This window comes from Hibiscus syriacus, unplaced genomic scaffold, assembly GCF_006381635.1.
Source record: "Hibiscus syriacus cultivar Baekdansim isolate YM2019G1 unplaced genomic scaffold, ASM638163v2 tig00110502_pilon, whole genome shotgun sequence".
Lineage (NCBI taxonomy): Eukaryota > Viridiplantae > Streptophyta > Magnoliopsida > Malvales > Malvaceae > Hibiscus > Hibiscus syriacus.
Genome location: NW_024062763.1, coordinates 335,960 through 408,048, shown reverse-complemented (window position 1 = coordinate 408,048; position 72,089 = coordinate 335,960). Strand labels below are relative to the sequence as shown.

The 72,089-nt window shown below is 32.6% G+C and overlaps 1 protein-coding gene and 3 pseudogenes across 1 annotated transcript; 2 read left to right on the top strand and 2 right to left on the bottom strand.

The window, feature by feature from the left end:
* The first annotated feature begins 21,238 nt into the window (after positions 1-21,238).
* On the top strand, positions 21,239-25,097 carry LOC120129526 (annotated as a pseudogene).
* A 2,198-nt stretch (positions 25,098-27,295) lies between these two features.
* On the bottom strand, positions 27,296-30,286 carry LOC120129525 (annotated as a pseudogene).
* A 4,524-nt stretch (positions 30,287-34,810) lies between these two features.
* Positions 34,811-51,951, top strand: LOC120129524 (organelle RRM domain-containing protein 1, chloroplastic-like). Its single transcript, XM_039146995.1, has 10 exons — positions 34,811-34,876; positions 48,902-48,973; positions 49,468-49,921; positions 50,011-50,203; positions 50,290-50,387; positions 50,473-50,538; positions 50,985-51,074; positions 51,348-51,416; positions 51,499-51,605; positions 51,728-51,951. Exons 1-10 carry the CDS (start codon positions 34,811-34,813, stop codon positions 51,815-51,817), a joined length of 1,305 nt encoding a protein of 434 aa, XP_039002926.1. The 3' UTR covers positions 51,818-51,951.
* A 16,387-nt stretch (positions 51,952-68,338) lies between these two features.
* Positions 68,339-72,089, bottom strand: part of LOC120129523 — a 4,329-nt pseudogene continuing 578 nt past the window's right edge.

Here is a 72,089-nt window from a genome sequence, read left to right as displayed (position 1 = left end):
TAGGTTAGATGTTGCTTGGTATCGATACCTTTACCATGGTATCGATACTACTCTCTATGGTACCGATACCCCCTACCGGTATCAATACCAAAATTAGATTTGAAGTTGTTTTGTATCGATACCCCTTATCATGGTATCGATACTACCTCATCAATATCGATACTGATTGAATCAGTATATGTACTAATCATGTAATTTATCCCATTTTAGACTATAGTATCGGTACTATTCTTAGCAGTACTGATACCCTTGCCCAGAATTTCCAGTTTTCAAGTCGATTTTCATCCCAATGTGGTCAATTCTTGTTATATTTACCCCCTACAATACTATTAAACTCTTCCTTAACTATCCATACTAACATTCCTTCATTTAGCCTCTTAGAACATCTAAAATCATTCAAGAACATTCGATTCTAAGAATCAAACAACTTTTTCTAATATGCTCTTTATCCAATCCAAGGCTTCTAATCTCTTATTTACCTCTTTGGCAAGTCAAATTTACCAGTAAACCTCAATAAACACCAATATACTAACATATCATTTCAAAACCCATTTTCTTTAATCTCTAATATCTCATCAATAACTTAGTTTTAATCCCATTAAATCCTTCCTTAATCTTCTAACATACTCAATACTTCAAACCTCAACCAATAACAAAAAAAATAAACTACTAAATTGAAAATTCACTTTTGAGCTATGGAGGAGAATATGCACGGGAAAGAAGAAAAAAGAAAGGAGTTGAAAAAATTTTTTTCCCCTTTTTCCCTTACTCTACTTTAATACCTTAAAAGAAATGGATATTAAATTCATCTAATTCTAATTGACTAAAATATCCTTTTAAATCTTCGATTACTACAATTTAGTTTTAAACTATTATTCCAATTTTATTCTCATCTTTTACAAATTAATCAAATAAATTCTCCAATCTTAAATCCTTTTAATAAAGTCCTTAATTTTATAAGTGGGGTATTAATTTCTCCCCCTTAATAAAATTCGTCCTCGAATTTAAAGAAGTACTTGAAGCAAAGAGATGTGGAAACTGCTTTATCATATCTTCATCTCTTTCCCAAGTAGCCTCTTCAACCTTATGATTTTGTCAAAGCACTTTAACCAACAAAATCCGTTAGTTACGCAATACCTTGGTTTCCTTAGCCAAGATCCGTATTGGTTCTTCCTCATAAGTCAAATCTGGTCGGATCTCTATTTCTTCTGGAGTGATAACATGTGAGGGATCTGATCTGTATCTCCTAAGTATCGATACGTGAAAAACATTATGGATATTGTCCATGTCTGGGGGCAAAACTAACTGATAAGCTACGGGTCCAACCCTTTTTAATATCTCATATGGCCCAATGTACCTCGTACTCAACTTTCCTTTTCGCCCAAACGTAACACCTTTTTCCAAGGCGAAACTCTCAAAAATACTTTGTCTCCCTCCTGGTATTCTATCTCTTTTCTTTCCAAATCCGCATAGGACTTCTGTCGATCTGATGCTATCTTTAGATTGCTCTGAATAATCTTTACTTTATCTTACATATCTTTCATCAAATCTAGACCAACCAATTCCTGATCTTTCAATTCAAACCAATTTAATGGTGTTCTGTATTTTATCTCATATAGAGCTTCATAAGGGGCCATCTTAATACTGGATTGATAACTATTATTATACGCAAATTCTGCTAAAGGAAAATATCTTTCCCATGATCCCATAAATTCAATCAAACATGCCCTAAGCATATCCTCCATTATCTGAATAGCTCGCTCTGACTGCCTATCTGTCTGGGGATGAAAAGTTGTACTAAAGTTCAATTGAGTACCCAATGCCTCAAGGAAAGACTTCCAAAATCTTGAAGTAAACCTGGGGTCTCGATTAGACACTATCGATATCAGAACTCCGTGCAGTCTAACTATCTCTTTTATATACATCTCAGTATACTTATTCATTGGGTAGTCTACTCGAACTGGAATAAAATGAGCCATCTTGGTCAATCTATCTATAATTACCCAGATCGGGTCCTTTTTACTCGGTGAAAATGATAGCCCTAAAACAAAATCCATCGTGAATCGCTCCCACTTCCACTCAAGAATGGATATTGGTTGTAATAACCCGTATGGCACTTCATGTTCAGCTTTCACTTGCTGGCATATCAAACATTTTGCAACAAACTCTATGACAGCTCTTTTCATATCGGGTCACCAGTAACGACTTTTCAAATCCTGGTACATCTTATTTGCACCTGGGTGCATCGTCAAAGGGTTATAATGTGCTTTTCCAAGAATATCTTTTCTCAATACATCATCATCAGGAATACAAAGTCTTCCTCGATAGTATAAACATCAATTATCCCTAATTTCGAAATCCTTGGCTTCTCATTTTCCACTTGCACCAATCTCATTAAGTATTTCTTATCTCTATCTTGCAGCTCTTTAACCCGGTCCAAAAACATCGGCCTTAACTTTAATTCGGCAATCAAAGCACCATCTTTTTTTAAATGCATACGTGCATCTAAAGCCCTTAAGGCTGCAAAAGTCTTTCGACTGAGCGCATCTGCTACCACATTAGCCTTTCTGGATGATAATCAATGACCAAATCATAATCCTTTAGGAGCTCAATCCATCTCCTATGCCTTAAGTTTAGCTCTTTCTGATTCAACAAATACTTTAAACCTTTATAGTCCGTGTAAACATGACAACGCTCACCGTACAGATAATTACTGCCGCCAATTCCAAATCATGAGTTGGGTAATTTCTCTTATGATTATTCAGTTGTCTTGAAACATAGGCCATGACTTTACCTTCTTGCATCAGTATACATCCCAATCCATTATAGGATGCATCATTGTAAACAACACATTCTTTACCCGACTCAGGTTGCACGAGCACTAGAGCCTTAGTTACTATTCTTTTGAGCATTTCAAAACTTTCATGGCATCTTTCCGTCCAAACAAAAGGCATATCTTTTCACAACAACTGAGTTAGAGGCAGAGCTAACATCGATTTTTTTTCACAAAACGCCTATAATAACCAGCGAGCCCTAAGAAACTCTGAACTTCAAAAACATTCTTTGGGGGTTGCCAATCCACTATAGCTTGAATCTTTTTTGGGATCCACTCTTATGCCTTTTTCAGAGATTATATGACTGAGGAAAGCAATCTCTGCTAACCAAAATTCTCATTTGGACAGTTTCACATATAACTTCTTTTCACGAAGTATCTGAAGCACCACCCGAAGATGAATATCATGTTCCTCCCTCGACTTGGAATATACCAAAATATCATCTATAAACACTACCATGAACTGATCTAAGTACGGTTGAATTACTCTGTTCATCAAATCCATAAATGTCGCAGGAGCATTTTTTAATCCAAACGACATTACCATAAATTCATAGTGTATGTACAGAGTCCGAAAAATCATCTTGGAAATATCCTCATTTTCAATATTTAACTAATGGTACCCCGACCTCAGATCTATCTAAGAGAATACTGCTACGCCTTTTAACTGATTAAACAGGTCATCAATCCTCGGAAGAGGATAATTGTTCTTTATCATTGCCTTGTTTAATTGACGATAGTCAATACATAAACGCATAGACCTATCCTTCTTTTTCACGAATAACACAGGTGCTCCCCAAGGAGAAACACTGGGTTGGATGAATCATTTATCAAACAGCTCCTGTAACTCTGTTTTTAGTTCCCTTAACTCCATTGGATCCATTCTATACGGAGCCATAGAAATAGGTTCGGTACCCGGGTAAACCTCATTTCTAAATTCTACTTCACGATCCAAAAGTAAACCCAGTAACTCTTAAGGAAAAACCTCTAGAAACTCCCTTACTGTGGGGATATCCTACAATATCTTTTCTGACTTTCGAGTGTCTATCACATTAGCTAGAAAAGCTACGCATCTTTTTGACATCATTTTCTTGGCGGTCAAAGCCGATATCACATTCGTCAGGGATTTTGCCTTCTCACCTACCACCACAATTTTAGAGCATTCAGCATCCTTTAGAAATAATATATTTCGAAGACAATCTACCCATCCATGATATGGATACAACCAATTCATGCCCAAAATGATTTCAAACTCATCAAAGGGTAACTCCATCAAGTTTGCCAAGAATACTACCCCTTGAATTTTAATTGGACATTTTCTACACACCCTAGTCACCCGTGCACTTTGACTCATAGGATTTATTGCTATCAATTGGACAATCTACCCATCCATGATATGGATACAACCAATTCATGCCCAAAATGATTTCAAACTCATCAAAGGGTAACTCATCAAGTTTGCCAAGAATACTACCCCTTGAATTTTAATTGGACATTTTCTACACACCCTAGTCACCCGTGCACTTTGACTCATAGGATTTATTGCTATCAATTGGTTCTAAAGGAATTCCTCTATTTCTAATTAGGTTGGTACTAATATATGATATGAAGAACCAGGGTCAACTTATGATATGAAGAACCAGGGGTCAACTAGAAAAAACAAGCTCATCAAAAAGGTGAAATGTACCTGTTAGATTTTGGATCATCCTATATTCATTGGTGTTATATATAACTCGAGCCACTCCTCAAGTCTCTTGTTTGACTAGACCCATATTGACCCCTGATATTCTCTTCCTCTGCTACTTGATGCGGCTATCGATCTCGATTTGGGCGGATCTATCCCTGGACTTCTGCGGACAGTTCCGAGCATAGTGACCCGCTCCACAAACAAACAAGCGCCAGAAAGTACTCACATCCCCGGTGGAATATACCACATATCGAAATTGATTATTTCTTTCTCCAAAAGCTCTACTCGAGCTCGCAGTAAAGGAAGTGACTGCTGTAGACTTTTGTGTACTACAACAACATCCGCTCTATCAGTAAATCGGGAACCTGAGCCTTACCTCTTTTAGCATGATAAGTAGATAAAGACATCCTAATCGTTTTCCTGACTGTACACTCTGCTCTGCTGCCAATGTCTCCTTTTGAGCTCTTTCAATCGCCTTAGCTTTATTTATCACTTCCTGTAAGCTAGGCAAACTCAAGGCCAGTATCATCTCTTCAATTTTGGCCTCAGTCCCTCAAAAACCAATCTTGTTGAGCTTTATCATTGGGACCATCTCAATAGCATAACGACTAAGCTTGTTTATTCAGCTTCATATTCATGCACCTCTCGGTCGCCTTGTTTTAGGTTGAGAACTCAACAACATTGATCTAATGAACTGCTCCTCGATATACTTGTTTTTAAACTCTTCTGAAAGAACTATCAGTTCACTGGCTTGGGTGTCGCATACATTATCGTGTTTATCCACCATACCTGAGCCGAACCTCTAAGTAACGATATAATTCCTCATGATCGGAGCACTGAAGTTTTCCAACATCATCATCAATCGTCAACCTTAAGTATGCGTCAATAGGACCTTCACCTTCTTCTCCTCTGAACTCAGGAGCTCCCAAACATTTTAACTCTTTCGGAATTAGCATTCGCGATACTGGAGGAGCAAGGGGAGGCAAATAAGGTTAGAACCTTGTAAAATAGCGTCGAGCTTGCATAAAAGCTCTAAACTCCGGAACAGACATACTCTGAGGTGCCAGTGCGCTTGTTTTCTCAGACGGAATCAGATTTCGATATTCTTTCATAGCTTTCACTACCTGATTTGTCTCTTACTCTCTCGATGAACCGCGCTTCTCAATTTGTAGAATCCGACATCTACATGACATTCATAAAGATACTTAAGTTAGAAAGGAGAGACATCTTATCATATCATTCTATACCCTATCAGTAACCTTGACATCTTAGTGGCTTGTAAACTCTTACCTTAAATATTTACTCGATTCGGTCAAGAATCGGCTAAACCTATACTCTGATACCATAAATGTAATACCCCTCCCGTATACCCTTACGTATACGAGTTACAGATGTCACATTATTTTTAAACATTTCCATTTGAAAATGTACCATTTTTTTATTTTATAAAACCATTAGAATTTATTATAATTAAAATGCATTACTTACATATACTCATAAAAAGAGATGTTCCACATTTTACCATTTTACAGTAGTTCAATTTAAAGGTTTTACAGAACGGTTTTAAACCTATTACATGTCAACTAAATATATCAAAAGTAGACATGTATGCCATACTGTTACTGAATTAGGTGACTGGCTTGATGTTCGATGATCTCCTTACTTAGCTGGTATTCAATCTACGCATGAAATGAACACACATTAAGTTTTACTTAGTGAGACATATAATCATAAGCAACTAATAAAATAATACAGGGTAATAATTCTAACATCGAGTAATTCTTTACAATTTATTGTAAACCTTATAATTTTGCACCATTGGTGCTATTATGATCCTTTACCCCCATTTCTATCATTTCATTTAATAGAATGCACAATTAGTGCCTATACGAGAATTTATCAACTCATGATGAATTTCGTGGGCTGTACACATAGTACCTGTATGGTGATCATCAACTCATGATGAATTCCGTGAATATGCACAAGAAGTGCCTCTACGGTGATTCATCAACTCATGATGAATTCCGTGAATATGCACACGAAGTGCCTGTACGGTGATTCATCAACTCATGATGAATTCCGTGAATATGCACATGAAGTGCTGTATGGTGATTCATCAACTCATGATGAATTCTGTGAATATGCACACAAAGTGTCTATAGTACATATAATACTGATATCGATGCAATAATATTTTACCAACATTATTATAATCCTTACTGTACAAATAAATGCACTTACCTAACTCCTTGCTATGTATCCAAAAGGTAAGGCTGATTACTCTGGTAGTTTGTCTTGCCCTTAGTTTTGCTGTTTTGGGAGCTTGGTTTCGATCTACTAAGCATCCATAAAAATATATACCATACTAATGTTAGAATTTTCTAACCATTATACTTAGACAATACTCAAAAGAAATATCTTTAACTATCTATACCAATATCATCTTATTTTTAACATTTCTGTCTATATACTATCGATACTTACCTGGTATCGATACTTCTATACTATGGTACTGATACCCCCCTTTGGGTATCGATACAAAAATAGGTTCGATGTTGCCGTTCGATACCCTTACATGGTATCAATACTACCCTACTATGGTACCGATACCCCTTCAGTATCGATACAAAATTAGATTCGAAGTGTTTGGTATGGTATCGATACTACCTCATCATTATCGATACTGATTGAACCAATATCGGTACTACTCTCTAATTATCTCATTTTAGCCTATAGTATCGGTACTGTTCTTAGCAGTACTGATACCCTTACCCAGAATTTGCAGTTTTCAACTCGATTTTTATTCCGATATGGCAATCTTGTATAATTTACCCCCTACAATACTTTTAAACTCTTCCTTAACTATTCATACTAACATTCCTTCATTTAGCCTCTTAGAACATCTAAAATCATTCAAGAAAATTTGATTCTAAGAATCAAACCTTTTTCTATTATGCTCTTAATCCAATCCAAGGCTTCTAATCTCTTATTTACCTCTTTGCAAGTCAAATTTACCAGTAAACCTCAAAAAACACTAATATACTAATATATCATTTCAAAATTGATTTTCTTCAATCTCTAATATCTCATCAATAACTTAGTTTTAATCCCATTAAATCCTTCCTTAATCTTCTAACATACTCAATGCTTCAAAACCCAACCAAAAACAAAGGAATAAACTACTAAATTGAAAACTCACCATTGAGCTATAGAGGAGAATATGCACGGGAAAGAAGAAGAAGGAAAGGAGTTAACAAAAAAATTTTCCCCTTTTTCCCTTGCTCTATTTTAATACCTTAAAAGAAATGAATATTAAATTCATCTAATTTCAATTGACTAAATATCCTTTTAAATCCTCTATTACTACAATTTAGTTTTAAACTTCTTCTTTTTATTCTCATCTTTTACAAATTAATCAATAAATTCTCTAATCTTAATCCTTTCATAAAATCCTTAATTTTATAAGTGGGGTATTACATGCTTTAGCCACTAGGCCAAGACACTACTTGTGTCAGAAGGGTAAATGTATTTTAAGAGATCGGTTGGGATTTTAAGATCCCAAATCCCATTCCCGAATCAAATTTTGAAATTCATAAACCTATTTTCCTCATCGATGTCATCCTCATCCCCTCACCAGTGGAAGTCTCGACCAATTGTCATTCTGTGTACCGTCGGTATCATAGGACTGTCGTCCAACCCCGATAAAACCTCTCAACCAATTCGTCGATAGTTGTCACCATTCACTGTGAATCAACATTTAAAGATTCGTCAGAAATCAAAGGCCTCGACGTGATTTTGCTTATTTCTGACCGATTGAGCTGACCTTTCGCCTCACTACCATCGTCACTGAGTTCCCCACTCGATTCCAACCAAAACCTGACCCCCTTGGTCCTTTGTCGCCAACTGGATAGATTTTTTCTTTTCTGGTTATTTCATAGCTTTTTAGGTCGTTTTTTGGTTGGAAATTGCATTGAATCGTTGTGTTATAGAATGGGGAGTAATCGGCATGAGGCCCCATCTGTTTGATCGTCGCACGCACTGCCATATGCCGCTGTGGCACGTGGGCTTATCGACTAATGTAAAATTTCTAGAAACTGAGTCAACTCGGACTGATCTGAGTCAACCTAAACCGGTTGGACCACTGAATTTTATGAACCATTGACTTTGACTCAGACCGTTGACTTTGACTAAAAAGTCAAAAAATTTCAAAAGTCATATTTTTATGTTTTTCGACGTCCTAACTCCGAATCTGAAGTTCGTTTTGCCAATTCTAATATGGAAGCCTCTGAATCGAATGTCAAACATCAAGCATGCATATGTACTTGAGACTCTCCTGACCGCTCGACCCAGCTCTTCTTGATCTATCAGACCCTGCGAGCCCGTGATTACTCGTATAGTTCGTAAACCTTTGAATGATTTAATTATTATTTCAGTTATAACCTCGAATTCGTTATGGTTTATGTTCGAGCACTGTTGTAGAGCGTGGCGAGGTCGGTGCTCAGTAGACCTTCCTGGCTGGCCCTTCTTAGGTGTGTTCCTTGTGTGTTATATAACTATTTTATTATTTTAAAATATGATGGGTTGCCTAACTTGATTTATAAATGGTTTACTTGATAAATACCATGATTCCTGATTTATTATGAATTATGTTTACCCAATACATGTTTTCTGTTTATCTGTTTTACTGGGAAATATAAAATATATGATATGGATCATGGAACTATTGTTACTACCTGTACTTTTTTATATGGATATTATCTGGGTTGGCTGGAGTATAGAGGTTCAGCTCTGATCAAGCTGATAAATCCTTATGGACCTAAAGTGACCCTTAGGTAGGCTCTTAAGCCCCGAGATATTCCCTTGGGTAGGCTTGTAGCCCCAAGGTCCTTCCATATGTTTTTGGGTAGGCACCCTGGACCAGACACTTGGAGGATCGATACATTTCGTACGTATTTTTGTGTAATTTTTCCATATTTTGCAATGCCTTTATTGGTGATATGTGCCTGTATTTTGATATAATGCTTTATGTTGCATAGATTTTTTTTACATTTTTTATTTGGTATTTCGTATTGCGCATGATAAATTATGTTTAAATTACTCTGTTTAAACTTTACTATATGATTTATGCTTTTAAATGCATTTAATTATTTTATTATTTTAAAAAGGATTTTAAAATGTTTTAAAAAAATTTAATGTAATTCGCTAGACCTAATCTTGACGCATAAGTGGGCTAGGGGTTTATAATTATTCATATATTATATATAAAATCATGGTTAAATTTAGAACTTAAAGAAGTGTAATGGCTAAAAATAATTAAATTAAATAATAAAAATTAAATCTACATATTCACATAATTGAAAACTAAGAGTATAATTTCAATAAAACATATACTTTATAATAAGAATTGTTTTATTAAACTTTATGTATTTATAAGTAAATCATATGTTTAATAAAAAAAGTAAATCATATGTTGTATTTATAAAGTCAAGAATCGGGGAAAATCATAATCACGAAAAGGTTTACCTATCAATTTATATAATAAATCTAGGGTAAATCGTTATATGATATTATTTTATTGAGTGTCTTGATTATAAAGTTACAAATGATTTATTGACTATATGTAGTTGTTTTATTGAGTCCATCGGCTATTAAAGTCACACATGGTCACTCAACTTATACATTATGTTTAACTCGTCATTTTCGTTAAAAAAATAAACTATTATTTGAGTTAGATGTTAACATGCTGATTGAGATATAGTCGTTTGAGATTACGAGATCTTATTTTATCATGTCTCTCGGTCAATAGATTAATGTACGACTCGGACTACCATCAAACTTTTAACGAAAAAAATACGAGTTTATAACATAATGAATAATAGGTGACTATTTTGTATCTTTAATAGTCAAGGGACTCAACAAGGCAACTCAATATAGTCAAAGGATTATTTTATAAACTTTAATAGTTGATGGATTTAATAAAGCAATATCTTATAGTCAAATGACCATTTACATACTTTACCCATAAATCTAATATAATTATCATAAATATTAATTAACATTTAAATTTTCTTTGTAATGATTTTAAGACATTAAATAGTTAAAGTCGTGAATTTAATATTTTGTAGCTATTAAGATTAAATATATATCAGTATTATTGTTGTAAATAGTCTAGTCGGACTCGAGTATTGTTGAGCTTAACTCGATTCGAAAACGCTGAAATAGAACTCAACTCGACTTGAAAACTCACGAGCTTAAAAAATTTAACTCGATTGAAGCCTCAAACTTAGACTTAAACATGAATCTTAATACATAGAAACCTTATACTAATTCTTTTAAAAAAATCGACACACAAATATCAATATTATTAATAATTTATTTTTTTTAAATATAATCTTAATATATTATATTTTTGAGTTGTTCACGAGCTTTTTGAGTCGAGTATTAAGTAGCACGTCTCGACTCATTAAGAACACGAGTAAAGTCTATTTGAATCTTTGACGAGTCGATCTCTGTAACTCATAACATGTTTCGTCTCATTTACAACCCTAATTGATAGTATTATTTGATAATGAATGTATATTTTAAATTTCATTGTTTTGAATATTATCTTATGTTATTTTTAGGATTTTTAAATCTTAAACTTAGTTAAATTCTAAATTTTAATATTTAAAATCTAAATCAAATACATGGCAGCGTTAGGATTCTTGTTGTGATAAACAACCTTCTACATGTAGAACTTACCCCATAGTCACAAAGGGCTAAGTAACGATTGAGAAAATCGAAAAAAATCGATTTGAATCGAATTATGTAATCTGATTCAATTTGGGTTTCATAATTTATGGTTCGATTTTAATTTATTCTTATGTCATTTGATTTTTTATTTTCAATTTTTAAAAACCCAAAACAACCATTCAATTTCATATTTTAATAAATAAAAAACCGAAACCCTAATCACAATGAAACAATATAACCGACCTTACCACTTCTACTCATCTGCTTTTGGAGGGTACCTTGTTCGTTTTCAGTTCTTACCGCAACATATTCCGCTTGTTAATTTCCAAATATACCCTCAAATGATACCCTAATATCAAATTACTGAAGGCTATTATAGGAATTTTCGAGATAGAAAAATATCCCCTACTCGCTTTTAAAACTAGAGGGCCAAACGGCCCGGTCATTGGAATCACCCAATAATCTCACCGTACATTCTGTAAGATCAACGGTTTCAATTTCAATTTCAATTTCAATTTCCCCCCTTCACTTTCTCGATTTCCCTCTTCTGTGGTTTTCTTTATCACATCATCATAAACCCAGCCGCCATCTCTCCCCAAAAAAAAAAAAAGAAAGAAAACGAGATATACGTGAAATCCCATAATCTGTTCCTCTCTCTTGAATTTCTAGAGAGAGACTCTTTATCCTTTTGTAAAGAACTAAGATCTTTGAGTGTTTCTTTTTCTTTTTTTAATTTTATTTTCTGGGAGTGATTTTGGTTTTTGAGTTGAACGACTTTGTGATGGGATTTTTCTCTGTTATTCCTTACTTTTTTTACTCTCTTGTAGTTATCTTTACTAGTTTCCTTATTTCGTGTAATTTTTTTTTCTTTGTAGCCGAGTCAAAGCGCTGAGTTTTCTCGAGTTGTAGATTTGGGTCTTTTGTGTGAACTGGTTCACTTATGACCATGGATCTGCTTCTTAACTGAGGGTCGTCTTTTGGCTGTCTATTTGTTAACGTTCTGTTGAGTTTCACGACGTGGTTGGTTGAGTGTAGCTTTTCTGGTCGTGTTCCCCCCTTTTTTTGTCTCTTCTGAGTCGAGTCGGTTACTGAGTCAACTCGTTAGTTGGAGGTAAGAAAGAGGAACCTAGAGATTTTACCTTGAGGCCGGACGGCGATGCCTTCGGTGGGGATGAAACGGACCACGAGGGTCTGCGGATGAAGAGCTCGGAGATCCGGGTTCTTCGTTCCGGGCGGCAACTCCGGCCTGATTCCGGCGAAGTAAAGCCCAAGAGACGCGGCAACGACGGCGTTGAATTCAACAACTCGGTGAAAAAGATTCCAAGAGTGAAATACAAAAGTCTCCCCCAGAGACAATTAGAAGCCCAAAGGACTGGGCCACGAAGAATCCAAAGAAACGGTCCAGGAAGTGAAAGCTGAAGTTTTAAACATGGCGGAACTGTAGATAAGATGTTTGGGATTGTTTATACTAGAAAAAGAAAGAGAAATGGTGTTCAAAGTGCCAACTTTCGGATAATTCCGAGCTGAAACTCCGGTCGATTCCACGGTCCTTGAAAATGATAAACTCGGGAGCGAAGTATTTTGCACCCGAGTTTTCGAGCTTCGAAACTAACAGTTCGAAGCAGTATTCAGAAGAGGAGGAGTTCTTTGGGAGAAGATATCTAGGAACCCTATTTCAAGTGGAGCTTTAATGTCCGACTTGATAAGTAGTAGGCGAAATGGGATTCCTTTTTCCACTGTAGTTTCAAAAAACAGCTTAGGAGTTCAATCTGCAGTGATTCCTCGTCGAACTTAAGCGATGAGAGCTCTTCTATATCTGTTTTATCGGATCTAATGCCGAAGGTAGAGTTGGAGTCAGAATCATGGCGATGCTCTGCCAATGTATTGGTCGTCGAACCCGATAGATGTTACAGGGAAGAAGGAGCAATCGTCACTTTGGAGTTCTCCGAATCGAAAGGCTTCTTGTTGTGAAAAGGATATAAGACTAAGTATGCACAGAAGGCAGATAAATTTATGAGGTCAACCTCGTTCAACCGCTTCGCTCGGTCTATGATTTGGGCAGCAGATGATACCTGGAAGCTTGAGTTTCCAAATCGGCAAGATTGGATCCATTTTAAAGATCTTTACAAGAATGTTGTGAGCGCAATGTGCCTGCTTCAGCTTGTAGAGTGATCCCTGTGCCCGGGGTCTGTGAGTAGGTACGAGGGTAAACCCAGTGTGCTGTTTCAAAGACCGGATTCGTATATCACTGTGGAAGGTGATGAAGTATCTAGAGCCTTGGCAAAGAGGACTGCTAACTATGACATGGATTCAGAAGATGAGAATGGTTGAAGAATTCAATGACGAACTTTTTAGTGGGAGCGGGCCCTGCGAGCAAACTTTCGGAGGATTGTTTGGAGTTGATGGTTGATACGTTCGAGAAGGCAGTTTTTGCAGTCCAGATGATCGCTCAAATGTGATTGCTGCTGCTTCTGATATAGGTATAAGGAGGTGGTTGAAGCTGTTCATGCTTACTGGTTGAAAAAACGGGAGCAAGGCGAACGCCATGCTCAGAGTTTCCAGGTAAACTTTGTGGAAAATTTCTTCATAGAAACAAAATATCTATATCATTGTAGATTCATTTGGGAAATTAAAGTTTTTCATTGTATTGTCATTGTACTATATATTTGAACTTGTATTCGATGCAAGCGTATTTGTTTGTTGAAATTTGTTGGTTTCGTGAGATCGAAACGAAGTATTGAACAACTGATCATGTCTAGCTCGTCTTCCGGTGTCTTGTGCATGTAGAACAATAAGCATTGTATACCCGACTCCCGTAGATATATGACCAAATGAATGTTATATTTGAACAGGGTCATCAGGTCAAGAAGGCTCCGGCCGTTCCACAGCCTTTTCTACGGAAAAGGAGGTCGTTTAAGCAACAACCCCATGGAAAGGCAAGCAACCAAGTTTTGTTGCAAGGTAAATTACAACAGCCAGATTTGTTGTTGATAGGCTAATAGGACTTCGATTAGGATTTGTTGCAAGGTAATAGGACTGTTATTTTGCAGCATGGCAGCTGAACATGATGTATCGGAAGAAGGGAATGTTATGGTTAGAGTGGAAGAAGCTAGAGCTGCAGCAACCAGATATATCGAATCAGCTATCCTCAAACGCGAACTGGCGCAGTTGCTAATGCAAATGCCGATATGGCTACGTACAAAGCCACCGTGGCACTCAGAATTGCCAAAGCTGCTAGTCTCACCGAATCATCGGAAGATACAGTCGCCCATTTTTTTGTTCGACGAGGTGCCGGTAGTCGGGTAATAGGGGGGAGTTTGCACAGCATCATGGCTGTTTTTGAGTCCCATGGAGGGGGGGAAAGTATGTAATAATGTATAGCTTGATTCAGTTTTTTTCAAATGTAACATTGTGTATTATCATACCAAAATATTTTTGGCCAAATATGTGCTAGAGAAATCTGAGAAAGGTGGAGATTACAGGGAATTTGCAGCCTGTTGTTGAACCTTAAGGCCTGGTATCAGCCCACATGATTATTAATTATTAGGGTAAATTATATGTTTCTTACTTAAACTATCAATTTTAATTTATTTTAGTACTTAAACTTTTCGTTTATTTAAAATCATACTTAAAATTTAGTTTTTGTTAACTTTTGTTTTGTAGTTAAGGTGGTGGCTTGATCATTATAAAAAAGGAGAAAAAAATTAAAATATACATTAGATTTTTGAATTAGACACTTCCACTTAAATTGGTACTTAAAAAATAAATTATAAATTTGATATTTGATATTTGAATCTAATCTGATAATAATTGAGATTTACATTAATCAATAAAATACAAAATTTACCTAAACGCAACACAATAAAGCTAATCAATAAAAATGTTATTTTAGTAAATAATAAAAAATTACTAAATTAATAAAAAAATTGTTCAAGGATTTCAAAAATTCTTGAACTTTTGAAAAAAAATAATCAAACTCTTAAATTTTATAATTTTTATAATAAATGATTAAATAATATATTTTAACGTTATAAAAATAAAAATATTAAAAATAATATATATATATATATAAATAAAACTGAATCGAATCAGGTTAATGATTTTTCACTTTTAACCCGACCCTGTCAGTCCAGAACCTACCTACTATATAATTCACCTCGTCCCGCCTCGAACCTCGAAATTTCAAAAAAAACGAAACCTCCCTTATAGAATCAGATAAGGTCGAAATTCGTGGGTTCATATATTTTGCATCTCCCTAATCTTTTCAATCATTATTGATTGTTAAATTAAACAATTTTTGGAATAGCTAATGTGACATGACAGATCATGGTTACCAAATTTTCAAAGTTTATTAATTTTCAATACATTTTGAATTTTTGAATTACTTCAGAATTTCAATAATTTTCCAAGGCTTAAACTAAAATGGAACTTAATTTTTTTTTCTTTAGATAACTAAATTATTATTTTTGGTCAAACTAGTTACTTAAACTATTATATGTAATTACTTTAAGTACTTCAATATTTTTTGGTCAAACTAGTTACTTAAACTATTATATGTAATCACTTTAAGTACTTCAATTATTTTTTTGTCAAAAAAAAATCTCTAAACTATATTTTTTTTTTCTTTATGCCCCTAAAATATTTTTCTGATCAAAACAAATACCTAATTTTGTATGATGTGTCAACATCTTATTGGTCAAAAATAATTTTCTAACTAAAAAATATTAAGACTTAAAATAATTAAATATAATAGTTTAAGTATCTTGTTTGACCAAAAAATAGTTTAAGTGCCTAAAATAAAAAATAGTATAATTTAGGTATTTATTTTTATTTTAACCCATTTTTTAAAAGAACTATTCTTGAAAGATTTACAAATTTCATGTGATAGAATATCAATGTGTTAACAATAATATTTTAGAAAAAAATATTAAAAGTTAAAAGTTAAAATTGATCAAAGACTTAATGGATTTAATTTTTTAACTTATGATTCAATTGAATATAAAAAATTCACAAACTTAATTGATTGTTTTTTCCCAAAAACGTGGCAGCTTCATGTAGGTTCATTTTCGTTTTAGAATTAACCGATCGAACTGAATAAGTTCGGTTAATTCGGTCGGCCACAGAATTAGTTCGATCGGGGAATGGTTAAGAAATTTTTTAGAATTCGATTAACGGTTAATTCGGTTCGAAATCGGTTAATTAACCGAAATAAAATTTTAAAAATTAAATATATTATATATAACATATGAGCTCAGCCCAAACTATTTAAAACACACTTAATAATTTAATATCCAATAACTTTTAAACCTAAATCAATATTAATTAATTAAAAAATCCATATAAAATTTTTATTTTATAATTATATATTATTTAAATTAATTGTAATTTTTTTGAATTAAAAAATATTCAATTTTTATAAATTAGAAATTTTAAAAAATTTCGGTTAATTCGAAAATTAACCCAATTTATTCGATTCGGTAATATTTTCAAAAAAAGTTTGGTTGATTAACGGTTAAAGAAAAAAGTTTGGTTAATTCGGTTAATGATAATTCGGTTTGATCGGCCACCGTTTTAACCGAATGAACACCCCTAGCTTCATGTATCTTTAGCATAAAAGTTTTCATGATATAACTTGGGTGACCGGCAACCAATTTTGTTAGTAACTGGTCTTTTAGATTAAGTGTGATTAGGGATGACAATTTAACCTGAAATTGACAGGTTTTGATCTGACTGGATTTAATAGGATTAATTTTTTTAAAAAAATGGGTTCGAGTCGATTCAAGTCAAATTTTTTAAGGGATGATGTTGGGTCGGGTTCGAGTGGATGGTGAAAAAATTCCAACCCAACCCGACCCAGGGATAATAATTTCTTTAAAAATTATTTTTATTAAGTCTTTATTTTATATCGGATCGGGTCTGGTCGGATTTATACTCTAAAATTTAGGTTGGTCGGGACGAATGGAAGATATATTTTTTGGATCAGATCGAATCGGATGATGGATATATTATTTTTGGGTCGGACTGACAAAAACCTGAGCTTAACCTGATTTGTTGCCATCCACTTTGATAAATGTAGATGATAATAAAATACTTATTAGAATTTATATCTTTTAGTTAAACGCATATTTTTATTATAATTAACTATTTTAAAAGACAATTTTATGATTCACATTTGATCATTGATTAGAAAAATGAGTTCAAGAGTTGATTACGTGTGAGAAATTATGAGTACCCCTACAATGTAACACCCACAACCCGTACCCGACCTGGATACGAATCCGATGTATCACACTGACTTTTAAAAACATTACTTTTACAAAAGAATTAAAATTTCAGTTCGCATTGAAAATAGAATTTAATAATTTACATTAATTACAACGACAAAATTTTAGAAAACTGATCTGAGCAAAGCTTGTTCAAATATTTATTATATGCCACTACTTTATTATAACAAAATACATACAAAGCAATATTCTTTTCTGATCTTCAGAAAGGAGAAATTGACATGTCTTAACCCTCTTTGCTCCTTAACCTTCTCGAACCTACGTGTAAAACATTCACACGGTAAGTCAATGACTTAATGAGGCATAAAACATAAATGTAAACTCTAAATACTTAACAATGCATGAACAATTCATACTATGATATCACAAAACCATGGAATATTCAATAAATCAAATATAAACATACCCATATCTCGTCATTAACCTCATTTCATATCATCATATCATACAAATCATGTGCTATTTCATGTAGCCAATACATACTTACATATGTCTCATCAATAATCATAATTATTCACTTCTTATAATCATCAATATTATCCTTAATCCATCTATCATCAAATTTTGTACTTGACATTTATACACATCATATCCTACATTTCACATAGCAAAACACATAATATCACACAAGGCTTCTTATGTTATATCTTTTATTTTCCCATGGTACACTTGTGAGAAACTAAAGATATGTGAGTACATTGAGGTTGTGCACATATGCTGTCACCACAACTCGTATAAAATCCCACTAGGGGCACATAGGATTTGTCCCGAAGGACCACATATTTGTCCCAAAGGACCACATAGAACCCTCGACTCTTGGCATGCCAACTATACCCCTATCTCTCATATCACATAACATGGGCATTATCATTTATTCTTATCAAATATTCATAAATCATCACATACTTATAGATTTCACATGTAATCACATGGGTCATATCTCATATCATATATTACATGGTTCATGTAACATTTTCATTTGTTCACTTAGATCATTGTCTTATAACACATATCACATAACTTCATATCACATAACTTCATATCACATAACATATAATGCTAGCAAGATTTATTAATACATACATGTAATCACATACCTTATATCACATAACTTATTCTTTATTCTCTTATGATCACCTTTCAACTCATATAATTCAGGCAATTACTTTGATACATATTTTAATATAACCCGTATATCAATACAATATAATTTATCATACCGATTTTCATAATCATCTATATCATATAAAGTTTATACTAGTTTCATATTTTCACTTAATTCATCTTCATATATTTTGTTATCTAAACATGTATTTAAATATGGTTTCCTATATAATTACCATACAACTAATATTAAATGTTAGTATAATAATTTATGTCAGTATTTATTAGCTTATATATGATTCTCATTTTATTATCATATATATATTAATGTTATTTAACTTATATCAGTCTTCATTTAATCACATAAGTCCATTATATTAGTTCACATAAATCTAATTCATATAACTTATACCTTGTTTTCGTATTTCACCTAAATCATTATCATACAATATAATATATGCCATATAGTTCCCTTAAATTTAGAACATTTCATATGATTCATGTTCACATGTCACATATTCACATAAGTATTTAAGTCGATAACACCTAGCTACGTAAATTCCTATTAAGGGTTTACCTAGTTCTTATTTCTTCTCATAGTCATATAGACACATAGATCCTTATTACTAACTTATATACATGTCCATATCATTGTATTTTACACCACATAGCTTATACTATTTTCTCTTGTTATTACTCAAGTCATTATTATCTACCTAGTTCATGATCACATAACTTATATCACAGAGTCACGTCATTACATAAATCATATCACATATACTGCTACCAACTATACTTATTTTCATGCATTCATAAATCAACACATGGAAATAGACTCATTGCAAGTCTAATTTCCATATAATCATATACTATAATCATATGCACTCACCTGAGCCTCACTAGCCAATACAAACACTTATGACTCTTGCACACTCTTGTAGCTTCGAATCGTCTTGAACTTGTCTTCGATCGATATCTACACGAATATACTACTTATATGAATATCGAAATTCGAATTGCTTATAACCAATCAATATAGCTTAAGCTAAAAGATCCACTTAATTTGGCATTTCAAACCTAATAGTATTGATACACATACTATAGTATCGATAACTACCCTCTTATGGTATCGATACTCCCCTTAGGTACCGATACCATTTTTACATTCTGCATTTACAACTTGATAATGGTATTGATACTAGACACTTGGTATCAATACCCCTTCAATCAGTACCGATACCACCCTTTAAGTATCAATACTTCTTAAAGATTTCATCCTTTTTTATCATATGGTATCGATATTGTTCCATTAGTATCGATACCCCAAGCTAAATTTCTACTCCGTTTGCTTTGGAAGTATCGATATTGGTTAACAGTATCGATACCCCATGCCCAAAACTTACTCCTTTAACCCCAAAAATCGACCATACTCAGTTAAATTCCTTATTTTACTCTTCTTTCAAGCTTTTAAACTCAGCCACACTTAATCAAATCAACTATTTTCACTTTAACTCATCTTAACCTCCCATATCTAACTTGCACACTTGAATTCAATAATCATGCCAATAAATCAACATGTTCCAAATTCGTTTCTAATACTTTAAATTTTTTATTCTAACCGATGACAAGTCAAATTCAATTTCAAAAATCCATTTACTCTTTCTTTCTCAACAATTCACTCAAAAACTTATTTTACTTAATCTCTCATAACTTGTTCATCTTTTAGTTTTTACTTATCTTAAAGCTTCCTTAAGCTTCCTAATACCCAAAGAATCAAAACCAACCTTAAAATGAAAGGAATAATCACTAAGAAGTATACTCACCTTATGCAAAAACCCACAGCGGAGAGGAAGAAGAAAACTGAAGAATACTCTGGATAAGCTTTCTCCTATTTCTCACATGTTTTATATCACTTAAAGAGGGGAGATAAAAATATTTCCTTTGAAAAGACCATAATACCCTTCCAATCATCCAACTTTGATATCAAGCCCTAAACAAAATTTCCAAAACAAATATTTGAACTTTTCAAGTTATTCATATTAAACCACTAAACTTTGAAAACTTATAATTTGGTCACTAGCCCTGTTTTGGGATGTTACATACAACACCTGATATCAATACCTAGTTAATGTTCTCTAAGTATTATAATTTACAAATTTAAATATAAATTTAAGAACTGATTCTTTAAATATTTAAAAAAATTGACTCTAGAATTCAAATTTATTTTAAAAAGGATATCCTTTATTCTTTTTGTCTAAGCGTTGGAATTTTTTAAACTTTCCTTTATAATTTTTTAATTAAGGGTTCATTTAATCCATAACTTTTCAAATAAAGCTCATTTGATCACAGACTTTTATATAAGAACTCATTTGATATATATTATTCAAATCAGGGACTCGATTGATTTTTAGATGAGTTAGAGGGGCCTATTTTATATAAGCCCTAAAAGATTTGGTGCGTGGAGCAGCGAATAACCTATCAAATCAAACTCATAGGAAACCCTATCCCTTCTCTTTATTTATTATTCTCCGCCATAATAATAAAGGAACAATTAAATTTAATATTTATGTTATATAAATAGTAGTAATTATTGGATAAATGGCATCTTTTCCGCTCTCACGCTTCCCGTTCCCAAATTCCCCAAACCCTAACCCTATCCCTATCCCTCTCAAATCCAGGATTCCTCATGAGAAATCCGCACCGCCTACCTTCTCCCCCTTCCCCGTAGTTCTTCCCCTCCACGAACCGTAGCTTCGATTCTCTTTATCCTTCGATTGGTAGTCCAGAGACCTCGGAAAAGGAAACTCCGTCATTCGTTCCACCAGGAAGGCTCTGTGGTGGAGGATCTTGGGACGCCGGGACGTGGGAGGTCGCCGATTTGGACGTACCATGAGCCGTTTTGATGCTCTCTTCGAACAAGGAATCCAAGCCCGATTTCCCCGATTCTACTTCTTCTGGTTCGTCGGATGAGAAGGTTCGGAGGATGCTATTAACCAGGTTGATCAGTTCCTCCGCGACGCCATCCAAAACCCCGTGAACGCCTTTCCAGTAAGTCTCTCTCTCTCTCTCTCTTAATTTTGCTGATAATTCACTAGGGTTCGTGGATTTGGGGTGATCATTGCATATTCGGTTGTTGTTGTGTCTCCCTGTGTCTGAACCAGTGTGTTTCTTCACTCGACATCCTAGTAGTTGTCTAAACACCTTTGATTAAGAAACGAATACAGGAAAGAAATAATTGTATTTTTGTTAACTAATCATGTTTTTGGTGTATGCTTTGATGGTGTTTAATAATTAATATCCTTAATTGCAATATTCCAATCCAGCTTTATTTGTAATGTTCAATTACTATGGAATACTCAACTTTGTATTGGTGCATTTGATTCCAACATTGCCGGTGACCTTTTTTGTAATTCATTATGTTACAATGAATAGAATGAAGTGTTGAACTGAGTAAGGCTTTGATTAGAATCTTTTTCGAAGATTCTTGGCCATTTATAATAGCATAAATAGATTTACTGTCCTTTAAAAGTTGGCTATTTAAGAATGCTTGTGGAAGGAATAATAAATTAGCGTTGATGGAACAAATTGAGAGTAGATCATACTGGAAATTGAATCTTAATATTCTGGGATTTTATTCATTTTACTACTATTGTATCTTCATAGATTTGTGGTCTGCGGCTTTCAATATTGATCCACTGTGTTGTTTATACTCGTAAACTGAGATGTCTCTGAATTTCTTTTGTTCAGTCCTGAGGATGGAACAGGATGTTGAAAAATTTATTCGTGACCCTACACAGCAGCAATTTGAGTTCCAACAGCTGCCTACATCATACTTAAGGTTGGCTGCACATCGTATTGCACAGCATTACTCATTGCAGTCAATGGTTTTTAGACAACAATTTACCTGATGGTTCTGGCTCCAGAATCATTGTTTGTAAGACTTCTGAATGTAGGCTTCCTCGGATCGCCTGGCAGACATCCCTGTAAATTTACCATCAGAAGACCCTGGTGTTGTTAAGGTGGCAATTAAACAGAGGCCCACAGAAAAGGTCTCAGCTTGTGAACAATTCAAATTCAATTCTATGAAGTCAAATAGCTCCAAAACTGTGGAAGAAAGAAAAGAGGAGTATAACCGAGCTCGAGCTAGGATATTTAATGCTAATAGTTTAGCAGTGGTTCTAGTGGAAAACCAGCAGTGAGCCGAGGTTGCAAGATGCTTCCTATATGGTTCCTCAGGGATGCCAAATGGAAGAGAAATCTGTTTCAATGGTTTCTGATGTAAATTCTGGTAGTGGTTTGATTGATTACTCTTCAAGTAGTAGTAGGTCAGCTAGAATTAGGACAGAGGAGGAGCCAATTGGTAGGAGCAAACACATAATAGGGTGGCCATCTTTCGGGATCATGAAACTGAGCGCAAGGATCCTGATTATGACAGGAACTACAATAGGTATATCCCTCTTTTAATATTTTGTTCCCTCAGGGCATTATATTTTTCTGATATGTTGCAGGGATTTCAAATGTAGCAGGATTCGTCGAAGATAACATTGAAAGTTATATCTGAAAAGGGAATAATTTTTACTGTAATGGAATAAGGCTTTAGAACAATTTCACTTTGCTTTTCAATTTTGAGGGAATGGGGTCTTGATTGCTAAGTCTCATTTTTATACGAGAAATGATTCTGAATGTACCTACAATTGTTAAATCCCTCTGTTTATAATATTTGTTCCCTGCAGGGTATTATATTTCTGATTTGTTGCAGGGGTTTCAAACATAGCTGGATTCATTGAAGTTAATATCCCCCCCACCCAATTCATATGTTTTTGTTATAGCTTCTCTACATTGTTATTCTCAATCTTTATGCTTCAAAGGCCTATTTTCCCCTAATCCTTTCATAATTCTCTTTTTTTGTTCAATTTCAACACTCTTGGTTCATTATCATCCTTTTTGTTTGTGATACCTTTCAATATATGTATGGCAAGTTGGTTTGGTATACTCGTTTTCTTTGGAAAGGAATGAAAAGTGATTTACCAGTTAAATACTAGTTGTACATCTATTAATTAGAAAGTTCAGGGATAATTGGTAGAAGTAAGCTTCATTGGGTAAGAGGAAAGGATTGATAGGACTAACTAAAATTTGAGCCTTTATAAGAGCTTTTTGTTTTCACCTGTCTTACATGGTAGGAATATTTTTGTTTGGTAATAGGTTGAAAGGTGTTGGGGGGACGGGTATCTATTTTTAGGTAAAAATTTAAACAATGTCAAATATTTCAAATCCACATGCTCTGGTGAGATCAATGCTGGATTGATCTATTTAATTTGTATTTCTTTTTTCTATTTCATGTTTATAGGCTATCTGGGTATTGCAAATCCATTTCTCTTCATAAGCAAAGAGTTTACGCTATGATTTTTTTCTTCAGGTACATGCAAAGATTTGATCCTGGGTTTGGATTCAATAGTGGACCATACACAATGCAACCTATGTACCCCTACAATTAACTACAACACTGAATTTCCACAACTTGGATATACTCATCGGCCTCAAATATCTACTGAGCACCAACCTCGTCCTCTCCGTCAACATATACCTGGGCCCTGGGTGGCTCCACCAACCGCTGCAGGAATCAGTTATGGCCATCCTGAAACAATGATGCCACCTTTTAATCCTCATGTTGGCTCACGCTCCATCTACCATATTTGCATTCTTCTCAGTATCCTCTTCAGCGTCCTGGAATGCCATTCATCCACCCTCATGAGCATGTACACCAGCCTTTTTCACAGGTATAGCAACTTCACAACTTTCCTTCCTAATGTCAGTAACTGCAACCCTTCTTGGTTCTTCTGATGCATGCTTTTGGTCACATTTTTAGTTAATAGTTTTTCATCATACTTGCAGCATGTGCAGTGAACAAAGAAGTTCCCCCGCTATGTTTTAAAGTGAATGTTGAAAGTTTTATTCTATATAGAATAATTATAATTATCAAGTATGATAGTGCACTATCCCTTCCCCTTCATTTCCATTCTTTCTCTATCCTTATTGTACATTGATTGTTCACACGAAGATGAAAGATAGACCAATGAAACATACAGTAAAACCTTTTGTAAACCAGATGCATTCATCTCATTTTATGCATGGTGGAACTAGCTTGAAGATGCCTAGTCCCTGCATATATTCAGAATTTATATGTTGACCTAGTAATTATTCCTGAAGACTGAGGGCCTTGTTATTAATTGGATAAAAGCCCGAGTTCCTGCATTTTGTCTTGGGAAAAAAGGTGGGGGAACAAGAGAGAATAGCAAGGAACAAAAATTGAAAACAATATTTCTCTTTGGTTTACAGTTCTGATTTTTTGGTCTTTGAATCATTGAATTTACACAGCCTCATCAACATCAGCCTGATGCTAGTTTTGGATTAGCCCGGCCCCAGTGAGGGGCTTGGGCATGCCTGCACCCTGCCAGTAGAACAATGATCCGAAACTGTTGAATGATGTCGTTACGAATTATCTAAACTGGCAGGAGTGCAGGCATAAAAACCGGGGTGAGCGGACATGGTTCTGAAGGAATATGCATTGACCCCCTACCTCACTCGGTTTATCTTGGAGCTTCTGTAGCTCTGGCAAAGGTTGAAGAAGCACATTTGGTGTGGCATATATTCATTGCCATTGATGATGATGATGATGAGGAAAAGTAGATGAGACTTGTTGGAGCCAAGAATGTAATCACTCATCAATGATGAAGGTAGTGCTCATCCCATTCATGCCTATATTTCGAACTGTGTTTATTCTTTTGTGGCTTTTTTAGGTTATCATCCTTGTGAATGTATCCAGCATCTCCCGTTGTGAATGGGTTCGCTGAAATAAAAGCCGGACCACATTATGTACCATATGACTATTTGATCCTTCCACATTTTGAACCTCTTTGATTACCATCAGTATCTGTATTCTTGATTTACTTGCATACGTTTTCTGGGCGAGCTTAGGAAAACAACTAGTGTCTCCGGTGGCGACTTTGCACGAGCGACGACTAGCACATCTATGCCATTGTATGTATGGTAGAATGCTTATGCTCTCTTTGAGAGAACATTTACCAGCATCACAAGAACAACTTCCTGCAAAATGGATAACCTTGTGTAGAATTTTTCTTTTTATAATAAATATGCTTAACCAGTCTTTTAAACCATTAAAGTAATTTGGTTTATATAAGATTTACTTATGCAAAAAAATATTAATTTATTGGATAAATTATCTATTTAGTAGTTAAATTATTATTTTTGATTTATTATAATATTTAAACTTTTAATTTTTTTAAAATCATTATCAAAGTTTAATATTTGTTTCAATTTAGTGTCTGACTGTTTGAATTTACCATTGTTTCATTTTAATACCCTTATTTAAAATTTTACGTTAAATTCCTAGAAGATTGACTAAAAATTAATAGTTTAGGTATAAAGTGCATTAATGTTTTAACGATGGGTTTCGAAATAAAATAGAAACTAAATATTAAGTAGGATTTTTTAAAAAAAATAAAAGTTTAAGTATTAAAACGAACAAAATCTAATACAATTTAAATATTAAATATACAATTTACCCTAATTTTAGTTTAAGTGTTATATTGTACGAGTCATTTCTAGATTTATTTTGTTTGAATATAAAATACATTTTGATGATTTAGTTTAATTACATTTTAAAATGATTTACCCTAATTTATCTTTGACTGTGTCATACTTGTTGTAATAGTGGTAATATTTGAAAACATCAAAACAATTTTATTTCATAACATAGTGGTAATCTTGTCGAGTGATCCATCTAACCTCGGGAAGATTCATTATCTGTAAGTTATTTCTCGATGGGAATCAATTTCTCTATGCCAGACGAGTTGGGCTAGCTGAAAGCCTTGAGTAGTTTCGATCCCTGAATGTTTGTTATTGTCTTTGTCTGAGATTACTGGCATTTTTGCAATTTGGGTGTTGTTTCCTTTGGAAGTTCAGCAAGTGAGATTCCATTTCTTAGTGCTCGCAGTCGTTCTAGTTCAGGGTGTTGTTGTGTATCGTTTTGCTGTTAAGTTTCTTTCCACTGGTTTTGCTGTATGCGTTTGGTTCCCAATTAGGCATCTATTCAATTTGTCGATTAGTTTGTGTTGGTTTCATTTGTGCTAGATTGGGGATTGTGCTAGGGTGGGGTATGGTATGAATGTTGTTAAGTTTTGTGTATAAGTTCCTTACCACCTTAACGTACATTTTTTTTTTTATTAGGGTTAGGGTTTTTTTTTAATGAAGTCTTTGAGGTGGTGTAATTTGTTTATTTTTAATACAAAGTACCACTCTTTAAAAAAATTACAATTCGAGAATAAGTGTTGCATTATTGCCACTCAGTTAAAAAGAGTCTGAAACTGAATTTGCTTCCTACATGTGATTAATTTTGATAAAAAAAACTTAAATCAAAGAAAATATCGAATAAATAAATAAAAAACAAACGAAAATAATATTACTTAAACCAAAGCCATTTAATTTTTTGGTTATCCAATTTAGAATGAAATTTCAGGAGAATTGCATGAACTTGAAATGAAAATAACCCAAACTGTTAACGCAAAAGGAAACAACAATAACCGATTGAGAATCAAGAGATGGCTAAAAACACATCATTCTTAGTGGAGGAATCACTCAATAGAAGAAGCCGAGTACCTTCCCACCAGCATTCTTCTGGCTTCCTCATGGTCCATTATTCCAGCACATGTAGTCGGCACAATATACCCAAACTTCATTCAAAATACGAATATATACGTCAAACAAAACATTATAATTCGTACGAAAACATTTCCATAAGAAAAAAGGACGAGTCTAAAATAACCGATTAAATATAAGATTAAAAAAAGACGGAAATCGATTGTAACTGAAGAACTTATCAAAAGCGTAACTATTTAGATTAAACTGGGTAACATTTTATGTTTGAAACAAAAATTATTACATTCTAGTAGCAAATCAAGTAAATTGCATAATAATTGTGAAGCTTCTTAGCGTAGACAGGTAAGTTTTAGATTAAAACATGTTGCAATGTAACTTTCTCGGTTGTAACCAAAACTATTACCGATTATATGACTTTTCAGGTTGGACAAAGTAACATTTTAATTTAAAACTCGTGCAAATTAACTTAGGTTAGAAAGCAGCACATCAGAACTACACAAGAGAAAGGGGGAAATCTAATGAGTTTTCTCAGCTAACCTGTCTAGAAGGAAGTAACCTAGCAGTCCAACCCTCAATCTCCTTCACTCCTATGTCGAAATGAGGACTGATAACCCCGCACTTGTTAAGCCTTCCATTCAGTTCAACCACGATTTTACCAGCTCTTCGGTCATCAACATATCAAACTCTCCGATGTAACCTGTAAATGGCGATATAAGCATGTCGAACGAATGAACGGTTGAATGCAAAGAAAAAAATGGGTAGAGATATATATCGAAAGTTGAAACGAACCATGCTTCTGCATGACCAAAAGGAACTTGATGATTACTTTTGAGGAAGGCCTGATCATGACCTGACGTTTGCCCTCTTCTCTGCATTGTACATGCTCTACAGTGCATCATTTAGAACGCTGACCCTCACCTACTCCTACTGCTGTGGATTTTACATCAAATCAAGCATTTATTTATAGTTTTTAAGAAACTAAAACAACTAAACACGTATCATGGGCTTCAGGGGCGTGGGTGTGCAAGGTGGGTGGCCGTGTCAGGTTTTAAAAAAATAGGGCTTTAAAATCGAGTATATTTATTAGTTATTATTAATAAGCATAAAAATAAAGCATCAGAATTGAGTATATCTATTAGTTGTTGCCATTAATAAGCATAAAAGTAGGGGTCCCGAAATCGAGTATATCTATCAGTTGTTGCATTAAGAAACATAAAAATAGGGGTCCCGAAATCGAATATATCTATCAATTGTTGCCATTAAGAAGCATAAAAATAAGAGCCCAAAATTGAATATATTAAAAAATAGGAGCTCATTTATAAGAATTTGCACAGACCTCCGACAACTTAACCACGGCCCTGATGGGCTTGATTAGGAAAACGGGTGCTGGGAAAGAATTAGGTATTGGGATGATATTGGATTAATTAGGGAAATAGGGTCGTTTCTACAATGCATGCGAAGTCATCGGCAAATGAAACTGACTTTTGGCAAAGTTGTCAACGGCTATTGGCAACTTTGCTATTTTTTTCCCTTTTTGCGTTTTTAAGACCACATTGAAAGAAAATAGAAGTATAGAGACTAAAATGAAATTTTATTAAAAATAACTATAATAAAATGAAATAGTGAATTTAGGACACTCAAAATTCACTTTATGCTGATTTATTAAAAAATATATTTTAATCTTCCACTTTCACTTTTTAACAATTTGGTACCAAAAAAAAAAAGACAAACCAGACCCAATAAAAATACACCATCCACCCGAAACCCAATCCGGGTTTAGGGTAACTTCACCCACCCAAAACATCTTTTGAGATAAAAACCCCACCCGCTCCAGCAAAATATATAAATTTTTAATTTTATCAATAAAATAAGGACCCAATTGAAAAAATTGATATAAAGAAGGGCATTATTGAAATTATCCATAAATACATAAGGCATAATTATATTAATTTCAAGTCTAGTCGGAATGTAAGATATTTTTCAATCTAAACCTAAATCTGACCCAAACTTATACTCTAAGGATACATTTGGTTCGCGAAATCTTACATTACCAAAGGAAATATTTTTTTTTCCGGAATTGTATTCTCACGTTTGGTTCACATAATCTTACATTACCGGGAAAACTCTTTTCCCAATAATAACATTTTTTGGTTAAAATGGTGGAAATGTCATTACCTCCAAATTTTTAGGTAATCTTATATTCTCACCACTTTGAACAATAATACCCTGAATTATTTTTATAATGATCATTCTAAATTCTTATTTTTTATATTTTACTAAAAAATATAAAAATAATAATAATATACAAAGAATTTGATTTACTAAAATATTAATAATTTTGAGAATTTAAAATATTTTATATTTTTAATATTCAATATTTTACTATTTATAATTTTTTGGATGAAAAAAATAGTATTATTGTGATGAAAAAAATAATATTATTGTAAAAATATAATTATTTAAAACAATATTTTATTACTATAATATTTTTATATTATATATAAATAAATATGATACTTACAATATTATTTAAAAATATAAATTTAATATACTAATTATATTAATTATATATTAAATATAATTCCTTCTTAAAAATTAGATAGTATAACGATTAAAATATTTTTATAAATTTTCATTCAAATATTTATAAATTAATATTAAAATTTAACTTTTAAAAATATATCATAAAGATAATTTGATAAAATATACATTTAAATAATATTATATTCCTCCAATCAAACACTGAAATTTTACATTCCTGCTAAACAAATCAAACAATGTAATATAATATTTTCATAGTAATGTTACAGTAATTTTACATTTCGTGAATCAAGCACTCTAAAAACTTAAATGACCTTAATCCACTTTTTTTTTTAAAAAAAAACCCGACCCAATATGATCGGATTCAGGTCCTATGATCATACCTTTCCCCCCTAATTTTACCCTTATCATGCTTCTAACAACCACCATTTCCCCATAATAATAACAGTATTTCCAGTGACAGAACCTAGCACTGGAAAATATGTTTAAGAGCACCAAAGATTTTGAACCTTTGGAAACAATGAATTCTTAAACTTTCCCAGAAATCCAGAAACATGAACAACGTACCAAATAAGAATACAAGTGCGATCTAAACCTAATCAGACAGGTAAATAAACACCAAGCTTTCTTTGCAATTCAATGGAAGAGCTGATAAATAAGAAGAAAAAAAAGAAAACCCCACAGATCTTCAAGTTATAGAGAGAAAGGGTATGAGTGTGTTGCTTGCCAGAAAGCAGAAACCGGCGGGCGCGTCTGGGGATTGAAGAGTAATGAAAGGAGAAGGCAAGAGCTTAGCTGATTGCTGGGTTTCGGCGTTAAGTTTTAATTTAGGGTTTTAGGGCTTGAATTTTAGTGGGCCTTTGAGGGATTTAAAGGCCTAAAATAAATCACACGAATCAATTTATTTAGAAAAAAAGTTAAAATTATCTTCTTTAAAATAATATTATATTTTCATATTTTATATGATTTAAAATAAATTAATTAAATATTACGATTTAATATTGGGAAAAAAACTAATGAACTTATATATGAACCTTTCAACACTCCATTTGTAGTCATTTATTTAATGAGTTTAAAGTTCTTGAAACGTTTTTGTTCACATTATGAGCGTGAAAAAAAATTAAAAATGGATTTTTAATTTTTTTTTTAAAAAGAAGATTTTAGAAATTTTCAATCCTACATAAATAAAAAAGATAAGATTGATGACAATTTTAAATTCTAAAAAATCAAAATTTTTAAAAGAATTTTCTAAAATAATCGAGAATCGAATCGAAACATTTAAGAAATGTTCTGACAAGTGTGATGGATGAATTCATCTGACATACATGATAAGAATGAAAGTGATGTTGTGGATTTTTTCCATTGCTTGACAATAGAGATCTATAAGGATAAGATAAAGTTATAAGATTTCGATGTTCTCTTTAGAAGACTTGAATTCGAGCAGTCGTGTCTACAGGGTGTATGTGCGTTATCAATGACTAATAAAGATTTTGAACAAATATTACCTTCTGATCACTCTCGACTATTCAAATAAAGAAAAATAAAAAAATACTATAGGGTTTAGGTATTTTAGAGAGAAGCATGGAATTATACAATTGTTTAGGGTATGTTTCTAGAGAGAAAAATTGTGGATATATGAGTTTGTTGTGCGGTAAAAGATATAAAAAGTAGATCAAAGAAATGTTTTGAAAGGGCTATGTTTAGTAGGTTGATGAGTTCGGTCCCGACCTAATCGGGTCGGATTTAAAAAATCGAGTTCAAGTCGAGTCGGGTTTTTTAAGGTTATGTTTGGATAGGGTTGGGTTTAGGGTGAAAATATTCGACCCGATCTTATAAAAAAAAATTGTAATTTTACCTTATATATTTAGGGATAATTGCAATAATATCCCTCTCTATATTTTTTATTTCAATTAAATCTCTATTTTTATTGAATAAAAATAATATTTTTAATAAATATATTATTTAGGGTCAGGTTCGGATTTTACCTAAAAAATTGGGTCGGTTCGAGTCGTGTGGAAGGTATACATTTTTCAGGTCAGGTTCAGGACGAGTGGAGGAATTATAATTTTTGGATCAAATCAGGTGGACCAAAAACCCGACCTGACACATGCCTATCCCTATACAATACATATTTTTATAGAGATAATTATTTTAATTCAGATCTTTTAAAAATATTTCTTTTTATTAAATTAGAAATGTAAAATTTGAGAAATTATGTCGTGAACGAGAGGGGAATACAATCAAGTAGAGGGTTATAATTGGAATGAAGTAGACGGTGTTGTTAATGAATTCGTAGTGGGTAAATTTGACAAATATAGTGTATCTCCTTAAAAAAAAAATACATGTTTATTATATAAAACAATATATGGATTTGATAAATGTAGTGTATTTCCTCGAAAAATATTTTAGTGCCTAAATAATTTTTACTAAAATATGTTCCTAATATTTTTTTCATTACTATTTTATGTGTCCGAACGTTAACCGCCATTAAAAATCACTGTTAAATGACACATGTCATTTATGGTATTTTGAATTTTTTTTAAAATATTTTATATTAAAAATAAAAAATGAAAAGGGTCGTCCCCCAATCCCCTTTTCCTTCCCCTTTTCCCCTCCCCTACCACGACCAACTACCACGGTCAAAATCTGACTGCCACGACGCTGACCAAACGACAAACGATCGACCACCACATTCGCTCAAACGAGCGATTACCACGATCAATCTAAGAGATTTTTAGGTTTCAAAACCCTAAAATGAAAATGTTCAATTACACTATTTTTGGGGTTGTTCGATTGATTGCGAAAGTATGAGGCTTTTTGTCGTCGGTGGTTGGTCAGTCACAAAGTTGGGTGTTCGTCGATTGCGGGACAAAAGGATTAAAATATAAGTTTTAAAAGTTTGGGGTATTTTTAATATTGAATAAAATTTGTTTTTAAAAATAAAAAAAATATTTTTTATTTTATTATTTTAAATAAAATTTCTAAAATTAATAGAACGTGATACGTGTCATTTAACTACCAAATTTAACGGCAGTTGACGTCTAGGCACCTAAAAATGTAATTAAGAAAACGTTACGTATATATTTTTAGCGAAAAAATTTTATGCACTGTAATGTTTTTCGAGATAAAGTTCAGACACTTATTTTTGTATTAAGCCTTTAAAAAAATGATACATGAACTTTTGTAATCTTAAATTAATATATAAACTTGAAAAATATTTCAAATTAGTATATGTGTTGACTTGATATCTTAACAATCAATCATGTTATTGATGTGGTATTGGTTGATTAAAATAATACAATTAAGTGTCATGTATCATAATTTGGTTACTGAAATACCATATCAATATCAAATACTAGTTTATAAACATTATTTAAATTTAGTATCAATTTGACATTTTTGTCTAAATTCAAATACCAATTTGTATAATAAGCCAAAATTAAAACAAGCGAAATATTTATTTGGGCAAACTACATGTTTAGTATCCTAACTATCTTTTTTGTTTTGTTTTGGTTATCTAACTAATTTTTTAAAAAATTTACTTTTGGTTTATTTGTTCACCTGTTGTTAAAAAATTAACCATGATGTTGATTCGTCACCATACAATCATGCCACATTTGTAACACCTTGAATTCCGGTCTACTATTTTCGGGTTTATCCGAGAGGTGAGTAGACCCTGTTAATCTCATTTTTTAATTCGTTGGACTTAATAGAGTTGGAATTTAGCCCATTTAGTCATCAAAAGGAGATTTTTGAATTTCCATTTAGTCATCAAAAGGAGATTTTTGAATTTAAAAAGATGAGGAATGACCTATAGTGTGATTTTCCCCATTTTTACAAAGATGAGCCCTTTATTCAAAAGGAGATTTTTGAATTTAAAAAGATGAGGAATGACCTATAGTGTGATTTTCCCCATTTTACAAAGATGAGCCCTTTATTTCACTCATCTTCTCCTCCTCCTCATTTCTTCATTCTTACTTGTTCTTATTCCTCTTCTAAGGCAAAGGCTAAAGGTGAGCCTTTTGAACCATTTCATGCTTCATTTTCGTCCTAAATTCATCTAGCAACCTTAGTTTAATGAATCAAAGTTTTGATTTAATTCTAACTAAAGAAAAATGGGGGTTTTCATCTAAAACATCAATAAAAGGGTTTGTGGCTAATCGAGGAGCTTCATTTCGAGATCCTAACATCAAGGTGGAGTATTTCTAATCCTTTGGAGCATTAAGCTTTCATAAATTTCAAATATTTGCAAAGATTTGTATAGTTGATCATATTAGGGTTTTAATATGATTTTTAAGATTAAAATACATTTTTGGTGTTAATAAAGTGTTTTATGACACTTAGAGACCTTAGTTAACTCTCTAAAACTTCAGTAAATGATTTGGAATCAAACTATGGCTTTTAGGATGGGTTTTAAGTGTTTCCCAAGCCTAAAATAACCATTTAAGGGTTCGAATATCGATACTAGATGAACACTATCGATACTAGATGAATTGGGGCAAAATTTGAGGATTTTGACTAGGAATATCGATACTGCCATGGGGAGTATCGATTATGCTCCTGTAGTATCGATACTCAGGGTGACAATATCGATACTAAGGCCTCATTTTCACAGCAGAATGCATTTTTGGTATCAATACTCATAGGGGTATCAATACTCATAGGGGTATCAATACTTGACCATAGGGTATCGATACTGCAAGTAGAGTATCGATATTACTCACTTTGGATGGTTAAATTTGACCCGTTTAAGCTCCATAAGAGCTAAGTACGATCCGTAATAGTAAGACTTAGTCTGTGAGGGACATAAATGACTAAACATACCTAGAAACACTCATAGGAGTAGGTTACGATAAATGTATCCATACTAAGCTTAATACTTTGAAGTATCAGGGATGTATATGGATAGTTGGGACCGAGGATCGTTACAAGAGTTATCCGTTAATCAGTACGATGAGTATGTCAGATTCAGTGGTAGCGAAAAGCAAGAGCTTCGAGAATGTCAGTGAATCCGGAAAAGTAAGTCGTCATTTGATCGCGTGTAAATGTATGTCTTGTGGCCTGCAAATCTATGCAAGTATACACAATTGAAGCAAGTAATATAGTAGTAAGTGAGTTATCGTCTCCACAGGGATTGGTGGGAATTCTTGATGTTTGCTATAGCTAGAACTATGTATCACTAGTTAGTCCTAAGAATCTTGTCTAAAAAGAAAAACAAAACAATATCAAATGATATGAATGTAATACCTCAAATTTTGGATATGACCAAAATGAAAATTTTGAAATTTTGATGGTCAAAGTAAAAAATTGGGAAAAAGTTTAGGGAATTAAGTGATAATTTCCTAAAAAGAATTTTATTCCATAAATAGATGGTTTACTCTTGAAAATGGAGTTTTTATGGAAAACATATTTTTGGAATTTGAATTTTAGTAAAGAAAAACAAGAAAGGGTTAAAGTCCGATAAGGAATCGGTAATTCCGATCGAATTGGAATTTTACAAAATTTGAAGGATGTTATAAATGGTTGGAATATTATTTTAATATTTCATATCAGAGAATTTGGTATGGATATGTGCAAATTTTTAGATTTGACCGAAACAGTGGAATTTAGTGACTAAAATGCAAATTTGAAAATTCAAGGGATATTCGGAAATGAAAGTCAAATTAATTTATATTTGACTTTTTAATATGATAATGATCAGATGGCTTGATTTTATGGTGAATATGGAAATTCATTAATGGCAAAATGGAAATTCTCATAGGATTGAATAAAAAAAAATGCTATCATAATATATATTGCCATGTGATAGATTAAATTATCATTAAAATCAATCATGGAAGAGCATTTCCATTCTTCTTCCTCAAGGGCCGGCACTTTCAAGCAAGAAGGTAAACATCTTTAGTTTTAATTTTGAAGCTATTTCTTGAGAATTAGACTCGGTGTGGTTAGGAAAAATGTTCTACGTTCAATTCTTACATTTGACATGAATATTATAGGGTTCATGTTCAAGTTCATCTTGAGTTGATGAAGGGGATGATGATTCTTGTGTTTTATGGGTTTTGAAGAGTTAAGTGATTTTAAAGATTGATTGTAAGAATTGATGAAGAACATAAGAATGAAGTTAAAGAAAAGAGTTTGGATTTGAATCTGACAGGAGGTTCAAAAATTCACCAGAAATTATATAAAACTAATTTGGAAGTTATTTTATATATTGTGTTCATATATCGATCTAGTTTTTTTAAAACAAACAGAATCAATTTCATACTGTATACAAAAAGATATGAATTTTTAACCAAGGAAAGGTCAGAAAAATCGGACAGCAGATTCTGCAAAACAGATTCTGTTGATCAACTTTGAAAATTCACCATAAATTTTACAGAATGAATTAGAAGGAGTTATTTATATGGATAGATTCATATTCGAGTCTAGTTTTCAATGGAAGAAACGGAATTGAATTCCAGTGTGTATATCAATACATAATATTGATTCTTTAAAGGTATTGCGAGTTGTTTGAATATGGAAAATGGATGGGTTGTTGTGTAAGTGTTATATAATTGAGTGTACTATGCTGGAATTATTAGTATTAAGAATTTAAGTGGTAAAATGGTGAAGGACCATTTTGGGTAAATTGGAAAAGTTGGTTCCAATGTTATAGGAATGATTAAGTATGAGTATTTTGATAGAAATGAGTTCAAGTATATTTTAGAGTTATTTTGGAATGTGTTTATGTTAGTACAATACTAACATATGAAATCGTTATGAATGATGATTTATACAGATTGTGATTTATTTGTAATCGAAGCAAATCAAATATAAAAGGGCTTATGGTGGACAATAGTGAGGCTCATATATTTTGAAAGACATAAAGTGTCAAGGTGAGTGCAATACATGCATGAAATTATACATGGATGTTTTATACATCATTAGGAAGACTTGCGATAAGTCGACCTTGTTTATATCATCATGATATATGTCATTTTTATAACTTTGACATGACATTGAAATGTCATGGTATGAAATCAAAATGCATTGATCATGAAAAATATGATTTTACCATGAATGTTTTCGGGTATGAACTGCCCAATTTTAAATATTGATGATACTTTGCCATGGATGGATCAAATAAAATAGACTATATGCCCAAAGTAAGTCATTGAGGGACAGGTATAGTTGGCATGCCATAGAGTATAGCAGTGCATGTTTATATTAGCACTATAGTGTGTGAGGACACTAAGTGCAGGTTTATGTCTGGATTAGCACTATAGGTAAGCTTAGTGTAGGTGGTGGGCACGACCTTATGTGTATTATCCGGATTAGCACTATGGCGTAAGCTTAGTGTAGGTTTACCACTACGGTGCAGGTTTAGCACTACGGTGCAGGTATTTTACTCGTATACCCAGGGTCCTCAGGGTTGTATATTGGGCTATAGGCTATGATTTATGGTTTATTGCTTAATAAATGGTAAGCATGCAAATAAGCTTACGAGCTTATGGAATAATGGAAAGTATATGGGTAAAATAAGCTTATGGGCTTATGGAATAATGGTAAGTATTGGTAAAATAAGCTTACGAGCTTAGGTACAATGGTAAATTTTGGTAAAAAGCTTACGAGCTTATGGTTAATAATGGTAAAATATTTGTTATGCAAATAAAATGATTTTATGGAAATTTGAATTTGACATTGAAAAGCATGCATGAATTGTATTGTTTATTATTTTAATTGCCTCACTAAGTATATACTTAGCGTGTGATGATTTTCACGCGTAGGTAAAAAGTCAGTAATGGAATAAAGAGTTTAAAGCGTCATCAAAGATCGAGAAGTATATTTCAATATCAGTAAGACATCCTAAGTTGTAATGTTAGTTTTATTAGTAACATATAATTATAAATGTTTTATTTGTTTTGTTAAACAAATTTGGAAACAAAAAGGTAATTTTATGAGTTTTGTATAATGCTGAAATTACTGTAGCATTACGGTAGCAATTACTGTAGTGCATCAATGCTAATATTAATTCGATGTTTTGATGCATCGATGCATGTTCACGTTACTGTAGCACATCGATGCACTGTTCATAAAAAATCTTTTGAATTAAATTTGCTATAACAAAATATAAATTATATGATATGATATTTTTATAATATCAATTATTATTTTAAGAAAGTAAATTTTTAATCGTTTTAGAAAAGAAAATGGTTTTAAAATTCGGGTGACATCTATAATCTATATAGGTATAATTATACGGGTTATGGGTGTGACAATGAACATATGAAAAAGTGTTGTCGAGGCGAGAAAAATTATAAAGTGAAGTGAACAAAAGTTTGGTCGAGGTAATAAAAATATGCAAAGGTAAACTAATAAAAGTTGTCAAGGCAAATAAAAATGTTGAGTTTAATATATTCTGAAAAACCTCACACAATCAGACTTCTAACGGAGCACTTGGGTTGAATTTGTTATGCCAAGAAACTATTCTATGTCTAGGATGATTTACTATACTGTGCCTATAATTCCTGACATGTTTTACTAGAGTGTTCCTAGAACTTTTGCTACGACAATACTACTCAACATGAACTATAACCCTTGGTTTGTCAAACTGTTGCTATGACAATACTCCCTAGCGTAAACTGTAGCTTTTAGTCTATCTTACTCAAGCATTTACCCTTTTTAGTCAAATAAAACCCTCTCCTTATCTCTAAGGAATATTAAAACCTCACCATCCCGGATTAGGTCCCTTGTTCACTTGGATCTAACCTAACTCTCTCGATATTAGGTATCAACTCCTAGAAAAATGGCAATCTCTCGAAAGCTCTTACAGTGTCAAGGCAAAAGATTAAAATACTGAACAAAATAACACTTAGCATAAAAAACTTCATCATCATTAACAATAAAATAAAGTATCATCAAAGCATCATCCAACACCAAATAAAACAGTTTATGGTGTGGTAAATATCATCCCAAAATTTAGTCTTTAAGTACAAACCCTTAAAAGATATGAAAACGAAGAACATAAAAAAGAAAACTCCCAAAACATAGCTTTGACGTGACATTTAGACCACCACCATGAATGCTCTAGCGGCCAGGGCACCAAGGACGGTCGAGTGGGGACGGTAGAAAAAGTGAGTTACTGTCGCCACTTACTTCTAGCCTCTTTTCAAGGTATATTCTCCTCTCTTCGATCCCTTTATGAAGAGATATAATGGGGTATTTATAGTGGGAATTTCAAGGGTTTAATACCCTTAGAAATTCCCTAAATACCCTCGATTTCATACTGTAACATCCCAAATCAGGGTCAGTGACTAAATTGCAAATTTTGAAAGTTTTGTGTTCAATTTAGAAATGAAATTTAAAAGTCTTGGGATTTAAGTAAAGAATTTTCATATTCGATTAAATAGAAAAGATGGATGAACTAAAGGGGCAAAATGGTCTTTTCATGGGAAAGATTTTTATCTTCCCTTTTTGAGTATTATAAACGTGGGAAAATGAGAGAGTTCCGGACTTCTCTTCTTCATTCTCTTCTTTTCCACCATGAAGCCATAAGCAAAGGTAAGATCTCTTGTTAGTTGATATTTAGCTGAATTTAGGATTTGGTTATGATTATTGGATGATAATTAAGCTTAAGGAAAGCTTAAATCATCTTAAAGCAAAGGATGGTGGAATTAGGAGAGATTAAAGATTTTAAGTTTTTGAATGAAATCATGAAATAAAGTTGATAAGTTGAATTTTAAGTTGAATTTGACTTGTCAATAGTTGAATTAAGAGATTTGGAGTGATAGAAAGGAATTTAGAACATGTTGAAATTTGAGTATAATTATTGAATTTCATTAAGAGGAGAGGATTTTGAGAATTAAGATGGGCTAAATGAGTACAAATGGGCTTAAGTATGGTGTTTGAGTTTAGTATATAAAGAGGTTGAAATATGAAGTGTTTAAGATAAAATGAAGTAAATTTCGTGTTGAAAATATGATTTCTGGGCTAGGGGAATCGGTACCATTCAGGAATCAATACCCCCTCAAACGAACCAGAAATTCCAGAATCTCATAGGGGAACCGATTCCCCCGCAGGAGGGAACCGATTCCCCCTAAAGGAAAATTGTGAATATGGGTTTAATAAGTTCGTTTAAGTTGCTAGTATCCAATTACAAGATGTAGGTATCTAATGATTGCCTTAAAATGTACATTTATAGATTCTGCGTAAAGCAATTCCGGAACATTTGGCAAGTAAGATCGATCAAGGGAAAGATAAGAGATTGGAATTGACTAGTGAGGCCAAGGTGAGTGCATACTAGTGACATGTAGTGTTTAATGGAAATAAGACTTGCGATCAGTCTATTTCCTAGAGTAATATGCATGAAGTCATAGACATGATTATGTGTTGGTTATAACTATATGTGATTATATGTATTACATTGATTGTATGTATGCATGACTAAAGATAATGATGCTTTGTATATGCTATATGATTTATGTAAAACTTTATTATGTATAATGGAAGAAACATGGAATAAGTATATGATAGAGTCTAAGAAATGAAATGAACATGAGAGAATAAGATAATCAAGTATAAGTCTATGATATGGTTATAAGTGATTATATAGAAATGTTAGGAGACTTAAGAGAATAGTATAAATTCGAGGGCAAATAAGGATACATAAGTTATATAGGGAAGATTGATAAATTAAAGGAAACTATGGTTTATGTATTAAGTGAAGAGCTACAAGTTTATTAAAGAGAATTGTGGAAGTTATGAGAAATTGAACTAAATAAATAGATGGTTTTATGTGAGTAAAAGGGAAAATGATATAAAATAAGTGGAATTATTTTATAGGATAGATGATACTAATTGAACCTGTAATATAAACTTATAAAGGAGTACTTGGGTAAAATCATTATATGATACAATTATAGAATATTACTACACAATTATATTAAATATATATATGAGAATATGAGTAAGTTATTGGTTATTGATGGGACATATAAGAGTATAAATGTATGATAATATGAAAAAGTGAACTAAGTTTAATGATGTTGAACCCTATGAGTAAAGTTATGTTATTATAAGTAACATGATTATATGATCACAAGATATGATACATGATATGAGATATATGAAAGAGAAAAATATATGTTATATGAATATTATGACTATGCGATATATGGAAATGTTCTACGCGTAAGTGAACCATGTGTTATGTATATGGATTATGATTTTATATGACGATGAGCTATGTGAAAGAACTGCATGACTATGTGTATATGTGAATGTATGTTAACAAAATATTAATGCCCATGTTATGTCATGAGAGCTGGGGTATAGTTGGCATGCCAAGAGTCGAGGGTCTACGCGGTCCTTCGGGACATATATGTATCTTTGGAACATGTATGAAGTCTGGTGAGACACATACTTGATCCTTGGCATATGTATGATTCTTAAGGAATGATATGTGGTTCTTCGGGACATATATGTATTCTTTGGAACATGTGTGAAGTCTGTTGAGACACATACTTGATCCTAGTATATGTATATGATTCTTAAGGAGTGATATGTGGTCCTTAGGACATTATTATATGGCACTACAGTGCAATTCTACGCGACACTCCGGTGCAATTCTACGTGGCACTTCGGTGCAATTATACGAGCTGTGGTGACAGCATAGTGCACAACCTCTATAGACTCACATATCTATAGTTCTCACATGTGTACATGGGCTTTGAAAAGATAACATAATTTGATATAATGATATGTGTATTCTCGTGATATGGTAGAAAGTGCATATATGTCATGGTGATATGAGATGCTATGCGTTTATGTATTATATGATTATAGAAATTAGTAATGTATTGTGGCATATTAAAATATATATAATATGTTTATATTCATTATATGCTCATATAACGGAATTGAAGTAATGACAAGGGAATTAATAAGGATAAACAGGTTGGTGATATGAGAACAATGTATGTGATATATGTATATGATGTGTGATATGAATTGCATGATATGATATATGTGTGATAGGGGTTATGGTATCTGTTACATAATATACATGAATATATGTTGATGTATATGTAAATGAGTTGTATAATTTGATAGCATAAAACAGTCATGCATGATTAATGGTATGAATTCCATTAGATTTTTTATTTTATGCCTCACTAAGTCATCGACTTAGCGTGTGAGTGTTTCACACGCAGGTTACGAAAGTGAATATAGAAGCTGTGAGGAGCAATACAGGTCAGCATCTCCCTTACAAGATTTCAGATCAGAAAATAGATGAGTTAAATGATTTTTGTTATTTTGAATATAGTTGGCATGTACTAATTGATTGAGTTAGATATGCTCTGATCGATTTTGGTTATTGTGGTCAAATTATGTAACTAAACTGCTTTTACTTTAATGAAAGCTTTAAATTTTCTTTGAATTTTGTCAAGAGTCAAAGTTTGAAAAGTCAATGTGACACCTCGGACTCGTATCCGGGTTGGGTACGGGTTGGGGGTGTTACATTTAATGGTATCAGAACTAAGGTTTAGCCGATTCTCGGCATAAACCGAAGTCCAAAGTGTCATAAAATGTGTACATGCCATCATAGAGTGAAAATTTCGGATCTGATAGTGTAAGGAGTGTGTTGTGTTGCTAATAGAATAAAATTAGTTTAATATAGTAGAAATCTGATCGTGATAATTCTGAAATAAAGGGAAAGATGATATTCCTGATTGTTATAGCTATTCATCTACTCTGGCCAGGCAGGATGAATAGCGGACACCTCAGGAAATGCCTAGTAAGATCAAAAGTTGATTTCATAAAGCTGAAATCATATCTGAATAATGATAGAAAGTTTTCATTGTTTTGAATCGGAAACACGATATTGAGTAGTTTTGTTATTATGTGGATAAGATAGAATATGGTGAACAAGTGTCACTATAAGATTGTTAAAAAGATCAAAGGATGTGTGAGTATTTGTATAAGAATTCAAGAATAGATGCATCAGTGACAAATGTATAAGATATGGAGATAAGTTTATGAATTTAAGACAGAGGGATAATATGTGTATAAGCAAGAGTGTGGCTATAATAAGGGTTTGCATTCTAGATGAAAAGAGTTAGCGTTGGCTAACCAGATTATGTGATGGAAAATATATGTGAATTATAAGATTTTGAGATATTGTCAGAACAGAAAAACCAAAGATGAGGTGGATCTGGATACAGTTGTATATTTGGATCCTAATAATGTGGATTTGATAAGTTAAGTAAACTATTGCTGAGATAATTCCGACTGGAATGAATGATGAATGGTTCGATGAAGGTTTATGCTTTAGATTGGAATAATTGGTGGTGACTAACAGAATTATGTGATGGTAGTGTATCAAAGGTAAGGATTAGAAGATGATGTCAGGGTAAATTAATTAAGTAGGGTGTGAATTGAGACACGATTATGTATTTGATCACAGAAATGTAAGGTAATAGAGGAAACAAGAGAATAATATTGTATACGAATAAGGATGTGGGCTGGATAAGTGAGTAAATTGCACTGATTGGATTTCAACTGAGAAGATGAATATGATTAGTCTGATTAGGGCTTATGCCCTAAATTGGAAAAGTTGTGACTGATTAATTGTAATAGTATGGATAATAAAGTTCTAAGATTTGAAGAAAATATAAAGTTAGTTAATCAAGTATGATGTGGATTTGGATATGGTTTTGATCATATATGATGTAGGCAAGGAAATAAGTATTGGTGTGTTTAAAAGGAGCTTTGAGGAAGAAATACAAGTACAAGAGATGGTAAAGAATGAGGTTCTGTATAAGTAAAGCAAATTATCAAAGTTATGAAGATGCGATGAAGATTAGTAATCAGGGATAAGTATAAACGATATGAAAAGAGTATGAGAGCCTGAAGAAAAGATGTGATCTATGTTATAAGGAGATTGTGATGTTGGAAGGAATGAAAGAATAAAGGGATAGGAAAAGACAAAGATGGAGGTTAAACGATCAAGTAAGACAAGAGGTATATTGAGATATAAGTTATAAGTTGATATTGAAATAATACAATTTTCAATTATTAGAAGAACGAGAATGGGTGATTATTCTTTGAACAAATACGTAAGGGTTATATGAAAAGATTGTGTGTATAATACTTACAAGAATTAAGAAATGAGCAAAAGCTTTATTTATGTGCAAACACATAGAAATGATGGAAAAGATCAATTGATCCATAATAGTGAGGATTAAGGATTTGGGGTTGCTATCTATATAATGAATAATATTATATGGACTTATAAGATGTGGACGTATATGAAGAATTGAGTATGGGAAAATGGTAGGTTGTAGCGGTGGCAGGAAATATTAAGGGAAGCAACATGAAAATATTAGAAGACGTGATATTATAAGGCATGCAGTGAAAATCGAGGACTAATTTACTTTAAAGGAGGGAAGATTTGTAACATCCCAAATCAGTGTCAGTGACTAAATTGCAAATTTTGAAAGTTTTGTGTTCAATTTAGAAATGAAATTTAAAAGTCTTGGGATTTAAGTAAAGAATTTTCATATTCGATTAAATAGCAAAGATGGATGAACTAAAGGGGCAAAATGGTCTTTTCATGGGAAAGATTTTTATCTTCCTTTTTGAGTATTATAAACGTGGGAAAATGAGAGAGTTCCAGAATTCTCTTCTTCATTCTCTTCTTTTCCACCGTGAAGCCATAAGCAAAGGTAAGATCTCTTGTTAGTTGATATTTAGCTGAATTTAGGATTTGGTTAGATTATTGGATGATAATTAAGCTTAAGGAAAGCTTAAATCATTTTAAAAGCAAGGATGGTGGAATTAGGAGAGATTAAAGATTTTGAGTTTTTGAATGAAATCTGAAATAAAGTTGATAAGTTGAATTTTAAGTTGAATTTGACTTGTCAATAGTTGAATTAAGAGATTTGGAGTAATAGAAAGGAATTTAGAACATGTTGAAATTTGAGTATAATTATTGAATTTCATTAAGAGGAGAGGATTTTGAGAATTAAGATGGGTTAAATGAGTACAAATGGCTTAAGTATGTGTTTGAGTTTAGTATATAAAAGAGGTTGAAATATGAAGTGTTTAAGATGAAATGAAGTAAATTTCGTGTTGAAAATATGATTTCTGGGCTAGGAGAATCGGTACTTATTCAAGGGGAATCGATACCCCCTCAAACGAACCAGAAATTCCAGAATCTCATAGGGGAACCGATTCCCCCACAGGAGGGAACCGATTCCCCCACAGGAGGGAACCGATTCCCCCTAAAGAAAAATTGTGAATATGGGTTTAATAAGTTCGTTTAAGTTGCTAGTATCCAATTACAAGGTGTAGGTATCTAATGATTGCCTCAAAATGTACATTTATGTAGATTCTGCGTGTAAAGCAATTCCGGAACATTTGGCAAGTAAGATCGATCAAGGGAAAGATAAGAGATTGGAATTGACTAGTGAGGCCAAGGTGAGTGCATACTAGTGACATGTAGTGTTTAATGGAAATAAGACTTGCGATGAGTCTATTTCCTAGAGTAATATGCATGAAGTCATAGACATGATTATGTGTTGGTTATAACTATATGTGATTATATGTATTACATTGATTGTATGTATGCATGACTAAAGATAATGATATGCTTTGTATATGCTATATGATTTATGTAAAACTTTATTATGTAATAATGGAAGAACATGGAATAAGTATATGATAGAGTCATAAGAAATGAAATGAACATGAGAGAATAAGATAATCAAGTATAAGTCATATGATATGGTATAAGTGATTATACGAGAAATGTTAGGAGACTCTAAGAGAATAGTATAAATTCGAGGGCATAAATAAGGATACATAAGTTATATAGGGAAGATTGATAAATTAAAGGAAACTATGGTTTATGTATTAATGTGAAGAGCTACAAAGTTTATTAAAGAGTATTGTGGAAGTTATGAGAAATTGAACTAAATAAATAGATGGTTTATGTGAGTAAAAAGGGAAATGATATAAATAAGTGGAAATTATTTATAGGATAGAATGATACTAATTGAACCTGTAATATAAACTTTATAAAGGAGTACTTGGGTAAAATCATTATATGATACAATTATAGAATATTACTACACAAATTATATTAAAATAGTATATATGAGAATATGAGTAAGTTTATAGGTTATTGATGGGACATATAAGAGTATATAATGTATGATAATATGAAAAAGTGAACTAAGTTTAATGATGTTGAACCCTATGAGTAGAAGTTATTGATTATAAGTAACATGATTATATGATCACAAGATATGATACATGATATGAGATATATGAAAGAGAAAATATATGTTATATGAAATATTATATGACTATGCGATTATATGGAAATGTTCTACGCGTAAGTGAACCATGTGTTTATATGTATATGGGATATGTGATTTATATGACGATGAGCTATGTGAAAGAACTACATGACTATGTGTATATGTGAATGTATGTTAACATAAATATTAATGCCCATGTTATGTGTCATGAGAGCTAGGGGTATAGTTGGCATGCCAAGAGTCGAGGGTCTACGCGGTCCTTCGGGACATATATGTATTCTTTGGAACATGTGTGAAGTCTGGTGAGACACATACTTGATCCTTGGCATATGTATATGATTCTTAAGGAATGATATGTGGTTCTTCGGGACATATATGTATTCTTTGGAATATGTGTGAAGTCTGGTGAGACACATACTTGATCCCTAGTATATGTATATGATTCTTAAGGAATGATATGTGGTCCTTATGGACATTATTATATGGCACTACAGTGCAATTCTACGCGGCACTCATGTGCAATTCTACGTGGCACTTCGGTGTAATTATACGAGCTGTAGTGACAGTATAGTGCACAACCTCTATAAACTCACATATCTATAGTTCTCACATGTGTACATGGGCTTTGAAAAGAGAACATAATTTGATATAATGATATGTGTATTTCTTGTGATATGGTATAAGTGCATATATATCATGGTGATATGAGATGCTATGCATTTATGTATTATATGATTATAGAAATTAGTAACGTATTGTGGCATATTAAAATATATTTAATATGTTTATATTCATTATATGCTCATATGACGGAATTGAAGTAGTGACAAGGGAATTAGTAAGGATAAATAGGTTGGTGATATGAGAACAATGTATGTGATATATGTATATGATGTGTGATATGAATTGCATAATATGATATATGTGTGATAGGGGGTTATGGTATCTGTTACATAATATACATGAATATATGTTAATGTATATGTAAATGAGTTGTATAATTTAATAGCATAAAACAGTCATGCATGATTAGTGGGTATGAATTCCATTAGATGTGTTTTCTTTATGCTTCACTAAGTCATCGACTTAGCGTGTGAGTGTTTCACACGCAGGTTACAGAAAGTGAATATAGAAACTGTGAGGAGCAATACAGGTCAACATCTCCCTTACAAGATTTCATATTAGAAAATAGATGAGTTAAATGATTTTTGTTATTTTGAATATAGTTGGCATGTACTAATTGATTGAGTTAAATATGCTCTGATCGATTTTGGTTATTGTGGTCAAATTATGTAACTAAACTGCTTTTACTTTAATGAAAGCTTTAAATTTTCTTTGAATTTTGTCAAGAGTCAAAGTTTGAAAAGTCAATGTGACACCTTGGACTCGTATCCGGGTCGGGTACGGGTTAGGGGTATTACACATACCCATTAAGTGAATAAAAAAACAGTTGACAGTGATCTAAAAGACATAAAACACAATATTTTTACGGAGTTATCATCTTTTCAGTTCAAGAGGTTATGAATGAGAGTATGATAAGATCGAATAAAGTATTGCTACTCGGAAATAAACCTGAGCCATATCTCTAGCTAGCTAGTTCCACAGTTAATAAACAATAAACTTAGTAATCATCAGTGAATCACGAAAACCATAGAGACTTCTCTTTAGTCAAGGTGACTAAAAGCGTCCTTAAGGAACGAACGACCATGATAGAGCTCCTTAGTAAATAACAACAGTAACAAACTAATAAATCTTCGCATAATGTTTTATCTAAGAGAACGAGCGAGATAGCAACTAGTGAGAGGATGACTTCACTTTAGTGAGTCCAGTTATGCTAAGCTATAGCTAGATTACCTTAGTTGCCCTAGTAGGGCATTATTAGTGCGAGAGGCATTTCATGAGCTAATTAGGGCGAGAGGCTCAAACACTCGTGAGGAGTAGGTTAGTGATTTCATTGTTGTGTGGCCTTTGGGCCTTATGTATGCATGGGTAATAATGATTATGAATTGCCTTAAGGGCCTAAGACACTAAAATATTGTTAAGGTTTTGCATAACGTTCTAAGAGAGAGAACAATCGAAATACTAGTAAGTGAGGGAACGTTCTCACCTACTTATATTGTAAATGAAAAGATAACAAGGAGATAATAATACTATACGTGTGATAAACATATGAACCTTATGAGGTAAGATTCTATAAGACTTATGCCTTTGTTTGCCGCTCGAAAAACGATAAGGACACCCGAGCTACATGTATGAATGAAGATTGTCTAAAGTATATGTATGTGAAATATCCATATATATGCCTACAATGCTAAGGCACTTTAGTATCAGTGCGAACGCACTTCCATATCAGTACTGAGACACTTTAATACCAGTGCTAAGGCACTTCCATAAATTGATGGCAATGACAATATATATATATATATATATATATTGTGTTTGGATAAGTATCATGCTTATTGCATTCTGTCACCGTTTAGTATTACTATTAAAGACCTAATATTTGTATACTCATGGCGAGGCTCTTAGTAGAAGACTAAGGGAAGCATGAGACACAAACTATAGCGATAAAACTGTTAAACCCTAAGTAGGTAGCGCTTGATCTAGATCTTGCATGTACCTACTGCTTAGTACTATGTCTTTAGCATGCTTAAGTTTATGAAATTCTTATGCTGATCTAGATTAGTGATTATACTGTTGGGATTCGTAACCTTAACCTTCGGATGTTTTCCATTGGCAGGTCTTTAGCTTGGGTAGTTCGTGGAGCAACATTGTAGCAGGATTCCCAGCATCTCCGTCAGAGTACTGTACTGTAGTTTTAGTGGGCATATGTATTCATAGAATCTTACGTATGTATTTGAGTTGTAAACTACAAGATGTATTATTTTATTTTAATTATGTGCCATGGATCTATATTTTATAAAATGCTTTTTTTAACAGTTAATTATTTTTTATTTATGATAATATTCAATATGTTTGAAAGGAAAATGAATAGACTTTTGAAAATCAGGGTTACCTCAGTAGCCTAGTGTAATACTTTAGGCTTAATAGGGTTTAGGATGTTACACCATCATCATTGAAAGAAATAAAAAAATGCTTCCATATCATCAGTTATGTTAATTTTTTAATAATGAGTAATCAAAATGAAACCAAAATATAATGACCAAAACAGAATAAAAGTGATAAGTAGGGCACTAAAGTTGTAGTTTACCCTATTTGTTTTCTCCTGCAGAATGGCGAACGTGGCCCAACCCAGCAAAAGCTCAGAAGAAGCTGATAAGCTCGAAGCTATAAGCATTCAACAAGGCGAGGAGAAGCGATCAGAGCTATGTCCATGGAAGCTCTTTGACACTCCCCACCATTTCTCTTAGCCCCAACAAATCTCACAAACCATTGCCCCAAATAGCTAAAACCAGATTTCCCATTGGCGTACATAGCCACTTCAACCTTTCCTTATCCAATTCTTGTATTTCTTCATCTAAAACTCCAATAACAGCTTCTTCCTCTGTTTCTTCTTCTTCCTCTTCTTCTTCAACAACAAGAAGAAGAAGGATTAATGACGGCCACTGGATGGTGCTAATGGCTAAGCCCCCAGAAGGTGTCAAATCCAAGCCCCAAATCATTGATTACTACGTCAACACTCTTGAAACAGTTTTGGGGTCCAAAAAAGATGCTCAGATGTGTATATACGACGCTTCTTGTGATACCCACTTTGGGTTTTGCTGCCATATTGACGAACAAGCCTCCCGTGAACTTGCTCGTCAGTGTTTTCTTCCTTTTTTCACGTTGGTTCCCCCCCCCCTCCTTTATCTCTGCTTATTTTTGGATTTTTCATCTCTTCATTTGTAGGTTTACCTGAGGTTTTATTGGTTAAGCCAGACCCAGATTACAATTCTAAGCAAAAAGATTACAATTCACAGTTGTTTCCTGCTGGGAACACCAAACACTGGCTTGTTCGAATGGATAAGCCTGGAATTGGGGTTGTCACAAAGGCACAAATGGTTGATTATTATACACAAATACTCACCAAAGTGTTGGGAAAGTAAGTATTTTGTTCACTATGCATGAAAGAAATCCGGTTTTCCATCACAAGTTTTGTTCATTTTTGGAGTGAAATGATTGTTGCAGTGAGATGGATGCTCAAATGTGCATATACCATGTATCTTGGCAATCCCAGTTTGGTTTCTGTTGTGAACTCGGCGAAGAATGCGCGAACGAACTAGCCGGTCTGTATATGCGCTTTGAATATGTATTTGTAAGTTCAAATTGTGTTTGAAGTTTTGGGATTAATGCTTCTTCCTTTTATCACAGGCGTGCCTGGAGTTTTATCTGTTGAGCTAGATAGGAATTTTGTGTCGGAGAACAAAGACTATGGAGGTTTCTCTCTTGTCTTACATAATTTTATCGCGTTTCTATTTCGTATTAGTTTCGGTCTTTGACTTGTCCGCTTGGCAAGAATTCAGGAAGGGTATATGAATTCAAAGGTCACAAACAGGAAATGTAGATAAAATTTGTGTGCGTGACTAGTTGGATAAATGATCTTTTAGTTTGAAGGAAATGCCTACCTTCATATATCAGATGATGATATATAATATCATATAATGTTTTCCCTGCAAGTAAGATAATCGGTTCTCATTATCACAATTTAAAATTTGGTTTGTATTTTTTTCCCTCTTAGCTTTTGTTATCTTAGGATTATTTTTCCCTCATTATTAACATTCAACATTTTGTTCTTATTTGATCCAACATATATGATTATCAATGTATCTGTTTCTTTTATCCTTCTTTCCTTGCAATACAGACTAACAATTCGCAATTTCCAGGTAGTACTTCGCAAAATTCTACGAGTCTGCCAGAGGCTTCAGAAGCTAGTGAAACAACCTCCATAAGAACTAAGAAACTTTTCATAACAGGTAATTACTGCTGCAAATCTTATTTTATAATCTTTCACTTACACAGACATTGTCTTTGTTTCATGGTATTTGTTTTACTTGTTGATATGGTGTTTTGGATCATATAAAAAGGAGAAGTTTTGTTGCACCATCTGTTTGTTGCATCATTGCCTACCCTAGTCTTTTCATATTCTTTAATGGGGTCCAAAACTTTGAGGCACTGTGGATTTGTTTTTGTACCTTTTCTTATTTGCTAATTTACGGTCTTTGTGATCTGCTGTACTTCTCGAACAGGCCTGTCATTTTACACATCTGAGAAGACATTGCGTTCACATTTTGAAGGTTTCGGTGAGCTTGTTGAAGGTATCTTTGCATGTTTCATGGATAAAGTTTCATGCAAACAAAATGTAGATTTACTTGCTAATGATTCTTCTGTTCTCAACAGTTAAAATCATAACGGACAAGATCTCTAAAAGATCTAAAGGGTATGCATTTGTGGAATACAACACAGAGGAGGCCGCGAGTGCTGCACTTAAGGAGATGAATGGCAAGGTATACGATTGAGAGCAGCCGTTTTTATTTGCGGACTTTCTACACCATCATTTCTGGCTTACGACCTGTAAATATAAATCAAGCTAGAGAGAGGTTTAATGCTTTCTTGTTTGCTTTTGTAGATCATTAATGGGTGGATGATAGTTGTCGATGTTGCCAAGACTAAACCACCGCACAGCTTCAGCAAAGGTCGACCAAGAACGACAGTCTGACCAGAAAGAAAAGAAAGTTGAAGCAAATGCCCCTTTTCAGCATCGACGACAATTTTGCAGGACTGCCAGAATTTGGTACATCAAAATTACTAGAAACTATACACATATATGCCTATCTTTTGTTCCAATTCATTTAGGATTGCTATCTGAGCTATGACAGCATGCTTTGGGGTGTGTATAGGGAACCAAATTAGTCCGTTTCATGAAAATAGCATTGTATGTTGTAGCAATTGTATTACTGAATTCAACTGTCGATTTGTTAAAATATTAATCCGAAATTCTAGAAATGCAATCAACTACTCGTCCGAGTTTAGCATTTGTCTTGTTCCAAGTAAGAATTTATTCAAATCCTTTTGAGTTATTACTCATCCAATGCTAGAAAAACTGAAGATGATCAATATCTATTCACGATTTTCCTTTTCTTAAATTATAGTTGTAATTTGGAATGAGATGAACCATTTTCCTTTCCTTCCACCGATTATCTTCAATCGTTCACCGCTACATATCCCTTCAATCGCAACTCAAACAAATGATATGGACATGCATTATATGTATTGATTCAGCAACATCCAGGGACCACGGACTCCAATTGTTCCATGGGAAGACAACAAATGATAGGGATGTTCAAATATTTAACAGGGATGTTCAAATATTTAACACTCCTTGCTTTGCTTTAAGGATTGCAGGCACCAATTCTTTGGCGTAGATGCTCGATCTTGCTGGCTGGAGGAGGTTTGCAAACAGGCCTGCTAACTGATACTCAGTCCTGCAATGAACCAAAGTGAGTTCTCTTTATCGTGTTGTACTTTTCTCGAGAAATAGAGCTTGATGTTGAAATGTTAGGTCTCCCCATGGAACACGATCGTTTGAGACTGCAATAGTTGTCTGGTTGTCAAAAAAAACTTCAATGCTTTCATTATGCTCAAAGTATGGTTATTTCTTTTCCTTGGTCATGAGTGTTGGGTGTTAAGGCTAAAAAGGACCAAAACTGATAATTTAGGTACTAAACGTATTAAATTTTCAATGGCGGGTAATAAAATGAAACAAAAACTAAATGTTAGGTATGATTTTGAAAAAAATTAAAAATTTGGGCATTAAAATGGATTAAAACTGATAGTTTAAGTGCTAAATGTATAGTTTACCCTAAATATTAAATATAAGATCCGATATTTGGTCATAGTATATAGACCCATATAATGGCGTTACAGACAAAACAGTGTCAGATTTGAAAAAACGTGATAAATTGAGGAGTATTAGCACCCACTCTTCACATATTTTTTAGGCAGTACACAAATTATATTTATTTAGTTTTGGTATAATTAAAAGTATCTTATTAAATAATTAATTAATCTGAATAAAATATTAAATATATAATTTTTAATTCGATTTACTCTTTTTTTTTGTCCTTTAGTTTTAAGGTTTCGTCTCGACTAATATGGACTGACCCGGGTCACACATTTGGCTTTGGTGGGTGAGTCTCCCAATAGGAATTTTCTGAGTACAAAGGATTCGAACATGAGATATTATTTAAGCGATATCAAACTGTTTACCGCTTAAATCAATCTCCATTGGTAATTCGATTTATTTTATTCATTAAAATTTTAAACATTATTTAAAACTTTTAATATATTATCTCACTAGATTAACTTATAATTAACATATAAATTAATATTACAATTTATGTGATTCTAATGAACTAGCTGTATTCCTTTTTTTTGTTGACCTCTAATTTTAAGGTTTCGTCCTGACTGGTTCTGGACCAACCCGGGTCGCACACATGGAAGCCAATTGTTACCTGTCATTGATCATCTTTCACGATAAAATCGATATTAAAACGTTCACATTTCACTCATCTTTCTTCTCATGTGATTGGATTTTCCCCCACGGCACAAAATATATTTGAAGCTTTGCAAATGCAAAATACTTACATGATCATAGTGCTCGATCACTAATAGTTGTAATTTGGAATGAGTAAACAATCTTGGCTATTATACAGGATGAACCGTTTTCCTTTTCTTTCATCACCAATCATCCCCAAGGAAAACACAGCTCGAAGGGATCACATGGCAGACATAGCTCTAGGGACTTTCATGGAACGAGCAGCTGCGAGGAACGTTTCGGAAGACACGGCTCTAAGGAATTACACGGAAAACGCCGTTCAAGACGACGCTATCGATGCGTTGTACGTGCTAACCCAGCGAGATCCGAGAATTCTGAACCGCTAAGATGAGTTGCCTTTTGAAAATTCCCCGTTACACATCGCAGCATCCATGGGGAACATCGGATTCGCCATGGAAATGATGAATCTAAAGCCATCGTTCGCAAGGAAGCTAAACCGGACAAGTTAAACATACCTAAAAATGATAGTTAAACATACCTGGTGATATTTCAGTTCCTCATAACTGATGCTCCTGCTTTTATCATACCACGTCATTTATGGTTCTAATGAATGAGAGTCACAAATTTTAAAATAACTTTCAAATAACCGTCTACTCTTTATTTACTCTTTATTTACACGTAGAATTGAAGTGAATATTCATCTTGAATAAAAATGAAATGAAAAATTATTATTGATTGGGATAATGGATGACGTGATAATCCGGGAGCATCTAATAATTTTTGCTTTGTTGGACTCTTGATTTTCTGTGGTGCAAAGTCAAATGCTTTTGATGCAGTATTTGCCTACGGTTAATTAATTAAGCATATTCTATATTAGTTCGAGAAGATAGACAACACCAACCCTCAAGAGGGTCTATATCGGTAAAAAGATCATACACAAGAGGCGAGATTTAATATGTTTCAGCCTTGTCTACCTCTATTGATGAGAAAAACAATAATATGGTATAAATGTAGAGATCACGAAAGATACAAATACATAATAATACCTCATGTATTTCAAAAACCTGATATATAAATCAAAACTCAGTGTATCCCAAAATACACTCCCGGTATCCTATAAACTCATCTCTGCAACGTAAACCATAAAAGTTGTGGAGATTACAAAATAATTATATCTTCCCAAAATAATTTTCTCTCGTAATTCTATAGTTTAAGACTTATTTCATATTTAAATAGTCAAACTACTTGATCACCAAAATATCTAATTTCATAAGATTTCTTGCTTAAAAATAAAGGAATTAGTTTCCTTGTTGAAATCATCATGTTTACATTGGTTTCATGCATCATGTAAATAATCAAACTACTTAATCCCACATTGTTTGGGGACATAGCAGCCTTGTTTGCTGACTTATCTTCAATAGAATGTAATGCTCTACAAATATAAGAGACATTGACGTATAACTTTAAGGTAAACTACGCATTTAGCATCTAAACTATCAATTTTGATCCGTTTTAGTATCTAAACTTTTAATATTTTCAAAATCATATCTAATGTTTAATTTTCATTTCATTTTAGTATCTCGCCGTTAAAAACTTAACTCATTTAGTACATGAGCTATCAGTTTAGATCCATTTTAGTATTTAAACTATCAATTTTTCCAAAATTTAACGTTAAATTTTAAAAGAGGTACTAAAATGAAACAAAAATTAAAGTTTTTAACAACGTATTAAAAATTTAAATACTAAAACGAATCAAAATTAATAGTTTAAGTATTAAACGCATAATTTACTCTAACTTTAATCTTGGAAATGCACTTCGTGCACCTGAGAAGCTTTTCAAGAGTCCAATTTCGCCTGCCTCGAGGACTAAAATCTCAACACATAGTACAACAAGAAATATTATTTTCTTAAAAGTAATTTGCTTGAGCTTTTGTCTATGAACATATCAAAGGTGTATGGCTCAACTTCAGTGGAGGAAAGCATTTCTCCACCTCGGAAAATACTTTACTTTTTAATTTCTCTCTTTTTATCCCTTGTTGGCTCTCAATCGACCGTCCAATGTCTACAAATTTCTTACACAAAATGGTATTTTAATTATAAGGTATTATTTTGTTATTTCGTCAGACTATTAAAAGTTATTAAATGATTATTTGACTATTCATACATTCTAAATTCGTCTTTTTCCGTTAAAAATTGATGATTGTCTGAGCTACACATTAACATCTTAACTGAGATATGATAATATCTAATCTCGAAATCACTTGAGTTATACTTTGTAGATTGAGTCTCCGTTTACAATATATCATCGAGTCCGCATTTGAAATATTATGACGTCTATTCAATGCTTGAAAACAACGATAGACAAATGATTGAGAATCTTTCAAACATATTCATGTTATAATCATTCTAGACTCATCCTTTGATTGGAAAATTCTACAACGCTCGACGAGTACCCCTGAACACCACTAACGACAAGCATCGCTGAGCACTATTAATTTAATTTGTAAAAATTATAAATTCTAAAAGACTCAACGTATAATTATAAATTAGTTAAAGGTAAATTATTTAAAATAAAATATTAATTACCTTAAAAAAGATTATGAAAAATCATGTAATTAATATTTTATTTAAATAATTATCTTTAATTTTTTAATTAATTTATAATTATACGTTAAGTCCTTTAGAATTTTAAGTTTTTTATAAATTAAATTAATTTTGTTCAGCAATGCTCATCGTTAATAGTACTCAGCAGTGCTCATCGTTAATGGTGCTCAACAGTACTCGTTAAACGTGGCATACTCATCCTATCTTATTAATATCCCATTAAATTCATATATTGGAAAGAATTGTGCATTTAAAAAATTAAGTGTTGATAAATTAAATACTAAAATTAAATATTAAGTTATTTTTTTTAAAATTATAAAAATAATCATTTTATAACTTTTAATGATTGAAGGACTTAACAAAGTATTAGGAATCATTTCTGTACTTTATCCTATTATTTACTAGTAGAATTTTACTTGGCAGTTTGTCATATACGTTTATTTATATTTAGGGTAAATTATACTAGATATCATTAAAAATTAGATGGCGTATCATTTATGTTGCTGAACTCTTAATTGCTTCAAATATAATACTAAATTCTGAATTATGTTTCAGTCATACCATTGGATGTTAATTCGATAACAACGTAATGACTGATTGTTGTAAACGTAGATTCCACACTAAAATGATATTGTTTTGATGATGTTATTTTGATGCTCAAAACAATATCGTTTTGTTGAAAAAACTACTCTCTTTTTTTCCTATAAAATATGTTCATTACTGAATTTTTTGTCTATTTTTTTAAAACTTTGACTAATTACTATTGAAAATTTATTATTGATAAAAATATGTAAAAATATATTTTAAAAACATTCAATCAATTAGTTTTTAAATATATATTTTATAAAATTTAATTATTTAAAATAATCATGGTCAGATTTTAAAATTTTTTACTTTTAAAAAGTTAATAAATGACATTTTCTATGGGACGGATAGAGTAATATTTATGCAATATGAAATTGCAATGGGGATTAATATCTTTCATTTAGTGATTAAATTTTAATATAATTTTATAAATATATTATTTTTATGAATATTATTTATAATTTATTTTAAAAATAATATATATATAATTTGTATTGAATGGCAAGCACTAGAGTGCAATTTAAAAAGTTTACATTGTCACTCAATTATCTGTTTATGATCAATTGCAATAAAATATACATTGTCACGCATATTTTTTAATTGGTTGAGACACGGATGACGTGGTGAGTCAAGTCTATCAAATAATTTATCGTTAAATTGGATTCGGCCAAATCCATAATCGGATTTTTAATTAAAAACTATGGATCGACTTTAAAGTGGATAAAAAAATTTAAACTTTGGTCATGATTGAATTTGATTACAATAGTGTCGAGTTGAATTCATATCGACCAAAAACTTATCTCGTTGTTAACCATATCCAGAACTAATAAGATATTTCTAATTAGTACATCACATGTTTAATTGATATAAATTTAATTAATTATTTTAGTCATACCCATTCGTTTTTTAGAGTTTTTAATTTATTGTAATGTACGGTTTATTATTAATGTTCATCTTTATATATGTAATGGCATCTTTACATTTTATGCACAATACATGTTGAAGACATGTATTAGCACGAGTACGGGTCGGGTTGGGTCGGACAGTAGTACGATTGACGTGGAGCGCCTTCTAAAAGAATGAATTACGTTATCGTCGATGAACCAATATTATCAATCGCCTTTAAGGTATCCTTGCTTTCTGGTTCCACTATTTATGCCTAAATTCCAGGTTAAGGAAAGACCTTCATAGATGTCCCAGCATTCCGTATCAAGAACCGAACATCTCCCGATTGGTTTCGTAAATCCGCCGATCCATTTTCCTTCATGGTCCCTCAAGACACCACCGCAAGCAGTCAACCCACTCTCCAAACGACGAGCACCATCAACATTAAGTTTGTACTACCCCATGGGGAGGGGGCAAAATGGTCGAAATAATACATTGGGAGATTATTTTTTCCCCCAAATAATACACTTCGATTATTATTTCCCCAAATGGGGTGAAATCTACAGTGTTGCATGCCTTCATGGGATATCTCAGCGTCTTTAAGGAAAATTTCCCATGCAAATATTGGATCTCTCGACGTCTTCCATGCAACCACCATTTGGAATGCTCGGCGTCTTCATGCTTAATTGGCGTTGGAATGCTCGGCGTCTTCAGCTCTGCATGGCTCTGCTGCATGTGGGAGGGGGTCGGGATTTCTCGGCATTTTATGCCTGTTGCATGGGGGCCGAGAACGTGATCCCTGCTGTATGTTTGGGGTCCGAGAATCACTGCATGTATGAATAGGTGGGGAATGTGATCCCTGCTGCATGTTGGGGGGTCGAGAATCTCTGCATGCGTGAATAGGTGGGGGCGAGAACGAGCATGCATAGGTCTAATAATTAGACCAATAATACATGCATGCACCAGTTATAAAATAGGGGTTTGGGTTGCATTTCATTGCATATGATATTGGAGAAGCAAGCGAGGATCGTGAAAAAAAAATTACATTAGTTTTAATTGGAGTTGCTGCTTGAAGTGAGTTTTCAGTGATATTAGAGCTTTTTGTGGGTCCGATAATTTTCCGAGTTTTGGTTTAACACTGTTAAAAAACACATAAGTTCTCTCCCGTTTCCCATGTGAACTCCGTTTATTTTTTCCAACATATTAAGTTATATTTGAGTGTAATATTATAATTGGAATATTTTTTTTCTAGAAGTGAGTGTAATATTATAATTGAAATATTTATTTTTTTCTATATTTTATGTTTACCTTTGATGTGTATATATTTGTCAAAAATTCAGTGTTTTATAGTTATCTTATTTCTTTGCATTGCTTTTTCCCGATGTTGCAGGTTTGACAACCGTATCTGTTATAATTTTACATCCAGTGCTTCTGTGGCTCTAAAAAACTGAAATTCTGGTATCGAATTCTATTTTCTAGCTTCACAAACTTAATCATATATTTGAGTTTTATTGTTAATTAAAAAAATTAAAATTTAAGTTTGATTCATATTTTAAAATAATAATTTAAAATTTTCTTATATTTGTTCTCATTAATTCCTATGAATAAAATAAATAAATAGATTTAAACATTAAGTATCCGTTAATAATATCAATAGGTTGGTGGTTAATAATTATCTTTTAATAACTCGAGTAGGTTAGTGGTTGGTGGTTATTAATTATCCATCAACATCCCGGGTAGGTTGGTGGTTGCAGAGGAAAGTATAATGAATTAGTGAGTAATTAATTCGAAGTAATAATTAGATGTTATAAAAAATATGAAGTAATAAATTTAATCATTAATATAATGTAATCATAGTATTTAAGCATTATTTTTAAAAAATTGTTAACATATTTACATTTATTATTTATAATTTTGTAAATAATTAATTTTCATTATAATTATGAATGTAATTTATTCTGAATATCTATATTTTTACGTGTAGAGAAAATGAACAACAAATTTTTCACGATTGTCCATTATAATGGTCACATGATGGAAAATGAGGTCGGAGTTATTTTTCAGTCTGAAGCACCTATAAATATGATGTTTAAAAGGGACATCACATTTGTTGAGATGAATGAGAGGATAGAAAGAGAAATCCATGCTAAAGTTGTGATGGTTTGATGTACAAATTTATGGTATGTCCCAATCCGGTCAACTATGTTGCAGTACCATTTGAAGAAGATGATGATATTATAACTATGGTTGAATTACATGACTCAACAAATATTCCAATTATTGAGTTATTTGTTGAGTTGTGTAATATATATAATGTGCATGGGTCATCAAGAAATGTGGTTGGAACTTCATCTCAAATGAGTTTCGAGAGTCATTTCGATAACCCGACATATAGGTTGATGAACAACTTTGTGGCGATGTTAGAAAGTGCAAATGAAGTTGGCGGAACATCTGGAGCCGTAGAGTATGACGCTGAAAATCGCTGGGAAGAAATACTTGAAGATTCCAGTGAAGATAAAGAATCTGATGAACCTCTTTTGGTTGAGGATGACGCCATGCTCGATGGTGATGAAACTGATATCAATATTAATGAATATCTGACACCGTATAAACCTACCCCTCACATGCAGGAGATTGATTATGAAGCAATGAGGGCACCTGAATTCCCGGAGATGATCATTTAACTTTAGGCTACATGATTGAATCGTCCGATAACTCTGGTGAATTATCAGTTGGGAAGCAACACAGAGGAAAAAAAGAAGCTACACTAGCGAGTAAAGAGTATTGCATAAGAGGCCATGTAGATTGCAAGGTTGCAGAGTCAATCTTAAATTTGTAGATTATATTCGATTCAATTATTTGAATATATATATATTACTTAAAGTTTAAAACGTCAATTTTAACTCTTTACTGAAATGAAATTTTTTTACTAAAGGTTTCGAACTTTAATAGTAAAAAACTCAATTTAATAGTAATGATATGATTTATTAATAATGATTTAATGATTTACTACTAATGATTTAATAATAGCGATTTAATGATTTGATAATAATGATTACTAATAATGATTTGAATTTTAATGATTTAATAATGATTACTATTAATTTGATAACATTTTTTATTTTTTAAATGCCAAACAAATTTGTTAATTAATTTTTATAAATTTTAAGATTATATTCGATTCAATTTTTACTCACTCCTTAGTCAAATGAAATTTTTTTACTAAGATTAAACTATGTTGTACCGATACTGCTAAGGCACTACCAATACCATGGAAACAAAACCTCAAAATGATATTGATACCATAATGTAGTATCAATACTACTCTATATAGTATCTATACTTATTTGATAGTATCGATATCGTTGTTTTCTAACCGTCGAATTTTTGAATTTTATGCAGGAAGTATTGATTATAAATAATAATAATTTAATAATTTAATACTAATAATTTAATAATGATTACTAATAATGATTTAATAATGATTATCAATTTTGATTTGATACTAATGAATAATATGATTACTAATAATGATTAATAATAATATTTACTAATTATTATTAATTTAATGATTTGATATTTAATGATTTAATAATGATTATTAATAATGAAATTATAATAATTACTAATAATTATTTAATAATTATTACTAATAATGATTAAATATTTAAATTTTATCTTAATATTTAAATATTTAAATTATATCTTTAATTTTTATTTTAATATTTAAATATAAATTTCATTGTACCATGAACGATATATATATATCTCATTTATTTATAATAATTCAAACATATAAAGTGTTTACAACTCTTGACGGTGTCGGGGTGTTATTGAATAATAATGTCGAGGCGAACATCGGTTTCGTTGTGGTCGTTGCACTTGTTCAAGAGTTTGTTCATCCTAATCAACCTACTCATTCACCGAGGGCATATGTTCCGGTGTTGTAAATATATGCCCACCACTACTATGCTCTCCCATTTGAGGACAAATACTCGTATTTGTCATCATAGATGTCATCTGATCAAAGTCATTTGTTGCCCCAAACATGGGAGAGAACATGGGCGATTGATGAGGAATAAGGTGAGGAGTGTAGGGAGTAACACCAGAATCACCAAACACTTGATTAAATGATCTTGTGTGATCAAAAGATTCTGGTGGGATATTATCCAATACCGCTTGTTCTGCTCCATAGTGAGAAGAACTCTCACTCCCACTCCCACTCCCAGTCCTTCTTGGTTTCTCGGGTTTACAAAAAAATTTCTTATACTCTATAAATTGTCGTCTTTCTCTATTTATTGTCAAGAACGACTCTCCATGTTCCCAAAAATAATTCAGGTAATCCGAACTCTAGAAGTTAAAGTCATCTGCTTGTATGGGAGTGAGTGTTGGCAAATATGAACCCCTATTGTTTCAATGATTGATATGGTTGGCATGCCTCACAGACCAATCCTCACCGACCCTACCCCGCCCATCTAATTTGTGGAGAGTGTCATGATTCTCTGGAATTCTTGAAATAGGTTGGTGGAAGCCAAACTGCCTCAACACTCTATCGAAAAATTGGAACTCCACAAATGTGAAATGGATCAATGGTGTAACAGCACACCAATATTGACAACCCTCCTAGACATGTTGTGATACGCACGACATAATTTCTCCATCATCATATGACCTCCAAATAAACTATAAAACAAAATTATATAGTTATTATTTAATTAAATAATTATAAAATTCAACTAAATAAATAAACAACAATATTATAATATAAACATAATAAAAAATAAATTCGCTAATAAATTTTATATATACCTCAACTTTGCATTTGATGTCAATCTTAAACCTAAACTCTTTCACGTTATTGTGCATCAACCCCGTTCTTTCTATTTTATGCCTCCATTTGTATACGAATCAAAATAAAATTATGTAATTATTTTTCCTTTACAATATATTCTTTAATTAATTTAAGATCAAATATTTTAAATAAAAAATTACATTCTGGTAAGAGAAAAGTCAACTGCAGTTCGGCTAATCGGTGTTAACCATGGAATTCTGTGACATTCCCACGATTGTAATAATATCGTGCATCCAACGATTTCAATCGTATACACATCATTTACAAGTAATGAATCATTGTACACCTCGCAATACAAGAACGCCAATATTGTCGATCCCCAACTACACTGACGGGTAATAAAAAAGTTAATCAAAAACATAAGATATTGTATATGGACAAGATTACTGGATTTATGGCCTCCAAATAAACTATAAAACAAAATTATATAGTTATTATTTAATTAAATAATTATAAAATTCAACTAAATAAATAAACAACAATATTATAATATAAACATAATAAAAAATAAATTCGCTAATTAATTATATATATATATCAACTTTGCATTTGATGTCAATCTTAAACCTAAACTCTTTCACGTTATTGTGCATCAACCCCGTTCTTTCTATTTTATGCCTCCATCTGTATACGAATCAAAATAAAATTCTGTAATTATTTTTCCTTTACAATATATTCTTTAATTAATTTAAGATCAAATATTTTAAATAAAAAATTACCTTCCGGTAAGAGGAAAGTCAACTGCAGTTCGGCTAATCGGTGTTAACCATGGAATTCTGTGACATTCCCACGATTGTAATAATATCGTGCATCCAATGATTTCAATCGTATACACATCATTTACAAGTAATGAATCATTGTACATCTCGCAATACAAGAACACCAATATTGTCGATCCCCAACTACACTGACGGGTAATAAAAAAGTTAACCAAAAACATAAGATATTGTATATGGACAAGATTACTGGATTTATCCAGCATCAAGATTCCCCCGATCAACCATAATATATATGCTCGAGTTGCATATATAATGTCTTGCTCACTACAATGAGAATCGAGCTTAAACATATTTTCCAACCAGGATAATCTCACCCGTGACCCTTTTGTTATTTCTTTTTTGTGGTACCTTTCCAAGGTACTTCTCACATATTGCAAATACGTCAAGATCAGTATTTCCCACCAATTCCATTCCATTTGTAGGAACCCCGAGTTGTAAAGCCACATCCTCCAAAGTGATCGTACATTCACCACACAGAAGATGAAAAGTATGAGTTTCTAGTCTCCACCGTTCAATTAATGCACTGATCAAACCGCGGACCAACTTAAATTCTCTTACAAAAGCGACATCATAAAAATCGATCGTTTTTAAATTATCGACAATATATTGATATAGCATCTCACAATTGATAAGTCGAGGACGAAGGACTCGTTGTTCGTCATCCTGCAATTGTTAATCCATGTAATTATAATTAATTCACTGTTCTCAAATAAAAAATATTGTTCGATCATAATACCAGTGCTCCCAAATGACTCGAAATATGTCGACCATCTAGCCTCAAAAGAACATTTTCTTCTACCATGTTTCAACAAATCTATAAAAAAAAATATTACACTCAAATACAACTTAATATGTTGGAAAAAAATAAAAGAAGTTCACATGGGAAACGAGAGAGAACTTACGTGTTTTTGAACAGCGTTAAACCAAAACTCAAAAATTATCATTGAAAACCCACTTCAAGCAAAGCAACGGCTCCAATTGAAACTAATAGAAAAAATGTTGACGATCCTCACTATTTTGCCGATTTGCTTCTGTAAATTAACACCGACTCATGCAAGTAATAAAATGCAAAACTAAACCCCTATTTTATAACATAATCGGTGCATGCATTATTGGTCTAATTATTAGACCTATCCCAGTGCATGCATTCGGCCCCCCATACTGAAGAAGACGCCGAGAAATCCCAGCAGCATGCATGCAAGCTGAAGATTCCCACGCATGCGCCTATATAGAGAAATCTACTCACGTCCAGGCCCCACCACATACAACCTGAAGAAGACGCTGAGAAATCCCATATGCAAGTTAAAGACGCCGTGATTTCTCACGTCCAGGCCCTCCACAATGCACCAGCAGCATACATGAGCTCCCACATGCAACAACAACAACACCAGAGTTTCGCAGCTCCAACATACAACATCATCACTAGAGTTTCTGCAAAGCTGAAGATGCCGAGATTTTCAGCTGCTTTTATCGTTTCCAAGCTACATGAGAAAATTAACCCTGAAGACGCCGAGAGATCCCAAGTTATGCATGTTTCACTGTAGCTTTCACCCCATTTGGAGAAATAATAGGCAAAGGAGATTATTTTGGGGAAAAATATTTCCCACGTGCATTATCTGGGCAGTTTTGCCCGATGGAGGGTATCAGTTTTCATTAATATATTAAATTAAATTTTACATTTTCCCTGAATAAGGAGGATGTACTTGACCTCTTAAGAGGCTTAGTGCATCCGCCCCTAAAAAGCAGCAGGAGAGGCTTCCTATTGAAGTCGTTTCCTTTTATTTTTTATTTTAAAAAATCAAATGGATCATTTGTCCATCAAACATTTATTGTACTAATAAGAGATATTACTTTAATCTAGGGATGGGCATGGGACCCGAACCTGACGAGGTTCTGACTCGACCCGACTTGATCGAGTTGGGTTATTTTAAAAAAATACGTGTTCGGGTCGGGTCAGGTTGGATTTTTTAAATATGATGTTCGGGTTGGGTCGAGTTCTGGTTTAGGGTGAAAAATACCCGACCTAATTTTTTTTTATATAATTTTACATTATATATTTAGGAATAATTACAGTAATACCCCTCTATATATTATTTTTTCAATTAAGTCACTGTTTTTATTGAATAAAAATATTTTTTTTTCGGGTTGGGTTTTTAAGTTATATATAGGGTCGGGGTCGGGTCGGTGATATCTTGTTTTGGTCGGGTCAGGTCTCGGGTGGAGGATTCTTGATCTCGGGTCGGGTCAGATAGACAAAAAACCCGACCCAACCCGACCCAACCCGACCCATGCCCATCCCTACTTTAATCTTAATTTACATTAGATTTTAAGTTCGGTTTTAAACAAATTTCCTTTATTATTTTTGTAAAAAAAAGTAATATAAGACATTAATAAATTATAAAAACAGATATTTATATAGTAGTGATATAGTAAGCTCATCAACAATTAGTTACTTATCTGATGTCATATAATAATAAATTTAATTGATTATTAAATTTATTAATGATTCATATTTTCTTATAAAATTATTGTTAACACAATCAATTTATTATTTAAAACAACAAAATACCTAATAAACTATTACGTTTGATATCTCGGCTAACACTTTTATTATGTTTTTGTCATCTAATTATTTTTTATTTCAAAATCATATCAACATTACGTTTTAGTTTCATTTTGATCAACCACAGTTAAAACATTAACGATAATAATGATACATTACCATAAGATGATATCACATCATCATTGAACTTTTTTTAAAATATTATGTCAATAATTATGTTAATTTTTAATGGCGGAGTGACCAAAGTGAAAGCAAAACGTAACATTATGTATGATTTTGAAAATAATAACAATTGAGTGACTAAAATGAAACAAAAATAATATTGGTTAAAGGAATTTGGTTTTCATTATCAAATAATTGAAAATCTTTAAAATAAATATTATCACTCAGGGGTGGATGTACATGGCTCCCTAGGAGAGTCAATGCACACGCATTATTTTGAGAAAAATATTAAATTTAGTTAAGTTTATTAATGGAAATAGAAAAAAAAACAAAAAAAAACTTGCATACCCGAGATGTTTTTAAAATAGAGTATTCAAATTTTAGACCTCAATTTTTAATTTTTTATTCCGTCACTACTATCATTTATAATCACTCTAAATTAATAAAATGAATATTATGTCCCAAAAAAAAATTAAGTTAGAAGTCCACTCCACAGTCAACATGGTAAACTACTTCCACGTCATGACATTTAATTTTGGTTAAAAAATTCCACACCAAGCAAAGGCATCTTTATCATTTTGTGCACAAATGACATTATATTTTTTCCATGCTAACTTAAAAGCTTCCCAAGGATTTTCAATTGAGATACCGACTATTCATCAACTAATTCGGATCAGGTACAGTAGAAGTAAGGGCGACCCTCTCAACCTAATTTATCATATTCGCAATCGTCAGAATTCTAACCTTTGGTCTTGTTTAAGAAATCTAGTGTCTCATCCCACTAGACCAACTGGTTGTTGGTAACAACTTCTGTTATTGAGTTCTCTTGCAGTGTTCTTTTTCATTAATCTAAGGACACTGTGTAGCGACAACCTCAATTATTTCTAGTCATAAGATCAAAATAAAGAGAGTATTTTTCTTTCTATTTAATTTTGATTTATTTTAAGAAGTTAAACATCTTTGTTTGATTTTCTCAATTTTGAGGATTTAGTCTCAGATTATTATTTTGAATAATAATCTCAAGATAGAGTAAACTCGTTCTATCTCTTTAGTTTATAATATTATTTTTTTATATCATTCTCACATTAATGCGATTTTTCTAACAAGTATTACACCAAAATAGATGTAAATAATTTGATTTTGCAAGTCATGGATGACATACAATTCACAATGTTGAAACTACATATGATCAGAGTCTAATCTGCCTTTCCCAAGAAACCAACTATACAAATGCAATCTACATATCCTTATTCTTAGTGGCAGTCCCACTAAAGGTTTCAGATATACGTGCGTACATCATAAAATTTAATTTTTTAAATAATTATTTATATTTAAAATAAAAGTACACAAATGGTCCTTTTATTATAAGGTATTGTTTTATTAAGTTTTTTAATTATTAAAAATTATAAAATGGTCATTCGACTATAGAATGTTACTTTTTTAAGTTCATCAACTATTAAAAGTTACAAAATGATCGCCCGATTATTTATTATGTTACAAACTCGTCATTTTTCGTTAAAAAATTAGTGGTTGTCTAAGCTGGACGTTAAAATGATGACTGAGATATTATATTCATTTAAGATTTCAGGATTATATTTTATCATATCACAGTCAACAGGTTAACGTTAATCTCATAATTCCATCAATTTTTACCAAAAATGATGAGTTTGAAACATAATAAATAGTCGAGTGACCATTTTATAACTTTAATAGTCAAGAGACTCAATAAAGTAACACTCTACAATCAGAAGACTATTTTATAACTTTTAATAATCGATGGACTTAGTAAAATACCCTATAACTAGGAGATAATTTGTGTATACTTTATCCTTATATTTATTAATTGATATATATGTGTTTGTCATAAAAAGTATTTGTGAATCTGTCATTCCCTGTGGTATTCTTCATTTTCATTTCTTTTTTTCAGGTTCCCATCAACCATATGGAAATGATCACGTGCGGCATCTTAATATACGATTAAAAAAGATGTTATCGGTTTTATTATTATTTAAATAATAAAATCGGTAAAACGTTATCTGAAATATTATTATTTTTACCGGTTTTGTTATTTTTTCTACCGGTTTTGTTATTGTTGGGCTCTTTAGCGGAAATGTTAAAAAACAATAATATTTTAGGTAGAAATAATAATATTTTAAGTAAATTTTTATCAATTTTATTATTTAAATAATAACAAAACCAATAATATTTTTTTTTAGTTATATATTAAGAGTGGCGTACCGTATAACTTTCCATCAACCATAGGAAATAAAGAATATAGCAAAAACAAAGTTGGTTTTACACTTTTTGACCACCCTCTTCACTTCTGTTGATTCTTCAAGTATTTCAACGCTCTTTTGACCCAAAGAGCCTTCCATTTCAGCATCAAAACTAGCATGAACACTGTACAAGACGTAGACAAGCACCGCCATAGCCGAAAAAAAGCCGAATCGAGCGTACGAAGGTCCATCGAGAGACCCCAGCAAGAAAACGTTCAAGAATATCGACATAAACGGTAGCCAGGGCATGAAAGGGACACCCCAAAATGATGGTTTCCTTGCTTGTGGCACCGTGCAACAGAACACTTGAAGTATCGATACCGCTATCACGACGCAAGCGGCGAGTACAAAGGGCTTAGGCTTTTCTGGTGGTGCAAAATGCCACACCAGGGTGAAGATAATGGATGTGAGGGAGAATAAGCATAGGAAGGATAACGTAGGCCACGGCTTTGTCGTCCCGATCACGACGTAACGTCTGTAGACGACGGCATTCGACACTACGTAGAACACGAAGAGAGTGCTGATTGATGCCATGTTGAGAGGGACGTTTAGTTCAGTGAAAAGGGAAATCGCAGCTGTGAAAATCCCTGCAAACGGAAAGAAGAATTAGTAACAAAATATTAAACTTCGAACATATATCGTAAAACCATGGTTTTCAAAAATCGGACCGGTTATCGAACCGGTCATGTTATCGGTTTACTGGTTCAACTGGTCGAACCGGTCCGACCGGTCGAAAGAACCGGACGACATCATAATTATTTAAAAAATTAAATAAAAATATCAAAAATATTTAATAAAAAATAATTTTTTATATCACAAGTCATATTCAAAGCAAATCATAATATATATAAGTTAAAAACCATAAAATCAAGTGAAACAAAATGATTTAAATTAACTACAATATAATATTTAAGGTAAAACATATTAAATAATAAATATAATTATATAACTATAATTAAAAAATAAATTTAGGGCTAAAAAAATCATAACAAAATGATATTGTTTGGTTTATTTTTTTTTTTTAAAAAAACAATCCCACATGACTAAGAAACATAGAAGAGCATCCCAAAAGTCTAAAGAGTAAAAATATGAGAACAAAACAATCACACATGGCTAAGAAACATAGAAGAGCATCATAACTAACTTCTATAAATAATATAGGTAATTTGGCATTCAAAATCATAGAGCCTTTTGGTGAGCATTGAGTGAACTATTCTTTCACTTCAATCAAGCTCGAATTTTAGGCTTCAATCGAGCTTCTAATTTTTTTTTGAGTTCAAGCCTTTTTGAGTTCAAGTTTTAATATTATATTTCGAGTTTGAGTTGAACTTGATAATTTTTAGCTCGTGAGTTTGAGTCGAGTTGAGCTTACTTTTAAAGTTTTCAAGTTCGAGTCGAGCTCAACAATACTCGAGTTCGACTTGACTCGTTTAACAAACGACGTCGTTTGGTTTAATTTAAAAAAAAACAAAATTGACGGTTTTTTTTTTGGTTTTCAGCCAGTCCGGTTCTGACGGTTTAGCGATTCTGGCTGGTTCACTAGTAGCGGTTCAACCGGTGTAGATTGAACCGAACTAGGCAACGGTTCCCGGTTGAACCGGCCGGTCCGGTCCGGTTTTCAAAACACTGCGTAAAAAAACACATTAGATGAAATAAAAGGTCAATCAATGCTTTTGATTCCGATTCGAATTTGATAATTATAAATTTGTGAACTCTCGAATCGAGTTGAATTCTATTTTTAATTTTTTAAATCAATCAAACTTAATAATACTCAAGCTTGAGTCGGGTCATTTACAACCCTACATGGACCAATGTGGGCAAAGTATAAATCTTAAAACTGCTTTAAAAAGGGATGGGAAGTGAAAGGCGGTGGCTGAAATGATCAGTCAGTCAATAATTCAATCATCAACATGGCTCTGCCTGCCACATGTCTGACCTATGCAGATTCTCAGTCAGAAAAGAAAACGGGTAAACTATAACTACTGCTCATTAAACTATATTAAAATAATTATTTTAGCTATTGAACTTTTAAGAATTATAAAATAATCATTAAAATTTTCATAGGATAATGAAATAACCGTTTATAATTATTAAATTATTATAAAATTATCATTAAATTTATTAAAATATTATAAATTTACAAAAATTATAAAATATTGAAAAATTATCAAAGTATTACTCCCTCGTTCTAATTTTATGTCTATGGTTGACTTTTCACGTAGTTTTAAAAAAATAAAAAATTATATAAGAGATTTGTTTTAAAAAATTAAAATGATAATTTTATCCTTAAAAAGTTAATTTTACTTTATTAGAAAATTACAAAAAGATAAAAAGGAAAATATGACGAGTAAAAGTTACTCAATTTTTCAAATGAACAATTTAAATTAGACAATTTTAATGGGACAGTGAGAGTATAAAATAAATAACATTAAATTTTATTAAAATATTATAATTTATTAAACTTTTATAATTAATTGTAGCATCATAATAATTATTTTATAAGAATCACATATTTAATAATTATTTAAAATTTTAAAAATTAAATGACTAAAATTACTGTTTTAATATAATTTTTATAGAAAAATTTATTTTTTCTCTTAAATTTATAGTTAGAAATTGGACCTTTTTAAAAGCAAAAGTAAATAAAACTAAAAGAATGTTGTTTTTAATTTAAATATTTGATCAAATTTAAATTGATCAAATATAACTTATACTTAAATGTAGGGACTAGTAAAACTCAATCTTTTTAAATTTGATATTAAAATATTTTGACTCGGTATGATGACTCGTAATTTTGTAAATTTTAACTTAAAAATCTAAAATAAAATTTAAATTACAAAATATAAAATTTTTAAATTATAAAATATAACTTATTAATTTAAATTTTTTTAATTGGATTCAATTGAATACTTATTATGTACGTTCATATAATCAAGGGTTATCCATTTTGGTTTAAAAGGAGTGGAGACAAATAGAAAACACAGGACATCAGGGTGAACGAAAACGGTTCAAGTGGGACCCTTTTTCCAACGGCCGAACCGACAAGAAATAGAACCGTACCAAGAAAGACGGAGGCGTTGACCGGAGTCGATGTTTTCGGGTGGACCCTCGCGAACCAAGCCGAGACCACCCTGGACCGGCCGATGACGCACATGTACCGAGCCTGTCCCAGCATCGCCACCAGCAGCGACGTCACTATCCCCAAGCTCGCCCCAGCCCCTATCACCCTCCCCACCCATTCCCTCCTCCCTCTAAACGCCGCCGTAAACGGCGCCTCCACCTCCATCTGAATCAGTAAGCAAACACCGAATTACTCGTAAAATACAGAGAAAGCACTTGAAAGTATGAATTGTTATTACCATGTCGTAAGTGAGTAACATGGACATGGAAGCCGCCATGAGACAGTAAAGAACGGTGACGATGACGACGGAGCCAGATACACCGATCGGAATATCCTTCACGGGATCACGAACTTCATCGTCCATCGTCGATACGGCGTCGTATCCGATGTAACTCAGGTAAACCATTGCAGCTCCATTGAAGACACCGGAGGCACCATAGGGGAAGAAACCGGATGGATTCTGTGGATTCCCTGAGCGGCTGAAGTTGTTCCAATCGCCGCTCCAAAAACCCATTAATGAAAGATATGAAGAGGATATGTAGTCCGGTGAGGATCATATTCACGACTGAGCTTTCTCTGGTGCTGTAACAGATGACGAGTGTGATG

Bases quoted from the DNA above. Each gene is read 5' to 3' on its own strand.
- LOC120129524 (XM_039146995.1), top strand. From the start codon at position 34,811: ATGAGTATGTCAGATTCAGTGGTAGCGAAAAGCAAGAGCTTCGAGAAT. The intron at 51,075-51,347 runs GTAATTACTGCT...CTTCTCGAACAG, and splicing joins TAAGAAACTTTTCATAACAG to GCCTGTCATTTTACACATCT. The intron at 51,417-51,498 runs GTATCTTTGCAT...TGTTCTCAACAG, and splicing joins TTTCGGTGAGCTTGTTGAAG to TTAAAATCATAACGGACAAG.